The 72,089-nt window shown below is 36.2% G+C and overlaps 3 pseudogenes; 2 read left to right on the top strand and 1 right to left on the bottom strand.

Moving 5' to 3' along the window:
* The first annotated feature begins 10,892 nt into the window (after positions 1–10,892).
* LOC124962250 (5-demethoxyubiquinone hydroxylase, mitochondrial-like) lies at positions 10,893–11,644 on the top strand (annotated as a pseudogene).
* Positions 11,645–30,528: 18,884 nt separating this feature from the next.
* Positions 30,529–31,752, top strand: LOC124961192 (FAST kinase domain-containing protein 5, mitochondrial-like; annotated as a pseudogene).
* Positions 31,753–40,448: 8,696 nt separating this feature from the next.
* LOC124961191 (vesicle-associated membrane protein-associated protein A-like) lies at positions 40,449–61,277 on the bottom strand (annotated as a pseudogene).
* Positions 61,278–72,089: the final 10,812 nt, after the last annotated feature.

The following is a 72,089-nucleotide window of genomic DNA, read 5'->3' as shown; positions in this document are numbered from 1 at the left end:
GTGGTTATGTTTATGTTCATGGTAGAGTGTTTGTTCTGTCAGTAGTAATCAGAGCAAGTAGAAACAAAAACTTCTGCAAGATCTCTTTCAGAATCAGAAGTTAGAAGAACTAAGTATATCCTTTTTTTTTTTTTTTTTGGTGATACTAGGGTTTGAGCTGAGGCACTTAACCACTGAGCCATATCCTGTTCCCTTTTTCATATGTTACATAGAAATAGAGTCTCTCTGAGTTAATTTGTGCCCAGCTAAATTGCTGAGACTAATTTGAACTCACAGTCCTCATGCCTCAGCTTTCTGAGTTACTGGGATTACAGACTTTTGCCACTGCACCCAATTAAAAAGCACATATTTATTTCAAACATCTGTGGCTATAGAATTGATGAAAATACTTATTTTTATAAGGCAAGTGTTACACTACTCTTATGGTAGTAGAATCACTCTGAATCATTGAAAATATAGCCTAAAAATATTAAAGTGTATCATATCAAATATTGGAAGCATTAACTATACAGGAGGTATAAAGAAGGAGAGTGTTCATGAACTCTGAACACCTGGATCTGAGTTTGAAACTGCTATATGAACTCAAAACCCACTATGGTGTATACTTGACCCAGTTATGTGCCCTTTTGTCTTCCATCTCCTTCTCTGGAAAATGGAGATAAATATTATTATAATTTGTAATTGGTGATTATATAGGCATACACACAAAATTTATAACTCAGTTGTCTGGAATTTCAAATGACTTCAAATATCTTATATGTTGTCTTTTCTGTTGTTTTTAAATTAAAAATACCATTTATTGTGGAACTTCATGAAGTTTTAATAGATTATTTTCCTTTATATTTTGAAAATGTGAAACTCCAAATGAGTTTGTCTTATAAAATGTTTTCTGTTCTTATAACAGAAGTAAATTACCATAAAGTGAGTAAAAATGGGGAAAAGAAGATGGTAGCTGAGGATAATATAGTAAATTGGAAAAAAGAGAAAGGGGTAAGAGCTACCTAATTTACATAACTACCAATTTTCAATTTCACCCAATACTTTCTCCATTTCTTATCAGTCTGCCTGATGCAAATTAAGACAAAACATACAGCAATGACAAAACTCCTTTAGAAACTTTAGAAGATCCTTTTGAATGAGAACTATAATTACCTTTATTTTTAAACATAAATATTTCATTATGTGCTAAATACACACTTCAGTGGTCATATACTATTTACACACTTCGGTGATGAGAACATCCAACAAACATTCAATGGGACTGACAGCCATCAGTTTTGAACTTGGCACATGGCAGAATATAACACAGAAAGATATTTTCAGCAGTGTACAAGCTTTTTTTTAGTATCATAGTGCCACTGCTTGACTAATGTTTCTTCTTTCTCTTTCTGTTTGCCTACAAGAAAAACCATGAAACTAAGGACCCAGTGATAGTCATTGTGGTGAACACAATCTTCTCACAGTTATCCTTGAATTAATCAAGAAACCATCTAGCCCCCTGATATAAGATAGAAGTCTTAGTGCACCAGAAGTACATAACTGTCCTCAGTCTTTAGCTGAAAACATGCAGACAGACAACTGACAAGTACACATCAGAACTTACCCATATCCTGCAAATATGTGTTTTCCTGTTTGAGAAGCAATTATATAAGCATTAGTCTGAAAAGCTGTCCAGGGAATTTCAGAAGGATAGCCAATTACTTTAAACAGTGTTTTGATATCCTTATAAAACTTCCCAGATCAAGATACCTGGAAATAGTTGAGGTACTCAAGATACTCAGGAAATGAATGCTCATTCCAGAAAACACATTTAAGATATGTTTAAAATCCTTACACAAAAGCATTTAGATATTTATATCACACATCACCATTACAGATTCTAATTGAAATTAATTTTGTATATATGTTAAAACTACATGTGGTTATTTATAAAATATTTTTTTCATTTTCTGAAAATGATTTCATAGTAAAAGCCCTAATGAATTGCAAGGGATGTAGTTGCTACTTAGAGAGCTAACAAATAGATCACATGTAATTAGAATAATAGAATTGGTTTGCTTCTTTTAATTATAGGAGAGTTAATCATAAAATTGAGTAGAATAATCATACATTTATATGTGCAAACTAAAATAGAAAATAAAATGTTGAGAAAAGTTTGGGGAAAATTTCTTCCATTGACTGTAAATATTATTAACCAGCTTATGAGAAAAATTGGAAAAAGAAGAAACAATGCAAACCAGTTAATCCACATTACCTGAAAGTTACCCTAAAGTATAAAAAATGGAAAGCTAAACTCAATTCACTATTGTTTGACAACAAAAATCCCACTCAGACATGAGATATCTAAAAGTCAGTATTTCAACAGATAACATTAATCTCTAAATAAAGAAATTTTCTTATCAAAAGTAAACATTTTAGAAAGCACTTAATTTTCTTTACTTATTTTTTATTAATCTATCTCATACAAGAATTTCATCTCTCATGCATATGAACTATAGCATATATCAGTGGAATATTAAAGTTTCTAGGTTCAGTTTTCTTAATAGTTTCATCAAATTTAAATTTTCTTTCCTAAATGAAAACAGTTAAAATGTTGGGATTTATCCCTAAAAACTTAAGCCAAAAGGGAGTTCAGGGACACTGCTAACATAGAAATCTTCATGAAATTTCAACTCCAATTTGCAAATTCTCTTTCCATCTAATTTAACATATAAGCTTTCAACTAAGATTTTATCATAACATTAACAGACCACTTCAAACAAAATCCAGGTGACTTAGCAATGCACAGTCTTCTAAACAGATTATTAAAAAGGCAAAAGAAGATATTAACTTCCTTTTCACCTTTTCTTATATTTTATTTTGATGGCAGGAAGAATGGTTTTATTTCAAAATCTTGGCTCTGAAATATCATTATCCCCCAAAGTCAGTTCTCATTCTAGGACACTTGCTTATAAACTAAGAATTTTACTGGCATGAATGGTCACTTGCTGCAGTGCAGAAGGTCAATTTAGTTAGAACTGTCAATGCTGAAATTCAATGTGATGCAGTCACCCAGATAAAGCTAGAGCTTACCTTAATTAAAATATTTTCTGAGAACAAGGTGAGAAATCAGTAAAATAACCATGAAAGAGATGAGGAGATCAAAGTTTTCAATCAACACCCTCTAAGGCTATACTCTTTTTCCTTGTTTATGTTGAACTCTTCATTTTCTAAAGGAGAAAAATGATAAGCTGAAATTCTCCAAGATTCCTGGTTAGTAAATGAGGCTAAGTAATGTTTCATTTTTAGTTATTTTTGATTATTCTAATTAGTTATACATGAGTAGAATGCATCTATGCATTTTAATAAATCACATATAAATGGAGTATAATATCTCATTTTCTGAGTGTATACATTGTAGGATCACATCTGTCATGCAGTCATATACGTACATAGGGTAATAATAACATCTGTTTCAATCTACTATCCTTCATACCTCCATAGTGGATCAAAGTCTTAGGCACTAGAACAGAGACCCTGTACCCACTAAAAGTAAAAGTAGGCCCAAATCTTCACCACGCTGACCTAGGATCTGACTTCCTTAATATATGCTCTAAAGTGCAAGATTCCCTAAATTTAACTCCTAAGATTAAATCAAAAATCCATAGATGGGATGGATTTAAACTTAAAAGCTTCTTCTCAGCAAAAGAAAATATCCATAATGTGAAGAGACAGCCTACAGATTGGGAGAAAATCTTTACCATATACACCTCAGATAAAGCATTAATCTCTAGATATATAAAGAACTCAAAAAAATTAACACCAAAGAAAAACCCAAATAACCCAATCAATAAATGGGCTAGGGGACTGAACAGACACTTCACAAAAGAAGATATACAATCAATCAACAAAAAGATAAAAAAATGTTCAACATCTCTAGCAATTAGAGAAATGTAAAGAAAACTGTTCTAAATTTCATCTCACTCCAATCAAAATGACAATTATCAAAATACAAGCAACAACAAATGTTGGGAGGATGTGGGGGGAAAGGTACACTCATACATTACTGATGGGAAAGCACATTGGTGCAAACACTATGGAAAACAGTATGGAGATTCCTCAGAAATCTTAGAATGGAGCCATCATTTGACACAGGTATCCCACTCCTTGGTTTATTCACAAAGGAATTAATATCACCATACTACAGTGACATAGCGACATCAGTATTTATAATTGCTCAACTCACAATACCTAAACTATGGAACCAATCTAGGGTCCTTCAACAGATGAATGATTAAAGAAAATGTGATATACATAATGTGTATATATATGTATATATATGCATATATATACCACATATATAAGATGAGATGGAATAAGCAACGTTTCTTAACAGTTGATTTTCCATGAGCATGCAAGATTTGGAGGTTCCCTAACTGCTCTGATGTCTCCTGTCATGTCCCTGGATCCCAGAGATACTCATTGATCTGATTAGCAGGAAAAGCCCCCTGTGCCAGGGCAACATGTGAGGGTTAGTGGATCTCCCCAGAACTGGAAAAGGAACCGAGGTCATTTGGGGATCTGGTCTTTTCCAGACTAAAGGATGAACTACTACTATGATTATAATTTTAAGGCGATTAGCCTCCATGTTAGCCATAGCAGGATTTAAGCAAATGTGCTTTATCCTGCTCATTTTCAACATGCATTCATACTAGATATAAGGTATAATGAAGCAATTGGTAGACTGAGAGAGCTGATTTATAAGACAAGTCTAAAGCTGAAAATTGTTTAAAGCAATGTGACAAAACAGATAGCTGTGACACAGACATGTCAATACTTACAGCACCTCAATTCACAATAGCTAAACTGTGGAACAAATAGATGTGGAACCAAAAGATTGTGGAATCAATAGATGAATGGATAGGGAAAAAAAAAGTGTGTTACATATACACAATAGAATATTACTCAACCTGAAAGAAGAATGAAATTATGGAATTTGCAGGTAAATGAATGGAGCTGCAGAATAGTGAAATAAACCAATCCCCAACAACTAAAGACCAAATGTTTTCTGTGATATGTGAATGCGGATCCATAATGGGGGTTGGAAAGGGAAGAATAGAGGAACTTTGAATTGGGTAGAGAGGAGTAATGGTGGGGCAGGTTGTATGGGGGTATGAAAGATGGTGAAATTAGATGTACATTATTACCCTATGTACCTGTATGATTGCATGAATGATGTGACTCTGCATCATGTACAACCAGATGAATGAAAAGTTGTGCTCCATTTGTGTACAGTGAATCAAAATGCATTCTGCTGTCATGTATAACTAAATAGAACAAATAACTTCAAAAGTAGCTGCATTTGCCTTTGCCCCCAGTGCGCAACATATATCAACTTTGTCTAAGCGAAATGAAATTAAAGATTTATTATAGCTGTCAGATTGCAACTTTCTGAATTTATAAAAGAAAAGCTAGCATTCATACTAAATAAACATTTTTGGCAGCAATACCAGCACTCAAACCAAAGCATGCAGAACACAGCATCACTTGCATATTTTTTCAAATAGCATTTTCAGTTAGCATTACACTTGAAAAAAGGTTTACATTGTAGCATTAACCTGAATAAAACAGAAGAATACAATATTACACCTAACTGAATCATCTATTCTATTATTATTCAAATTAATGATTTACTAAAACAAAAACAAGTGAGTGTATGAAAGGATCCAAAATATCAAATAACTATAAATGTAGTCATGTGTCTTTACCTAACTGATAATCTGCATTCCTCATCCACTCTTTCTGCCACTGCCCACCTTCTCTCTACACTACTGCATTTATTTCTCTGAACAGATCAAGTTCTCTGGAAAAGGTCATGGAACTGAATAGGAAACCACAAACCGTTAATTTTGACAGCTCTCATGTTTTTGGAAGTTAATTATGCAAATACCATAAAAAATAACAGGTCAAAAAGTCATTTGCATGTCTTGAGGGTGAGAAACTTCTCATGGCCAGAGATAAAACTGACTGACTTTCTTCTCATAAGGATGTTGTATGATCAGCACTTCTGTTTCCCAAGTAGGTCTCACTTGGGAAATATGACATTTCCTTGCTCTGTGTGTGGTGGGGGAAAGGGAGAGAGAGAATGCTCTATTTGTATTGCAATATTTAGATACATCTCAGAAACCACCAAATGTCCATCAGGGAATACACAAAACATACACAATAGAGAAAGATTGCCTTATAATCCCAAGTAAAGTTTCTTTAAAGTGTCTAATTAAATGTGAGTTATTTGATGAAAATTCTTGTTCAAAAGAAAATTTCAGTGTAATGAACTTGCTGTAAATAGGATAGATGCTCATACTTGAATTGAAAATGCAGATGACCCCTCAGAAGCCCCAGGAGAAGGGACATCTACAGTCTCCTGTGCAGAGGTCTGCTCCCTCAGCTTGCAGAGGGTGAGAGCTGAAGATGAAGAAACCTGATCAATAAATTCCAGGAAAGAGAACAACATTAGCTGCTGTTAAGCAGGAAGCACATAATTGATTTATAGACTGGTATACGAGTGCTGCAGTAGAAAAGAGACTGCTTAAATTGAAATCGATGAACCCTGAGCATAAATAGCAAACAGGAAATATAACTGCTAATTTCTTCTGAGAGGGTGCTACCTAGTCTTTAATAAAACACTTGTAAGTGAAAATTGGTTAGATTTCATGTTTTTGGTATAGAGTTGGTCATGCAATTAAAGCACTCTGTTTCTCATAATGCTCTAAACCCCATGATGAGGGTCTCCACTTTAATTGTGACCTTTTGAAAAACTTCTCTTAAACACTTCAAAATAGAACTTATTTTTCTAAACCCTATTCCTCATAAGTATTGATATAACTAAAGCAGGTTTATACAAAATTTTGAGTCACAGTGGACTATTGTACCTGGATCTCTTTCTGTGATAAGACCATACTGATGATACTTTCACATAACCAGTCTTTCCATTCTTAAAGATGGTTTCTTCATTCTAAACCATATCTTCTGAGAGTAACAATGACGCTTTCAAAATTTTTAAACCTATGTCAAACCCTTAACTGATCTTATGTGGATGTGCATTCATGGGAAACAAAGCAAAATTAGTCTATTTTGTGGGGATGGTAAGAAAAATAGAAGTGCTATTGCAATAATAGCTGCTAAACATTAAGGGTTTACTACATGCCAGGTGCTTTTAATGCACTTTACCTGTAGCTATTCATAAAACCTTGTTATGTGACCTGATTTTTATTTATTTTTTAATCAATTAAGTCTCAGAGAAGTTAAATAAATTGACCAATGCCATACAGTCATTCCAGAGCAAACCAAGAATTACCACAGAGGTCACTGTAATTATGAAATATTAATAAATATTTAGAAATCACATTAAAACCAACAAAATATATGCTTTCAAACACAGGAGGAAAATTGTTTAGATTTTGTGATTTGTGAAAATTACTTTTGCAAACTTACAAATGTGTTTTAAAACTGAAAAAAATATTACATTGTAAGAAATTACGACCCTACAAATGTGTTTTAAAACTGATAACATATTATGTACTAATAGTTGTTTTAACCAAAAACCATATTTGGATATATATTGCCACAATGATAAAGTCCCCAACTGTGTAATTAAATATTAATTTAAATGTTGTGAAAGATGTGATTAAAGTCCATAATTAGTTTACTTTAAGTAAAGTAGGTTGTTCTAGAAATGTGAGTGGGCTTAAAGCAATCCATTGTAAGTCTTTAATAGTAAGACTGAAACTTCCATTAAAAAAAAAGAGAGAGACTCTTCTATGGATAGCAGAGTTAGCAGAGCTCCAGCCTATTCTTTCTGAGGCCTGTACTGCAAATGATGGACTTGCCTGACGAGCCCCTTCACTTCCTTAAGACAATTTCTGAAGAAACATGATTCTCTTCATATATATTCCAATTAGTTTTTTTTCCCCTAATATAGGCCCATCTGTTTCACCTAGTCATTCTCACTTGTTTAAAGATTCAAAAACTTCCTGAAAAATCTCCAAAGGGAAAGTGAATGATTCATAATAATATCACCAAATTTATAATGGATGTCTAAAAACAATGACAATAGAAGCAAAAAATCAATGCATGGAGATCCATGGTGAAACATGAAATAGAACAGGGAAGAGCAGCATCAGACATAGAATGCCAATTAGCTTCAGTTTAGAAAAGAGGAGCTTGGTGTCCCCATTCGATCCTTTACCACAGTCTTGCCTTCTCCCTTCCCCTGCCCCACCTTTCTGTTTCCATCATTCTTGCTAAACATACTATTCCACATTTTGGTGTCCTTGTCACTGTGCATTGAAGCATCAAGGTTGAGTGCAAAGATATACTCTGCAGGGGATGATCTCTCCTCTCTCTCTGTCCTGTTTCTATCTGTGCTAGGAGGAACACTAATATAGTCCTAATGACCCTCACCCTTTTGTAATAGCAGAAGAGTTTTTGCAGATGTAATTAAGTTTACTGTAAATTATTAGTAGTAAAAGAGGGTGCTACTACTGGCTTAATAATGGGAATGGGGGTTTTGTAGAAAAAAAGAGTAACTTGTATTGTAATGGTAGAGTGATTATAGAAAAAAGATCTCTATTTTCTCAACTTCTGTCAGCCAGGAGTTCCTCTCAGACTGTACAGACTGCTCTGATCCTTTCCACAGGGCTTCCCCTATGCATTTTTTAAGGTAGCAGCAATAACCCCCTGTCCCATGAGCTTAAAAGATGACTCTTCATAGACCCTGCAAACAAAAGGTCAGCCTGTTTGAAACCTTGACTTCTTCAACCTCATGATGATATCATAGTTGAAGATCCCAGTGAAGCCTGCCCAGACCAACTGCTACACAGAATCAGGATGTGCATATTGGTTTATGCTGTTCTTTTGGTTTAGATTTCTCAGTAATTTGTTACACAGCACAAGACACTAGCATCATGCCCACTGCAAGACATTTGGACTCGCCAATTCAGAGAACACAAATATTTCTTATTTGGTCATCAGTACTTAGCACAGGACACATTGTATGTGCTAAATATATGAAGGAAATGAATGCCACCAAATACACAACATTTTGTGATTAAGACTGATTTTCTCTTTTATAAATGTGTGTGTGTGTGTGTGTGCGTGCACACACATGTGTGCATGTCAAACTAGATTTTTAAATTTTTTTTATAAACTATTGCCACAAAAATGGGAATATTGAATTTTTGTAATATTTTGAATAATTTTTGGAGGAAAACTGCACAAGGCCTTTGTAAATCATCTTTACTTGCTTTTCTCTGTTGTAAGAAATAGATAAAAGATTTGTTATCTTTCCTTTGTTTTATGAATGATAAAATAGACAAATAACATGTAATAAAACACACCGAAAAAGTTAGGCTAGGGTGTAACGTTTTACTGTTTTCAAGTAATGCTATGTGTTTATCACTTGAGTTGCAACATGGGCAAATTATAGGGAAAAATTTGATTATATTATCTAAATTCCCATCAAAAAATTGTTACACTGAAGAAAAACATAAATTTATACAGAAAATATTTTATGACAATTCAGAAATTTTAATGATTAGTTTTTCTTTACATTCTATTTTGATGTATATTTATACTTATCAGCATGAAAAAATTATCTCAAAATTAACAATAAATAAAGGAGGACATTCCCACTTTACAATTTTTATTACATCTGGTATATTATACTAAAAATTTGGAAAGGAAGCAACATCTATTAGCTCAAATTTGAACCCACCTCTGTGGGATAAGACATGATTAAATACAGATTATAGATAATTTATGAATAATAACTATGGTTTTTCTTAATGATTTTAGTATAATTTCTCTTTTTAATTAATGGATGTTCAACAAACTGTTCATTTGGAGATTAGATGTTTAATATTACTAGTGAAATTAAATGAAAATGATATATAATACCATTAAAGTCCCATGTAAGAAAAATGTTACTGCTAAAATAACTCTTTAATAAGTACCAAGAGATACATATGAACGTCTTATTTCATGTGATAATTCTTCTATTGTAAACTATTAAAATATGAAGCATTTTTATCCCTTCCTCTTTGTAGAGGAATAAACTCAAAACTTGCTCTTTTTGCACTTTGTGAGATATTATGTACTCCTAAATGAATAGAAGAGAAAAATTACAAAAAAATTTAAAGCTTTACCCTATATGAATGTAAATTTACAACTCTTGCTTGATTTGCTTCAATTGCAATGATAAAACCAACTACTGGGAATAATCTCTATCTCAATATAAATATATGTATATATCAATCTGAAATAAAAGAATTCAAGAAGTTGAAAATTTATATTGCACATAAAGAAGCAGAAGTGTTCCTTAGAAAAGGATTAGCATAAATAAGAATATAATTATTTCAGAAGGCATTTTATAGAGTCCCTAAACTATTAACAAAGACACTATTTTTATTTTATCTCTTTAAACATAATCTGTGTTAGTGTTTTAATTTCTTAAGTACCACAGACACATCCTAAGTTCATTGTATTTGATATCTAAGATATTGTGAAATAACAAGAAGGGAACAATTATTTTGTTTTTTATTTTTGATTTGTAAGTTTTGTTGGATCTTAATAAAATATTAATTTTTTCATGGATTTTAAACAGGAAGTTTCCATAAATTTTAATTTCCTAAAGAAGTGTGTAACAATAATATTTTAAAAATATTTTGAAATATTTTGGTTACCTTTGAAGTGTTACTCTGTGTTATAAAATTATGGTTGGTATTATAAATTATTTCCTAGAAATAATAGGGAAAATGGAAGTTTTAAGAATTATAAGTGATAAAAAGTACTCAGTGAATTAAATATAAATGCTCTCTCTTGGCTTTGAGATCCGGGAGACGAGTTGAGCCGGGGCGTCGGCAGCTCCCTCCCTATGGCGACTGCACATGGGCACCCGGCGGCCCGTCTCAGCTTGTGGGAGAAGAATCAGCGTCAGGTCGCAAAGTTCTGGAACAACCTTAGACGACGTCAGTCGTGCCGCTGTGGATCGGATAATCCGGGTGGATCACGCAGGTGAATATGGAGTGAACCGCATCTACTCGGGCCAGATGGCCGTCCTGGGCCGGACGAGAGTTGGGCCGGTCATTCAGAAAATGTGGGATCAAGAAAAGGACCATTTGAAGAAGTTCAACGAGCTGATGGTGGCCTTCCGGTCCGGCCCACGGTCCTCATGCCCTTTTGGAACGTGGTGGGCTTTGCGCTGGGGGCAGGAACCGCCTTGCTGGGGAAGGAGGGCGCCAAGACCTGCACGGTGGCGGTGGAAGAGTCCATCGCGCATCACTATAACAACCAGATCAGGACGCTGATGGAGGAGGACCCTGAAAGACACCAGGAGCTTCTTCAGGTGATAAAGCAATTCCGAGATGAAGAGCTCGAGCACCATGACCTGGGCCTCGAGCATGACGCAGAATAGGCCCCAGTTTACACCCTCCTGAAGAGTGCCGTCCAAGCCGGATGCAGTGCAGCGATCTATCTGTCAGAAAAGTTTTAAAGGATGTCTACTCATCCACGTCTGTCGTAGTTTAATGAGTGACATTTGCAGAGAAAGAACTGTACAATTATTATTATGTGAATTTTGTTAATAAACTAGAAGTTTTTTTCCAATTAAAAAAACGCTCTTATTTACTGTTAATAAATGCCTAATTAGCAGAGAACCACTGCATCTAGCAGAGATCTTTGAGAGTATATCAACAATGCCAAACCATGGTTATTGCGAAAACATTAATTTTTTTATTAGCTGACTATTATGACAGTTTGATGAAATTGTTTTGAAGTGCTTTTACATTGAAACATTATACTGGAAATGGTTGTTTTAAATTGTAGATGATCCAACAATTAAAAGGAAACACATTACATTCATACTGAAGAAGAGAGCTGCAAGAATGTTCTGGCCTATGGCTAACAATTATGTCTTTACTCCTATGTATACTTATTGAAATTTGTAATACAGGAAATACAAAATTATATTTTTTTGTGCTATTTTATATGACATAGGGACCTCAGGGCATGGCTAAAAGGAAAATTTACTCCTGTCAAGGCACTGAATGTTTCAAGCAAACCTTAAATTCTCAATTTCACCTTTTTCCAAGAAACTGTAAGTAGCATTGCAAGTCCACAGTTTACTAATAAATGCATCAGTGGTAAGTCAATGTTACTGCTTTTTTACTATTTTATATAAAAATAAAATTATGTTTATGTGAGTGAGCAAACACCAAAGTCATTTATTAAGAGTCAGTATAGTGTTTTATAGTCTCTTCTAAGATACAGTATTTTTTGAACAGAGGACAACATGTTATCATTGTCAGCTATATTTTTGACAGTGAATGATATAAATTTGGAGAAGAAAAACTAGATAAGGCCTATAAATTCCAAGACAGCACACATAAATGTGACTCCTATTTTACAGAAGTTTAGTTGAAACTCAGTGGGTTGACACTATTCTGTCTTATAATCATAGTAAGCAAACTTTCACATGCACCCCAAGTTATTAGCTTTCATTCACTGAAATAACTGTCAATCCATAATCACAACATTCTCATTTATTAATAAATGCATATGATCAATTTGGATTACATTATTTGCATCAAGGTTTCCTTATCTATATTTTAAAAATCAATGTAGAAAATTGAAAGTGAAGAATGTGAAAATAACTATGACAATAGTCAGTTTCTCTCCTTTTTAAATAACAAAACTTGTAGGTTATTAAATTTATTTTCCTGTAAAAATATTTTAAGGATCACATTTAGGATATATAATTGCCTTAATTGATACCATGTAGTGAACATAAAAATGAAAAATAATAGAAAAAATCATGTATGCAGATAGAACTAAGTTTATACTGCCTCAGAGTCTTTTTGTGTTTTGGTGTCTTTATTTGGGGGGTGGTAATTGAGATCGAATCCGGGGCCCACAAATGCTAGGAAATGCCATACCATTGAACTAAATCCTTTCAGCTTAGATCTGTCCATGAATCAATGATGTATGTATCTGTGTACCTATTTATTTGTCTTTTACTTTTCTAAGTTAAGCAATAAACTCAGATGTTATAAAGCACATAGTTTAATATACAAATGTAAAATGAATAATAATATAATAAAAAATTAGTAACAACTTAAAATACAATATCTTCTAAGTTTGAAAGACAAAATGTCATTTTTTATTATAAAGATGTACATGCAAACTAATAACAACATCCATAAAAATCATCCTGCAAAGCAATAAAAACCTGAAATGTACACAGATATTATAGTGTAAAGAGGGAGAAACATTCGGAATGGCTTAAAAGCACATGAAATAATATTCAATCATCTTAGAGAAATACTCCTATTATTTTCACATGCCTAAATTTTAGAACATCATCTTTTTATATGTAAGTTTATTTCATTTAATATATATGCTAAAACTTAACATTCAAATTATATATGTTACTTCCCAAAGATTTAAAAATAAATTTTAAGTTTTAGCATATATAATATATATTATTTTAAAATACATTGATACAATATGGTATGCCATGTCTAAATAGTTTATGAGGTAAACAGGAAGAGATTGGCAACTTCAATTAAAAACAACAAATTATCTTACACACACAATATTGTTTCTAATATACACTCTTAGTAAATAATAATTTGGGTAATTAAAAAGTAGAATCATATTACAGTAAATGTTATCAGGTCTTAAGAATAAATGGGAAATTTTGCTACTGAACAGCAGTGAACTCCACACTCTACTCTTGAACTATCCACTGATTGTCACCGCCCATATCATCTGTCTATTTAACCAAAAAGGAATAACTAATATTCAAGGATCAAATACACATGCACAGCTGAGAGCTGAAAGACATGCTTCAGGCAGTCAAGTTATATTTTCTCCTTCACTGTCTATTTGGAAACTCTCTGTGTATTAATAATCAGCAAAACGTAAGGTCATTTTTCCCATAGACTTTTGGAGTTCCTCCAATACATTTACTCTGTTTTCCACATCTGGTGGGTGCCAGCTTCTTTATGGCAAAGCAGGATTGAATGAATGCAGTCCAAGCTGAGAAATTCTAGAGCTGAAAATCTGTCACTGCCAAATGTCTCACTTTTGTTTTAAGGAAACTGAGCCTGTCCCCCCAAGCACCATTTAAGAACAAACAAACAAACAAAAAAACAAAACTTCCTAACTTATTTTATAGGAAATAGTATCACAGACCATCTTTTATTTGATATGGTTACATATTTTTAAATCATAACTCAATAATTTAAATGCAATTTTATCATGTTCTATTATATACCATAAAGTTTTAAGAAATTACTCATTATTTTCATATAAAATATACTTTACAAATAGGAATTGCAGAATATTTTTGATGAACCCATACTCAAAATTAAAGAAATCAAACTAGTTGCTCTTTGTCATTTATAATAGTTTTACCAGAATTTCACAGATTTTTTTTTATTGTAAACAAATGGGATACATGATGTTTCTCTGTTTGTACATGGCATAAAGGCATACCATTTGTGTAATCATAAATTTACATAGGGTAATGTTTGATTCATTCTGTTATTTTACCCTCCCCCCCACCCTCCCACCCCTCTTTTCCCTCTATACAGTCCTTCCTTCCTCCATTCTTGCCCCCCTCCCTGACCCTAACTCTAACCCTAACACTAACCCCTCCCACCCCCCATTATGTGTCATCATCCACTTATTAGCGATATCATTTGTCCATTGGTTTTTTGAGATTGGCTTATCTCACTTATCATGATATTCTCCAGTTTCATCCATTTGCCTACAAATGCCATAATTTTATCATTCTTTATGGCTGAATAATATTCCATTGTATATATATACCACTGTTTCTTTATCCATTCATCAATTGAAGGACATCTATGTTGGTTCCACAATCTGGCTATTGTGAACTGAGCAGCTATGAACATTGATGTGGCTGTATCTCTGTAATATGCTGATTTTAAGTCCTTTGGGTATAGGCCAAGGAGTGGGATAGCTGGGTCAAATGGTGGTTCCATTCCAAGTTTTCTAAGGAATCTCCATACTGCTTTCCAGAGTGGCTGCACTAATTTGCAGCCCCACCAGCAATGTATGAGTGTACCTTTCTCCCCACATCCTCGCCAACACCTGTTGTTGCTTGTATTCTTGATAATCGCCATTCTAATTGGGGTGCGATGGAATCTTAGGGTGGTTTTGATTTGCATTTCTCTTATTACTAGAGATGTTGAACATTTTTCCATATGTTTGTTGATTGCTTGTAGATCTTCTTCTGGGAAGTGTCTATTCATTTCCTTAGCCCATTTGTCGATTGGATTATTTACATTCTTGGTGTAGAGTTCTTTGAGTTCTTTATAGATTCTGGAGATTAGCGCTCTATCTGAAGTATGATTGGCAATGATTTTCTCCCACTCTGTAGGCTCTTTCTTCGTATTGTTGATAGTTTCCTTTGCTGAGAGAAAGCTTTTTAGTTTGAATGTATCCCAGTTGTTGATTCTTGTTTTTATTCCTTGTGCTATGGGAGTCCTATAAAGGAAGTGTGATCCTAGGCTGACATGTTGAAGATTAGGACCTACTTTTTCTTCTATAAGATGCACGGTCTCTGGTCTGATTCCGAGGTCCTTAATCCATTTTGAGTTTAGTTTCGTGCATGGTGAGAGATATGGGTTTAGTTTCATTCTATTGCATATGGATTTCCAATTCTCCCAGCACCATTTGTTGAAGAGGCTATCTTTTCTCCATTGCATATTTTTGGACCCTTTGTCTAGTATGAGAAATTTGTATTTATTTGGGTTTGTGTCCATGTCCTCTATTCTGTACCATTGATCCACCTTTCTATTTTGGTACCAATACCATGCCGTTTTTGTTACTATTGCTTTGTAGTAGAGTTGAAGATCTGGTATTGCGATACCCTCTGCTTCACTCTTTCTGCCAAGGATTGCTTTAGCTATTCTGGGTTTTTTATTCTTCCAGATGAATTTCATAATTTCTTGTTCTATTTCTGTAAGGTACATCATTGGGATTTTAATTGGAATTGCATTGAATCTGTACAGCACTTTTGGTAGTATGGCCATTTTGACAATATTAATTCTTCCTATCCAAGAACATGGGAGATCTTTCCATCTTCTAAGATTTTCTTCAATTTATTTCTTCAGTGTTCTGTAGTTCTCATTGTAGAGGTCTTTCACCTCTTTTGTGAGATTGATTCCCAAGTATTTTATTTTTTTCGAAGCTATTGTGAATGGGGTAGTTTTCCTGATTTCTCTTTCCGAAGATTCATCACTTATGTATAAAAATGCCTTAGATTTATGTGCATTGATCTTATATCCCGCTACTTTACTGAATTCACTTATGAGATCTAAAAGTTTTCTGGTGGAATTTCCTGGTTCCTCTAAGTATACAATCGTATAATCAGCAAATAGGGATAGTTTGAGTTCTTATTTTCCTATTCGTTTCCCTTTAATTTCTTTGGTCTGTCTAATTCCTCTGGCTAGAGTTTCAAGGACGATATTGAATAGAAGTGGTGAAAGAGGGCATCCCTGCTTGTTCCAGTTTTTAGAGGGAATGCTTTCAGTTTTTCACCATTTAGAATAATATTAGCCTTGGGCTTAGCCTAGATTACCTTTACAATGTTAAGGAATGTTCCCACTATCCCTATTTTTTCTAGTGTTTTGAGCATGAAGGGGTGCTGTATTTTATCAAATGCTTTTTCTGCATCTATCAAAATAATCATGTGATTCTTGACTTTGAGTCTATTGATATGGTGAATTACATTTATTGATTTCCTGATGTTGAACCAACCTTGCATCCCTGGGATGAAACCCACTTGATCATGGTGCACTATCGTTTTAATATGTTTTTGTATGCGATTTGCTAAAATTTTGTTGAGAATTTTTGTGTTGATGTTCATTAAGGATATTGGTCTGAAATTTTCTTTCCTCGATGTGTCTCTGTCTGGTTTAGGAATCAGGGTAATATTGGCTTCATAGAATGAGTTTGGGAGGGTTCCCTCCTCTTCTATTTTGTGGAATACTTTGAGAAGTATTGGAATGAGCTCTTCTTTAAAGGTTTTGTAGAACTCGGCTGAGAACCCATCTGGTCCTGGACTTTTCTTTGTTGGAAGGCTTTTGATGACTTCTTCTATTTCATTACTTGAAATTTGTCTATTTAAATTGTGTATGTCCTCCTCGTTCAGTTTAGGCAATTCATATGTCTCTAGAAACCTGTTGATGTCTTCGAAATTTTCTATTTTGTTGGAGTATAGATTTTCAAAATAGCTTCTAATTATGTTTTGTATTTCAGTCGTGTCTGTTGTGATATTTCCTTGTTCATTCCGAATTTTAGTGATTTGGGTTTTCTCTCGTCTTCTCTTTGTTAGTGTGGCTAAAGGTTTATCAATTTTGTTTATTTTTTTGAAGAACCAACTATTTATTTTGTCAATTTTTTGTATTGTTTCTTTTGTTTCAATTTCGTTGATTTCAGCTCTGAGTTTAACTATTTCCTGTCTTCTACTACTTTTGGTGTAGGTCTGTTTTTCTTTTTCTAGGGCTTTGAGCTGTAGTGTTAGGTCATTTATTTGTTGAGTTTTACTTCTTCTATTAAATGCGCTCCAGGAAATAAATATTCCTCTAAGTACTGCTGTCATAGTGTCCCAGAGATTTTGATATGATGTTTCTTTGTTCTCATTTACCTCTAAGAATTTTTTAATTTCCTTCCTAATATCTTCTGTTATCCATTCATCATATAATAGCATATTGTTTAATCTCCAGGTGTTGGAGTAGTTTCTGTTTTTTACTCTTTCATTTATTTCTAACTTCAATCCATTATGATCTGATAGAATACAAGGCAGTGTCTCTATCTTCTTGTATTTGCTGACATTAGCATTGTGGTATAATATATGGTCTATTTTAGAGAAGGGTCCGTGTGCTGCTGAGAAGAAAGTGTATTCGCTCTTGGTTGGATGGTATATTCTATAAATGTCTGTTAAGTCTAAATTATTGATTGTGTTATTGAGATCTATGGTTTCTTTGTTCAATTTTTGTTTGGAAGATCTGTCCAGTGGTGAGAGAGGCGTGTTAAAATCACCTAGTATTATTGTGTTATGGTCTATTTGGTTTCTAAAATTGAGAAGGATTTGTTTAACATACATGGATGAGCCACTGTTTGGGGAATAGATGTTTATGACTGTTATATCTTGCTGATTTATGCTTCCCTTAAGCAGTATGAAATGTCCTTCTTTATCCTTTCTGACTAACATTGGCTTGAAGTCCACATTATCTGAAATGAGGATGGATACTCCAGCTTTTTTGCTGAGTCCATGTGCATGGTATGTTTTTCCCCATCCATTCACCTTTAGTCTATGGGTATCTCTTTCTATGAGGTGAGTCTCTTGCAGGCAACATATTGTTGGATCTTTCTTTTTAATCCAATCTGCCAGTCTATGTCTTTTGATTGATGAATTCAGGCCATTAACATTCAGGGTTATTATTGAGATATGATTTGTATTCCCGGTCATTTGGTTCATATTTAAAATTTTATTTATTTATTTATTTATTTTTTGACACATCTTGGTTCTTCATTATTTGACAGTTCCTTTAGGGTAATTCCTCCCTTTGCTGATATGCTTCTTTGTTTTTTATCTCTTCCTCATGAAATATTTTGCTGAGAATGTTCTGTAATGCTGGCTTTCTTTTTGTAAATACTTTTAGCTTTTGTTTATCATGGAATGATTTTATTTCATCATCAAATTTGAAGGTAAGTTTTGCTGGGTATAAGATTCTTGGTTGACATCCATTTTCTTTCAGAACTTGAAAAATGTTGTTCCAGGCCCTTCTAGCTTTTAGGGTCTGGATTGAAAAATCTGCTGTTATCCGTATTGGCTTCCCCCTGAATGTAATTTGGTTCTTTTCTCTCACAGCCTTTAAAATTCTGTTTTTATTTTGTATGTTAGGTATTTTCATTATAATGTGCCTTGGTGTAGGTCTGTTGTAATTTTGTGTATTTTGAGTCCTCTAAGCCTCTTGGACTTGATTTTCCATTTCATTTTTCAGATTTGGGAAATTTTCTGATATTATTTCTTTGAATAGATTATTCATTCCTTTGGTTTGTTTCTCTAAGCCTTCCTCAATCCCAATAATTCTCAAATTTGGCCTTTTCATGATATCCCATAGTTCTTGGAGGTTCTGTTCATGATTTCTTACCATCTTATCTGTTTGTTCAACTTTGCTTTCGAGGTTAAACATTTTGTCTTCAATATCTGAAGTTCTGTCTTCCAGGTGTTCTATCCTATTGGTTATGCTTTCTATGGAGTTCTTAATTTGGTTTATTGTTTCCTTCATTTCAAGGATTTCTATTTATTTTTTTTTTGAGAATCTCTATCTCTTTATTGAAATGATCTTTTGCTTCCTGAATTTGCTCTGTTAACTGTCGATTGATGCGATCATTCAATGCCTGCATTTGCTCTTTCAGCTCATCGTTTGCTTCCCTAATCATTTTAACTATGTACATTCTGAACTCCCTTTCTGTCATTTCTTCTGCCATACTGTCGTTGGATTTTATTGATGTAACGTCTAGATTTGTTTGGGGCATTTTCTTCCCTTGTTTTCTCATATTGTTCAGGAATCAGTGGGTCATTAAGATATTGCAGATTTCCTCTATCGACTTATAATATCCCTGAAGATTGCTAGTATATCCCCTCTTATACTTCAGTAGCCTGAAATCTTGGAGGATGTTGATAATGCGGAGCTCCACAAAGAAGCTGCCTCTCCAAGGGTGGTGACCCTCAGGTGGCGTATATTCCCTGCTAGTGGGCAGAGGTGCCTCCACTTGTTGACCAATGGTCATCCAAGGGGAACTAGGCTGTGGACTGAGGCAAGTACTGATTGTGCCCGTGTCTCTGGTTTTACAGTCCCTGTGGGAAAACCTCACCCGCCAGGGAAGACTCACTCGGTGGGGATGTCTCGCTGGTCAGTTCCCCTCCTAGAGGTTCCCCTCAATCTACAACTACCGCCTGGGCTGGGCTGTCTTCCTCTGCAATGTTCCCAGGGGCCCGGACCTACCTCCTGGGCCTGGGAGCCTCACCCTTCGCAGGCGAGTCTCCTTAGGCTGCCCCTCCGCAGAGAAGCTGCCCGCAGTCCTGGAAACTTCGCTCCGCCCCTAGGCGTGTCTCTGTGCGGCTCTTCCAGCAAGAAGCTACCTAGCTCCTGGGACCCTGCTCTGCACCTAATCGCCTGGCTATGCGGCCCCTCCTCTGAGCCACCACCTGGAACCCTGTACAATAGCTCCGATACCCAGAGACCCGCCACACACCTCCTCCTCCGGACAGTGGCCTGGTTTCCAACGCAGTCACTAGGAGCCCAAGCAATTCACTTCATGTCTCTTCCTCCCGCCAATCGCCCGTAGCCCTAGGCAGTCACTCCAAGTCCAAGTGACCCGCCGTGTTCCTCCTCCTCCTCCTCGGGGTAGCCCCCCAAGTGTTCAGGAGCGGTGGCTCAGAGACCAAGTGACCCACCACGCTCTTCCTCCAGGCAGGCCACCGGTGTTCAGGAGCAGTCGCTTTTAGTCCAATCAACTCACCACTCACCTCCTCCTCTGGCAACTGCCTGTGGCTCTGATGCAGTCACTCCTAGACCAAGCAACCCACCGCGCTCCTCCTCCAGGTAGGCCACCAGTGTTCTGGAGTGGTTGTTCTGAGTTCAAACAGCTCGCCAGGCAGCTCCTCCTCTGGCAACTGCCTGTGGCTCTGATGCAGTCACTCCTAGGTCAAGTGACCCGCCATGCTCCTCCTCTTCCTCTGGGCAACCTCCAGGTGTTCAGGAGCACTCGCTCTGAGTTCAAACAGCTCACCACGCAGCTCCTCCTCTGGCAACCGCCTGTGGCTCTGATGCAGTCACTCCTAGACCAAGCGACCCGCCGCGCATCTCCTCTTCCTCCGGGCAACCCCCCGGTGTTCAGAAACGGTCGTTCTGGGTCTAAACAGCTCGCCACGCAGCTCCTCCTCAGGCAGCCGCCCGGAGCCCCAGTGGTTGCTCCGAGTCCAAGCTCTGTGCTGAGCCGCCTCCTCTATGATGATCCCAGTTGTCCGTGTTTACCGCTCCTGTGGGGGGCGGGGTGTCTCGCCGGGCAACTCTACTTCACAAAGTTCCCTGCGTTCTGGGGCTGCCGCCCCATCCGGGACGCTTCCCCAATCACAGATTTTAATTATATTGGGATATAGCAAGAAATAGAATGTGAATTTATTTTCTTAATTTGGAAGAATTATTACTTTGTTATTCTAAGTCGTCGGTTGTTTGCAAAGGGTAGTAGTTGCTGTATTAGCTGCACTGGCTTAATCTAGGAGCATAGTATAAATGAAAATTCTCAGGCCTTCATTTCAGAGCTGTTGAACCTCAAACCCTGGGGCTAGAGTCCAGTAATCTGAGTTTTAACAAAGATGCTCTACTTTGAGAACCAAGGAAATATCTAGTTTCTGTTTATACAGGTAAAGTCAACACAGGATGTAGTAACACAACATTGATTTTAAAATATATTTTAAATATTTTCTAAAAGATATGTCATTCTCAGAATTTTTATACTCAAGATGTGACTTTTAAAACCTCTATTAATAGGATAATTTATATCTTATAGTTAGTAAATTATATAAAAAATCAATATATCTGCCACTGAAAATGTTTTCCAGTGGGCTATTTCTGAACATTTCTCTAATAGCATTTTTCTAAAACCTCAGTGAAAGATAATTTTATGATAAAGTTTGACCCTATTCAACACTAGCATGAGACTAGTAGCTTGTGATAGAAGAAAAACACATGTGACATTTCTTTATTAAAGCAAGATTTAATTAAGTTTGTCTTATCTGAATATCATTTTGTACTAGTGGTATTTGTGAATGGTAGGGATTAAACCAATCATGGGTAGCTTTGATATAACTGATTTTGATTCTCATGTATCACATGAATTATGCTTTCTTAAAAGAGTTACAGTTAATATTTTATGATTTTTCCCTCCAATTCCAACATAGTTTCATTGTCAAAATGGATGATGTAATCTATTTTTGTTGTTGAATCAATAAGTTCCAATTTGTGAAACAAACAAAAAAAAGAATAAATGGGAGTAGTATAAAATAAAAATAAAAGAAACAAAAGGGAATGGTAGACATTAACCTTGAAGACATTTTAATGCTAGTGATCTGGTTTTTCAAATTCTTCACCTGAACTGTTTCTGGTTTTTTTTTTTTTAATTTTTATTTATTAATTTTTTTAGTTATGCATGATGGAAGAATGTATTGTGACATATCATACATACATGGGATGTAACTTCCCATTCTTGTGGTTGTATACCATGTGGAGTTACACTGGTCATGTATTCATATGTGAACATAGGAAAGTAATGTCCAATTCATTCTACTGTCTTTCCTATTCCTATGTCCCCAGTTCCCCTACTGCCCCCTGTCCAGTCTGGTGGACCTGCACTCCTCCCCCCCCTCAGTCTGTTGTGAGTTAGCATTCACATATCAGAGAGAACATTGTATTTGTTTTCTTAGGATTGTCTTATTTCACTTGGCATGATATTCTCTAGTTCCATCCATTTAATGGCAAATGTCATAATTTCATTCTTATTTATGGCTGAGTAATATTCCATTGTGTATATGTACCATACTTTCTTTTTTTTAAATTTTTTAAAATTTATTTTTATTGTGAACAAATGGGATCCATGTTCTTTCTGTTTGTATATGGAGTAACAGCATACCATTTGTGTAATCACACATTTACATAGGGTAAAGATGTTTGATTCATTGTTATTTTTCCCTTCCCCCCACCCCTCCCATCACTCTTTTCCCTCTATACAGTCCCTCCTTCCTCCATTCTTGCTACCCCACCCCCCATTATGTGTCCTCATCCACTTATCAGCGAGATCATTCGTCCTTTGGTTTTTTGACATTGGATTATCTCACTTAGCATGATGTTCTCCAATTTCATCCATTGGCCTGAAAATGCCATAATTTTCTTATTCTTTTAGCTGAGTAATATTCCATTGTATATATATATATATATATATATATATATATATATATATATATATATATATCACAGTTTCTTTATCCATTCATCAATTGAAGGACATCTAGGTTGGTTCCACAATCTGGCTATTGTGAATTGAGCAGTTATAAACATTGATGTGGCTGTATCTCTGTAGTATGTTGATTTTAAGTGCTTTGGGTATAAGCAGAGGAGTGGGATAGCTGAGTCAAATGGTGGTTCCATTCCAAGTTTTCTAAGGAATCTCCACACTGCTTTCCAGAGTGGCTGCACTAATTTGCAACCCCACCAGCAATGTATGAGAGTACCTTTTTCCTCACATCCTCTCCAACACCTCTTGTTGCTTGTATTCCTGACAATCACCATTCTAATGGGGGTGAAATGGAATCTTAGTGTAGATTGATTTGCATTTCTCTTATTACTAAAGATGTTGAACATTGTTTCATATGCTTTTTGATTGCTTGTAGATCTTCTGTGAAGTGTCTGTTCATATCCTTAGCCCATTTGTTGATTGGGTTATTTGTATTCTTTGTATAGAGTTTTTTGAGTTCTTTATATATTCTGGAAATTAGTGCTCTAGGTGAAGTATGAGTGGCAAAGATATTCTCCCACTCTGTAGGCTCTTTCTTCGCATTGCTGATAGTTTCCTTTGCTGAGAAAAAGCTATTTAGTTTGAATCTGTCCCAGTTATTGATTCTTGCTTTTATTTCTTATGCTATTGGAGTCCTGTTAAGGAAGTCTGATCCTAAACCAACAAGTTGAAGATTTGGACCTACTTTTTCTTCTATAAGATGTAGGGTCTCTGGTCTGATTTCAAGGTCCTTGATCCATTGTGAGTTGATTTTTGTGCAGGGTGAGAGATAGGGATTTAGTTTCATTCTCTTGCTTATGGATTTCCAGTTTTCCCAGCAGCATTTGTTGAAGAGGCTATCTTTTCTCCATTGCATATTTTTGGCCCCTTTGTCTAGTATGAGAAAATTGTATTTATTTGGGTTTGTGTCCATGTCCTTTATTCTGTACCATTGATCTACCTGTCTATTTTGTTGCCAATACCATGCCCTTTTTCTTACTATTGCTTTGTAGTATAGTTGGAGTTCTGGTATTGAGATACCCCTGTTTCATACTTCCTGCTAAGGATTGCTTTAGCTATTCTGGTTTTCTTATTCTTCCAGATGAAATTCATGATTGCTTGCTCTATTTATGTAAGGTACATCATTGGGATTTTAATTGGAATTGGATGGAATATGTATAGCACTTTTGGTAGTATGGCCATTTTGACAATATTAATTCTGCCTACCAAGAATATGGGAGATCTTTCCATCTTCTAAGGTCTTCCTCGATTTCTTTCTTCAATGGTTTGTCATTTTCATTGTAGAGATCTTTCACCTCTTTGGTTAGATTGATTCCCAAGTATTTTATTTTATTTTTTTGAGGCTATTGCAAATGGAGTTGTTTTCCTCATTTCCCTTTCAGATGTTTCGTCACTTGGGTATAAAGATACTTTAGATTTGTGCGTGTTGATTTTATACCCTGCTATTTTGCTGAATTCATTGATGAGGTCTAGAAGTTTTCTGGAGGAGTTTTTTGGATCTTCTAAATATAGAATCATGTCATGTGCAAATAGTGACAGCTTAAGTTTCTCTTTTCCTGTTCATATCCCTTTAATTTCTTTAGACTGTCTAATTGCTTTGGCTAGAGTTTCGAGGACAATGTTGAATAGAAGTGGTGAAAGAGGACATCCTTGTCTTGCTCCCATTTTTAAAGGGAATAGTTTCAGTTTTTCTCCATTAAGAATGATGTTGGCCATGGGTTTAGCATAAATAGCCTTTACTATGTTCATGTATGTTCCTACTATCCCTATTTTTTCTAGTGTTTTGAGCATGTAGGGGTGTTGTATTTTGTTGAACACTTTTTCTGTGTCAATTGATATAACCATATGATTCTTATCCTTAAGTCTATTGACATGATGGATTATGTTTATTGATTTATGGATGTTAAACCATCCCCTTGCATTCCAGGGATAAACCCCACTTGACCATGGTGCACGATTTTCTTATTATGTTTTTGAATATGGTTTGCCAATATTTTGTTAAGGATCTTTGAATCTATATTCGTCAAGGATATTGGTCTAAAATTTTCTTTCCTTGATATGTCTTTTCCTGGTTTGGGTATGAGGGTGATATTAGCTTCATAGAATGAGTTTGGTAGGGTACCATCCTTTTCTATTTCCTGGAATACTTTCAGAAGTATTGGAATGAGATCTTCTTTGAAGGTCTTGTAGAACTCGGCTGAGAATCTGTCTGGTCCTGGGCTTTTCTTGGATGTTAGGTTTTTAGTGGCTTCTTCTATTTCATTGCTTGATATTGATCTGTTTAAATTGTGTATGTCCTCCTGGTTCAGTTTGGGGGGAGCATATGTCTCTAGAAATTTGTCAATGTCTTCGGTATTTTCTATTTTGTTGGAATACAGTTTTTCAAAGTAGCTTCTCATTATGTTATGTATCTCAGTGGTGTCTGTCATGATATTTCCTTTTTCATCACAAATTTTAGTAATTTGAGTTTTCTCTCTCCTTCTCTTTGTTAGTGTGGTTAAGGGTTTGTCTATTTTGTTTACTTTTTTAAAGAGCTAACTTTTTGTTTGTCAATTTTTTGAATTGTTTCTTTAGTTTCAATTTCATTGATTTCAGCTCTGATTTTAATTATTTCCTGTCTTCTACTACTTTTGCTGTTATTCTGTTCCTCTTTTTCTAGGGCTTTGAGCTGTAATGTTAGGTCATTTAGTTGTTGACGTTTCATTCTTTTCTGAAATGCACTCTATGCAATGAATTTTCCTCTTAGTACCACTTTCATAGTGTCCCAGAAATTTTGATATGTTGTATCATCGTTCTCACTGACCTCTGAGAATTTTTTTTAATCTCCTCCCTGATATTTTCTGTTATCCATGTTTAATTCAATAGCATATTATTTAGTCTCCAAGTATTGGAGTAATTTCCCTTTTTTATTTTGTCATTGATTTCTACTCTCAGTCCTTTATGATCTGATAGAACACAAGGCAGTATCTCTATTTTTTTCCATTTCCTAAGGGCTGCTTTTTTGAATAACATATCGTCTATTCTTGAGAAAGTTCCATGTGCTGCTGAGAAGAAAGTGAATCTGCTCATTGATGGATGGAATATTCTATATATGCTATTAAGTCTAGTTTATTGATTGTGTTATTGAGTTCTACAGTTTCTTTGGTTGGTTTTTGTTTGGAAGATCTATCTAGCAGTGACAGCGGTGCATTAAAATCACCCAGAATTATTGTGTTGTGATCTATGTGTTTCCTGAAATTGAGGATTTGTTTGATGTACAGGGATGCACCATTGCTTGGGGCATAAATATTTACTATCATTATGTCTTCCTTAATTATGGTTCCCTTAAGCAGGATGAAATGTCCTTCTTTGTCCCTTTTGACTAACTTTGACTTGAAGTCCACTTCATCTGATATAAGGATGGAAACCCCACTTTTTTACTGAGTCCATGTGCGTGGAAGGTTTTTTCCCATCCTTTCACCTTTAGTCTGTGGATATCTTTTGCTATGAGATGAGTCTCTTGCAGGCAACATATTGTTGGGTCTTTCTTTTTAATCCCTTCTGCCATTCTATGTCTTTTGATTGATGAGTTTAGGCCATTAATGTTCAGGGTTATTATTGAGATATGATTTGTATTCCCAGTCATTTGGGCTAATTTTTGGTTTGTAAATTGGTTTGGTTTCTCCTTTGAGTGGTTTTTCTCTAAGGTAGTTCCTCCCTTTGCTGACCTACATTGTTATTTTTCATTTCCTCCTCATGGAATATTTTGCTTTGAGAACATTCTGTAGTGCAGGCTTTCTATTTGTAAATTCTTTTAACTTTTGTTTATCATGGAAGGATTTTATTTCATCTTCAAATCTGAAGGTTAGTTTTTCTGGGTATAGGATTCTTGGTTGGCAACCATGTTCTTTCAGAGCTTGAAATATGTTGGTCCAGGCCCTTCTAGATTTTAGAATCTGGGTTGAGAAGTCGACTGCTATCCGTATTGGTCTCCCCCTATATGTAATCTGATGCTTTTCTCTCACAGCCTTCAAAAATCCTATCTTTATTTTGAATGTTAGGCATTTTCATTATAATGTGCCTTGGTGCGGATCTGTTCTGATTCTGTGCCTTGGTGTTCTGTAAGCCTCTTGTATTTGATTTTCCATTTCATTCTTCAGGTTTGGGAAATTTTCTGATATTATTTCATTGAATAGATTGTTCATTCCTTTGGTTTGTATCTCTGTGCCTTCCTCAATCCCAATAATTCTTAATTTGGTCTTTTCATGATGTCCCATAGTTCTTGGAGATTCTGTTCATGATTTCTTACCATCTTCTCTGTTTGTTTGACTTTATTTTCAAGATTAAATATTTTGTCTTCATTGTCTGAGGTTCTGTCTTCCAAGTGGTCTAGTCTGTTGGTGATGCTTTCCATTGAGTTTTTTATTTGGTTTATTGTCTCCTTCATTTCAAGGATTTCCATTTAGTTTTTTTTTGAGAATCTCTGTCTCTTTGTTGAAATGATCTTTTGCTTCCTGTAGGTGCTCTTTCAGCTTATTGGTATTATCATTCATTGCCTGCATTTGCTCTCTTATCTCATCCTTTGCTTCATGAATCATCTTAATCACGTATAATCTGAAGTCCTTTTCTGACATTTCTTCTAACATACTGTCATTGGATTCTATTACTATAGAATCTAGATTTGTTTGGATCATTTTCTTCCCTTTTTTTTTTCATGTTGTTCATGTATCTTCCCCTCTAGCAGTTTAGATCTGGGGTATTGCCCATTTCCCCCTATAGCCTTATAGTGGCACTATAGGTTTCCAAAACCTTTTCTTTAAGGGGAGATCAGTATTATCAGTGCCCAATTCAGACACTATGCAATCCTAGACCAAATAGCCCCTATGAGGACAATAACAAAATTGTCATAATAAACAGAATGAGTTCAAATATTATCTTCAGTAAAACAAACAGTTTTGCAATAAGGTCTGCAGTTTCTAATCGAGTACAAAGAGGATGCAGAGGGATGTAGAATGTGGCTATTAATGGGATAAGAAAAGAATATACCGAAGTTCTAGATAATAGAAGGGGTGAGAGTGTAATCAAAAGAAATTGGATGTTAGGATGCAAAAGAGGGAGAAAGAGACTCTGAGGGAAGAGGTAAACAAAAGGAAAAGAGAGAAAGAAAAGTAAAGAAATAAAACTTAAAAATTTTCAATAAAGAGACAAAAGAAAATCTACAATATAACAGTCATATAGTAATGAAACCTCCCAGAGTTCAGTAGCCTGATGCATGAGAGGTACCTGACATTGAGCTTCAAGTCTCCAACAGGTTTCTCAGGATGGGATTTGCCCCACCTGAAGATCAGAGCTATGGCTTCCAGGATTATCCAAGATGGTTGCTCTGGCTTTGAAATGTGTTGGCAAATGGGGAGCTGCAGTTCACGGTGTGGATGTGGTCAGCTGGAGGTCCTGGAGGCGGGGTGTGGTTGGTCAGGCAGGGGTCCTGGAGGTTGGGTGTGTTTGGTCTGGTTGCAGGATCCTGGAGGCAGGATGCAGTCGATCTGGTGTCCTGGTGATAGGGTGCAGTCAGTTAGTCTGGGGGTCCTGGTGTCAGGGAGTAGTCAGTTGATGTGAGGGTCCCAGAGGCAGGGAGTGATCGGTTGGACTGAGGGCTCCTGGAGATGGGGCTCAGTCAGTCTGGCCAGGGGTCCTATGGGGCCTGGCTATTGTCTCAAAATGGTTTCAGCCACATGTAATCAAACCTGCAGGTACAGTAACTGTGAACTTCCAGGCAACAGCAGGCAGCTGGTGCTCCACTGGTGGTCGGCAATCAGTTTGCTCTGTTTCTATTTTTGACTTCAGGTTGTCCTTTAGTCTGAAGCTTTGTGTTCCTCAAATTTTATATATCGAATTCTTAACCTTGATGATGATGGTATTCAAAAGTGGAGAATGGGTTTAGTGCTGTTCTGAAAGATGCTCCAGCAAACTGCCTTCACCTTCCACTTTGTGAGAGTGCAGTTAGTGAAATGAGGTTTGATCCACCTACACTACTACTTGTACAAGTTCTACTATTTGTCTACAAATGCAACTAGTAGTATAGGTAGATGGGACACAGCAAAAATTTCCTCCAAGTTATTGCTATTATTATTCCCACATGATTGACCTTCTATTCTCACTGACATGTTTCATATATTTTAATCTAAAATTTAACTAAACATAAAAGAAAATTAAAGCACAGAACCAGCATCCTCCTCAGCTGCCTCTGAGATATGAGTCCTCAGCAGATAATGAAGTGCCTTAATTGATCTGCCCAGCTCCCATAACATGAGAAAGAAATATATGCTGTTATATGGGATACACTTTATGGGTTTTTTTTTTTTCAGCATCTTGAACTAAGTTTTTTCTGTGAAAATTGAATATTGGAACAGTTTATAAATTAAGGTATTAATGAGGTGTGTATAAATGTTAGATAATTTACTCCTACAGAGAAAATATGGTGAAGATTATATACTGTGCCTGTCATTTTGTAATATTATGAAGACTTGGTAACAATACAGAAAATCTTAACTGTATTCTTATACATTCTTTACATGGTGGCAAACAGCCTATTGTATTGCTATTCTTAATTCTTACACTTGTAGTGTAGGTAGATTGTACACACCATATATCACCTCCAAGTTATTGCTAATAAGATTTACAAGTGATTGACCTTCTCTTCTCACTGGTGTGTCTTGTTTATTTGAATCTAATTGAACAACATCTCTTCATTTACACATAACAGAATTTTGAATTACATAGGCTGATTTGGGAAGAGGTTTCAGTGGGACAAATTACTGGACAAGTCACTGGAATGTTATGCAAGTAGTGTTACCCACATTTGATGAAAAACTATGTTAAAATGGGAAAGAGATGTTTTTAAATAAAAGAGAGAAATGGCTTTGAATGGATTACAGATGTATTTTTAAGGAAGTATATGGAATTATTGAAGGATTTGATGAAGAACAAGAACTTCACCACTATGAACTGAAATTAGCAATATTACAACCTTTAAAGCTACAGCATTTCTATTGATTCAGCATTTAAGTAATAGATGATAACAGAAATAAAGTGGAACCAAAGACATAAAGTTCTTCTTCCTATACAGCAAAATTTTCCTGAGAACCAGAGTTAAATGTACTTCATTACCATGAGCTCTACCTCTATTTATTTCTTTTTATTGTTTTATTTGGTATACATAACATTGGGATTCAGATTATGTATAACATAATTTTGACATAATTATAAATGCATGGAATATAATTTGCTCTAATTCAGTCCCCAGTGCCTCCCTTTCCCCTTCCCTTTACTCTACTGATCTTTCTACTATTTACTTTTAGCTTTTTTTTTTTTCATTTGTGTCTTGTGGCTTGAGCTTATATGAAGCATCTGAGTAGTCATGCCTTAGTGCATATTCTTAAAATGTTCAGATTCACTCACAAGGATCACATAAACTTTATGAAATACTTTGGAGAGATTACTCCTCAATGAATTCCATCCCTTGGGGTGCAGGGTGTCATACACCTAACTCTTGCCTGATCAGTTTACACATTCAGGATGAACAAGTAATGAATGCAGTGGCTGCTTCTTTGCCTCCTAGGGTAGCACACTGTCAAAGTAAAGATGTTGCCAAAATTCTGTGGTCATTTGGAACTCTGAATTATTAACCACCCAACACAGAAGAATTTTATTCCAGGCTGATAAATGAAATTCACAGAAAGATACCTGAATTCAACCAATACCCAGAACATCTGCTCACCTGTCTGCTGAGCCTGGCATTTTCTGAGTATTTTCCAATAGAGATGATTGATTTTGCTTTGAGTCCAGAGTTTGTCAGGTTAGCTCAGGTGAGAAGTAAGTTTGAACTCATTAAGAAACAGTATACTCTTGATGGTACTTGAGTGTCCAGATTATACAGGTAGTCATCTTAGTTCTTACCTTCAGCAAGAGACATATGCAAAGTTTTGGAATTTAGCAAGGAATGATATGAGCTCAAAGCCTGAATTCCTAGAAGTTCTCTTTTTACTTGAGAACATATTGGGTGGCCCCCAGTACATTAAGCACTGTGTGATTTTGCCCCATACCTTGTCTTCTGACTTGGAGGTCCAGCTTGATGTTAACATGAAGCCATTACCATTTAATAGAGAAGTCATACCAACTGAAGATGCAGCCAAATTAAGGCTTAAGCATATAGGAGTCAGCCTTACAGATGATTTTTTCCCTTTGCTGAAAGAGAAAGCAAGAGGGCATTTCCAGTGTAAAATTGAGTCAGAGACTTTGCAGCAGCCCATGAAGACAGAGAAAAAGTCCTTGGGGGACTCCCTTTGCAATATGACAGATATATTGGGAACTGTGGACATGACTGGCCTGTGTCCTTCAGCCCACGTGCAGGCCCCACCAGTGAAGCTGGCTATTCAGTTGACTGACAAGAACCAATATTGCTATGGTTATATAGATCTGCTTGGACTGCACAATATGAAGATGTGGCAACTGGTTCGTCTTGGGTACCATGTGGTAGAATTATCATGGTTCCCACCACTGAAACAAACTCACTTAGAAAAGCTGACTTTCCTCCAGGAGAAGGTGTTCACTTCCATTCCCTAAAGGTTTTTCATGGGTATTTCTACTCCAAACAGTAAGTGTACAGGTTGAGCATCCCTAATTTAAAAATTCAAAATGCTCTAAAATCTGAAACTTTGAGTACCACCATGACATTCACAGAGTTTTGGAGTTTGAAGTACTTTGGATTTCACACTTTTGGGTTAGGGATATTCAATTGGTAATCTATGCAGATATTTCTTAATCTGAGACAATTCAATGTCTTTCTGGTCACAAGCATTTTTTTTTTTTTTTGTCCTGGGAACTGAAGCAGAAGTGTTTAACCATTGAGCCACATTCCCAGCCCTTTTTGAATTTTATTTTGAGACAGGGTCTTGCTAAGTTGCTTAAGGGCCTCACTAAGTTTCTGGAGCTAGCTTTGAACTTGCAATTTTCCTGCATCAGCCTCCCGGACCACTGGGGTTACAGGTGTGCACCACAGTGCCCCACCTGGTCCCAATCATTTTGAATAAATCATCCTCAATCTGTACCAAAAAACAATTATAAAAGACAGAATATAAGTTTGGTAATAAAATCATCTGTCGAAGAGACTTAGTCATGCTGTGTTATCTGTGGCAGATTGGAGCTAGTGTATGTTGCTGTGAATTAATTGTGACCTGTAGCAGTAACAAGTTATTGCTAATTTGTGCATATTACTCTTACTAAATAATAAACATCCTAAAATGTTAAAAAAATTGGAGGATTGTTTTCTCTTTTTCCCCAAATTATTATGATCATTTCAACATCCCTGTGTCATTGAATAACATATTCAACAATCCAAACAGTTGAAAGCTTAAAAGTTAGTTTTCCTATCCTTTCCCTCTCACATCCTATATCAAATAAGCATGTTTTAAAAACTTTTCCTTTCTGAAATTCCCAAAAGGCCAGTATTTTCTTTATCTCTTCCAGAACCATCAGCACCTTTCTCACAGCTTTTCAACAGCTTCCTGCTGCTGAGTTGTGACACTGGCCTCCTCTCTAGTTTGTTCTCTCTGCTTAAATGGAACCATTTATGTCATTTTTTTTCTAATCTCAGTCTCATCATATGATTCCTCTGCTTCAAAGACTCAAGCACTGAGTCCTCACTGGGTCCCTGCCTACTGTACTCTCTCTTCTTCTTGACTCCACACATTTTCTGCAGCTCTTTATTGCAGGTACACTGACTTTAATCCCTGACACCCACTCTCATCCATCCTCTCAACAGATCTTTATGGTTGTTTTTCCCTCTCAGTAGAATGTCTTCCTGCTCCTCTTTTCCAAAGTAGCTCTTCTTCAACTATGAAGTCTTAATTTAACTTCATATTATTTCAGTAATTTTTTTGACCTTTCTGACCTTGTTTAATCTATGCTGTAATTGACACAGCATTTTTCATTGACTCATGCTATAAGTGTAATTTGACATTTGTGTCATTAGTAATTAATATCTGCCTCCCACATTAGAGTAACATTTCACTAAAGGACAGTTTATTTAGTCTTTAACTTTGAGTGTTGGACATTAACATCAATTGAATATATGGCATCATATCCAAAGCATCAAGCACAGAGTTAGCCATGTACTAATAACATTTTTAAATGTCATTTGCTCAATTGATTGAATTGTTGTATTATTTGGGATAATAAAGTAAGAAATGTGATATAGTAACTTGAGTTTATTTAAATTTTGTATTTATGAAGAATGTTATAACATTTAATCTCATAATTAGAATACTATATGATGTTTGAGGTATAGTCAGTCTTGGATGCCTGTGGGTTACATAGCTACGGATTCAATCAATGATGAATTTGAAGACATCTGGAACAAAATGGAATATTTATTGAACATGTACACACTTTTTTCTCTTGACACAGTTCCTAAACAATATTGAACAATATATTTTGTGGGATTTTATAAGTAATGTAAAAATGATTGAAAGTATATAGGAGGATATACAGTAAGTCATATAAACATGTAACACAACTGTATATAAGGGAGTTGAAATCCAGCAGATGTTGGTGTATGTATGTGGGAGGTGGGGGTTGGAACCACTCTCCCATGAATACAGAGGGACAACTGTGCAGTACAACAAAAGGAAAGGTGGCTGTTTTCCTGTTAGAAATACCATGATTTACTTCAATTGATAACAGAATGAATAAAAATGTACATCTCTTACTTATTTAGGATGCTTAAGCTAAAGAGGGCATTTTCAATCATTATCTTCAAATATTAATTGAGGTCATGATATATCACAGCAAAAGCTTAATTGAAAAAATGTGTCATAAATGTATTAGTATCTTTAATTTACATGTCTTTTCTGTACTTCTTTATATTGTTGCTTACAAACTTATTTTCTTTCAGTTCCTAATAGAAAACTTTCCTCACACTGATATCTAAAATATTGAGTGTAATTTCTTGATTTTTTTCATTGTTCTCTTTCAATCTATTTCTAAAATTTTAGAAGTCTACTCTCCTACCTCTCCTCATCTTCTTCTTCATTTTATTTATTTATTTATTTTTCTATGCCTTTTTTGTATTTTTTTATTAATTTTTTTGTTTTTACAGATTGCATTTTGAGACATTGTACACAAATGGGATACAACTTTTTATTTCTATGGTTGTACACAGTGTAGATTCATACCATTCATGTAATCATATATACATAGGGTAATACTGTCTGTTTCATTCTATCTTTCCTGTCCTCCACAACCTCCCACCCCATTTTCCTCTACACCATCCAAAGTCCCTTCATTCTTCTCTTCCCTCTGTCCCCCCTCATTATATATTGTCATACACTTATCAGAGAAAACATTCAGCCTTTGGTTTTTTAGCCTTGACCTATTTTACTTCTCATGATATTTTCCAACTTCATTTCCCACCAAATGCCATAGTTCTATTCTTTATAGCTGAGTAACAGTTCATTGTGTATATATACCACAGTTTCTTTATCCATTCATGGTCTGATAGAACACAAGGTAGTGTCTCTAGTTTTTGCATAACTAAGGACTACTTTGTTACATAACATATGACCTATTTTCAAGAAGGTTCCATGTGCTGCTGAGAAGAAAGTGTATTCATTCATGATGGATGAAATATTCTATATATGTCTGTTAAGTCTAAGTTATTGATTATGTTGTTGAGTTCTATGGTTTCTTTGTTTAGTTTTTGTTTGGAAGATCTATCCAGTGGTAACAGTGGTGTGTTAAAGTCACCCAGAATTATTGTGTTGTGGTCTACTTGATTCCTGGAATTGAGGAGGATTTGTTGTATATACATGGATGCACCATTGTTTGGGGCATAAATATTTATGATCATTATGTCATCCTGATTTATGTTTCCCTTAATCAGTATGAAATGTCCTTCTTTGTCCCTCTGACTAACTTTGACTTGAAGTTCACTTTATCTGAAATAAGGATGGAATTCCCCACTTTTTTACTTCATCTGTGTGCATGGGTGTTTTTTCCCATCCTTTCACCTTTAGTCTGTGAATATCCTTATCTATGAGATGAGTCTCTTGAAGGCAGCATATTGTTGGGTCTTTCTTTTTAATCCAATCTGCCATTCTATGTCCTTTGATTGATGAGTAGAGGCCATTAACTTTCAGGGTGTTTTTGAGATATCATTTGTATTCCCAGTCATTTGGGCTTATTTGTGGTTTTTAACTTGACTTAGTTTCTCCTTTGATTGGTTTTTCCTTTAAGGTATTTCCTTCCTTTGCTGACATACATTGTTGTTTTTTATTTCCTCCTCATGGAATATTTTTTTGAGAATATTCTGTAGTTCAGACTTTCTATTTGTAAATTCTTTTAACTTCTGTTTCTCATGGAAAGATTTTATTTCATCTTTAAGTCTGAAATTTAGTTTTTCTAGGTCTAGTGTTCATGGTTGGCAACCATGTTCTTTCAGAGCTTGAAATATGTTGTTCCAGGCTCTTCTAGCTTTTAGAGTCTGGGCTGAGATATCTGCTGATATCCATATTGGTTTCCCCCATATGTAAACTGATGCTTTTTCTCTTGCAACCTTCAAAACCTATCTTTATTTTATATATGAGGCATTTTCTTTATAATGTTCCTTGGTGTTAATCTGTTTTGATTTTGTGCATTTCATGCTCTGTAAACCTCTTGTATTTGATTTTCCATTTCATTCTTCAGGTATGGGAAATTACCTGATATTATTTAATTGAATAGATTGTTCATTTCTTTGGTTTGTATCTCTGTGTCTTTCTCAATTCTAAAAATTCCAATGATTCATGATGTCCCATAGTTCTTGGAGGTTCTGTTCATGCAGATTTCTTACCATCTTCTCTGTTTGTGCAACTTTAGTTTCAAAATTAAGCGTTTTGTCTTCATTGTTTGAAGTTTTGTCTTCCTAGTGGTCTAGTGTGTTGGGAATGCTTTCCATTGAGTTCTTTAATTGGTTTATTGTTTTCTTCATTTCAAGGATTTCTGTCTGTTTTTTTTTTTTCCAGAATCACTATCTCTTTGTTGAAATGATCTTTTGCTTTCTGAAGTTGCTCTTTCAACTGCTTATTGGAGTGATTATTCATTGCCTGCATTTGTTCTTTTATCTCATTCTTTGTTTCATCATTTTAATTATGTATATTCTGAAGTCCTTTTCTGACATTTCTTCTATCATGCTGTCACTGGATTCCTTTAATAAAGAATCTAGGTTTGTTTGGATCATTTTCTTTCCTTGTTTTTTCATGTTGTTCATATATCTTCCCCTCTAACAGAGCAGACCTTGGGTATTGCATTTCCCACACTCCTGTAGGCTTATAGTGACCATATATGTTTCCAAAATCTTTTCTTTATGGGGAGACCAATATTAGTAGTGCCCAGTACAGACAATATGCAAACTTAAACCAAATAGTCCCTATGAAGATGTTAACAGTATTGTCATAATAAACAGAATGAGTTCAATTATTGTCTACAGTTTATCAAAGAGATTTGTAATAAGGTTTGCCATTTCTAATGGAGGACAAAGAGGATGGGGAGGGGTGTAAGATGTAGCTGTTAATGGAAAAACACAAGAATATATAGAAGTTCTAGATAGTTGAAAGAGTGAAAGTGTAATCAAAGGAAGTTGATTGTTAGCATGAGCAATGGGAGAAAGAGACTCTGAAGGAACAGGTTAATAAAAGGAAAATAGAGTGAGAAAAGTAAAGAAATAAAAATTTTTTTCAAAAAGGAGAAAAAAAAGAAAAAATAAAAATAAATCTACACTATAACAGTCATATACCATTCAAACCTCCCAGTCTTCAGTAGCCTGATGCATGAGAGGTATCTGATAATGAACCTCCAACCCCAGCAGGCATCTGAGGCTGAGATTTGCCACACCTAAAGATGGGAGTTACTGCTTCCAAGATAATTCAAGATGGCCACTCTGGCTTTCAAATATGTTGGTAAATGAGGAGTTGCAACTTGGGGTGTGGACGTGGTTGGCCCTGGTTCCTGGAAATGAAGTGCTATTATTCAGGCAGGGGTCCTGTAGGTAGGGTGTGGTCAGTCTGCTTGAGGGATCCTGGAGGTGGGGTGCAGTTTGTGGGTCCTGGAGGCAGGGAGTAGTCAGTCAGTCTGAGTCCCAGAGGCAGGGACTTGTCGGTGGGGCTGAGGAGTCCTGGAGAAAGGGTTTGGTCATTCTGCCCAGGGTTCCTGCCTGTTGTCTCAAAATGGTGGCAACCATGTGTAACAAAACCTGCAGGTGCTTTGATGGTGGAATTCCAGGCAACAGCAGGCAGCTGCCGCTCCACTGGCAGTCTGCCATTGGTCTTTCCTCTTCATTTAAAAAAAAATTATTATGCAGTGCTCTCTTGGTGAAGATAAGTACTTAATAAAAGATGAGGCTTAAAAATGTGAATAGGAATTTTTAAAATTGTTTCAAGAACACTGAATGGAGGTAATATCTCTGAATACATATTTTATGCATTATAAATATTTCAGTCTTTCACAAATATTTATGAATTAGGATAACAACCAGAAATAAGACTTTAAAGATTACTGTATTTGAAAGGAGTTTGAGCAGAAACATGAACGATGAAGAAACTTGTTTGGTGGGTAACAAATTGTAGCCATACTTTAGCTTTTTCCCCATCTGTTGTTATTCAATATAACATGACTAAAAAAAAAAAAAAAAAACTTTCAGGTAATATGCTTGAATAATTAGATTTAGATAAATCTATAAAAAAGCCTGCCATGATTCCAGAGATTGAATTAAAGGAAAGCACAAATTGGACAACTCTTTTTTTTTTTTTTTTTCTTTTGCGGTACTGGGGATCGAACTCAGGGCCTTGTGCTTGCGAGGCAAGCACTCTACCAGCTGAGCTATCTCCCCAGCCCCTAGGAAAGCACAAATTGGAAATGAATTTAAATTCATTTTTGAACTTTGGTTGTTCAATGAGGACATTCAAAAAGGTAGCTTTCACACAGTATTACTACTCTGGGCCAGTAGTCAGTGCATTCCCTATTATGGTTTCTCAAAAACTTCAAATTATTCATAATAAATGCATTAGTATAAAACCAGAGGAAACTATCAAGAACTCCAGGAGGCTCCTTCTCACATGCTCTGGCTTCTATGGTTCTTCATTTCAAAGTGAACTCAGTGTCAGATTACAGAGTAGTGAAAACCTGGCTCTAAATTCTGCTTAACTTCAGTGATTAATGAGTTTCTTTTACCAGGACAATCACAAGAATTAAGGTCTCAGGAATAGCATTATGTTTTTAGATACAAATGCCCTAGGTATTCATTATAGAAAGCACGTTGACTTTTAAAAATATTTAAACATATAATATTCATGTTATGATGCTATATATACACACATACATTTATATATATATAAAACCACTTTCTCATTAACACACATTAACAGTGTGACTTTCTGGAAGAGCCCAGTTACCAGGAAAGATTAAGTGTTAAGTAACTTCTATTATTCCAATTGTGTTTTCTGCTTTTTAAAGGCAGCTTATAATCCTGATAGAGTTGCCCTAATTTTGATTCCATGAATTTGTGTATTATTTAATTTGATTTCTATTTTCCAAACTAAAACCATAAAAACAAAGGGAAATTACCCATAATTTGATAATTAATCCGTGATTTAATTATCATATTAGAAGTAAAAATTACATACAGTTTAAAAACTACAAAATATAAAACAAAAATTGACCAAATAACCTGTATATTACCAGAAAAATATCTTGATTTCCATGTCAGCATTTAAAGTAGCCACATATGTGTATCCATTACAAGTAATTTTAAGAATTAAATTAATAATAAATGCATGACACATTTAGTGAAATGCATTGTATTTCTGCTCTATATATTTTAGATACATATAATGAAAAGAAAATAAGTGCAAAGAAAAATTTATTGATTTAGAAAAAATAAATGGAAAAATCAAATTGTTTTTCTTCTAAATGGGAATATTGAAAGAAATTGGATAGACATTGATAAAATTGTGTGTCAAAAGTGCCACTTTTTATCTTTAAGGAAAGAAAATAATGGGAAATGTATTGCTTATTGGATTTCACTAAGCAGAGCGATTTCAATCATTATTTCACTTTACTATTTATCAAGAACTGTGTAAGACATTATAATTATAAATGCTTTGTATCATTTAATCTTAAAATTATTTTATAATATTTCTATTATTGCATCAATTTACATCTTAGGAAACAGATGGAAATTTGCTAAATAGTTTGCAAGAGTCTCATGTTAACAAATGCAAATAAAAACTGAAGCAATGTTGCATTTTTTTCAATTAAACACAACTATTGTTGATCACCCTAACCACTGCAAAATGTAAGACATTACTCTAGAATTGTGACATAATGTGAACATTTCTATTATTATACATTAAACACATATCTCGTCATCTGTCACTGAGTTTATTCAATTGGAATGATATTTTGTTTTATTCACAAATTAACAAATTTAATATTCTAATATAAATATGTGTACAAACTTCTTGAATTACACTCATTGTTGCCCTTCTCTCAATGAAAACTGAATAAACCAAATATTAGTCTCTGATAAAATGGAAATTAAAATAAAAGTAGACAAAATGCTCTTTACCCTGAGACACTGAGGATTATTATTATAGATTCTAAAATTCTAAAATTCCCATGCCACGCTCAACTAAATTGCTAGGCTGAATACTGGGAGTGCCTAGTCTGAAGACTCCTATTACAAACCATTATAGTTTCACAAGTCTGTAGCATTTTGAAATGATATTGAGAAATTACTTAGCCACCATTGTAATGATGGGTAATTTATCCAGTACAAAGGAGCATTAACTATAACAACATATATTCAATTTTAAGTTGTAATCTCTTTTTTGGAACAATTCTTGAACCTGTATTAAAACCACAAGGAAAGAACAATTCTTTATTTATCAATTTCATAAAGGATTGAATGTGCAACTGACATCTGCTAGTGATGATCTGGAAATATACAATTTGTCCAGTAGCAAGTTTGTTTTTATTGTGTTTTCTAACTGTACGAGATCGTTAAAGGCAAAGCCTCTATGATGCTGTACACACACACAAAAAAATGATCACTGCAGGCTGTACTACCAATGAAATGGTAGGTAAACAAATCTTTTTTGGACAAGAGGAAAAAAAAAGAAAAAAGAAAAAAAAGAGAGAAAAAGAAACAGCACTCTGCATGTCCCTTGAAAGAATCCAATGAAAATGGCTTCAATCACAGCAAGAAGTGAAGGGAGAGGAAGGTGATGTTATCCGGGTTTATCCGAGTGTGTTACCTCCCTGAACTTTAAGTCTTCATCCCTCAGGTGTTGCTTTTCTTGTGATAGCTTCATCATCTCTCCCTGAATTCTTTTACACTCGTGCATGAGTTTCCTTGTTTCGGTCTCATTTGATGCGGTTTTGGCACGAGTCCATCTTTCTTAGATGCATTCAGTGGAACAGCTTTGCTAGGTTCCAGAAAATTCGGAATTTCAAAAACACATCTAATTTAGAATCCATTAATTCATCCGGTTTTGCCTCTTTTCACAGTTTCCATATCTAAAGAGTTTGGTGATCAAAAATGCTCTGCACCATAAACTTTTTTTACTCTTTTCATTGGGATCATAGTCAAAGGGCTTCATCATTGAAAACAGTCATCGTGGACCCTGGTTCGATGATCCCACTGTTGGGCTGCACACTGACCACCGAGGTGCCCTAGACTTCACTTTGAAACACACCTTCCTGCCTGACGGATTTCGCAGTTTAAACTTTGTAATGAATACATCTGTGTTGCTGGGCAGGACGACCATGCCTCTGGGCAGTGTAGGACATGGCCAGCTCAGGGCGCCTTGGCCTCCACGCTTGTCGCCCTGTCGCGACTCAGGTGGCTGGCGATGGGTCCGCCAGTTGTAATCTCCTGAAGTGGTACAGTACTATTCTTATAAGATACAACAGAAAATAATGAAACAATCAGTGCATTTAAAATAAATATAACTAAAATATTTGATTTACTGATGTATTTTTATATGATCTGTTGATTTGCAGGGAATTTGAGATATGCAAAATTTTTTTTTGAACCTTCAAACAGGGTTTGGAATTTCTTTTAGATAATCTTTTCATTTGTTTATGCTAACGAGTACAACATTTCTGTCTTTATATTAATAAATGTAGATTCTTCTAAGATGAACACATTATGAACATAAAATTATCATTGTATCCTTAATATTATTTTCAGGTGTTCAGACATTAAATACCTGTGGCTACCTATAATGCATTTGTAACTTCAATAGATGTTTTATTATTCCAGTTAAATGCTTTTATTTTCTCAACAATTGAAATTTCAATGTTTAATTAAATATGCATGGTGTCTATTTAAATGTTTAACTAAATTTTGAATTTTATTTATTTTTGTTATTTAGTTGGCTTTATATTTGTTTTTGTAGTAATGGGGTTTGAACCTAGGAGCATTCTACCCCTAAGGAATATCCTACCCCTTTTTATTTTATTTTGAGGAAAGGTCTTGCTGAATTACCCAAACTGGCCTGGAACTTGTGATCTTCCTGCCTCAGTCTTCTTTGTCTCTTAGATGCCACTATGCCACCATGCCTGATTCAAATTATGAATTTTAAACACATTTACTGAATAAAAATAGATAATTAAGAACTATTGTCTGGTGCAGTGGCACCAGTCTGTAATCCTAGCCACTGGGGAGGCTGAAGCAAGAGGAACTTGAGTTTAAAGCCAGCCTCAGCAACTTATTCAGGCCCTAAGCAACTCAGCAAGACTCTATCTCTAAATTAAATATAAAAAGGACTGGGGACTTGACTCTATGGTTAGGTGCCCCTGAGTTCAATCCCTGGTACAAACAACAACAACAACAACAACAACAACAAAACTCTTAACTAAAATCCAGGTCATGCCAATTTATACTTGTATGTTTCAGGTATTTTGAAACTTTTCTGAAATTCAGTTTCTTATTAGTAAATTCAGGAATGTTCTGAAATTTAAGTAAGATAAAAGTTAAAATGACATCCCGTAAATAATAGATGTGACTATTCTGAGAATAGCATTTTTAAAGTGAGGAAGAAAATATACCTGAGTGTAAATGAGGCCTGCCTGTAACTCTAGTCACTTAGAAATCTGAGGCAGGAGGATCCCAAGTTTAGCCTGAATAATTTAGCAACACCTTCTCCCAAAATAAAATAGAAAGATCTGGGGAAGCAGTTCAGGGGTAGAGCACTTACTTTACACACAGAATTTAATTTTAAAATAAACATCTAGTTTAATACTGATGGGTCATAATAGCAGAATAAAGTCAGAAAGCCTTTCTCAGGCAAAAGATCATATGGTCCCAAATTATTAAATTTACATCCCCTAGGAGATTTTATGCATATATGTGTAGTACTTAAGAAAGACCATATACATATACATCAAGGAGCTTGATAACAATTTAATGTAGTCAAGTTAAAGCCTTAGCACATCAGTGAAAATTTAAAATAATCTGATATCACAGGCTACACAAAATTTTTACTATAAATTTTAAAATGATATTCCTACAATGAATTTCATAAAATTATTGAGAGTCTTCTACAAATTTTGGGAGTAATATGATTTTCTTTAAAAATAAACATCAAAAGGTTTATTTATCCTCTGAAATTATCTTATTTTTCTTCTTGTTCAATAATTTATTTCCTATAATCCTATATATTCATTTTGGTTTTTTTCTGAACTTTTTGTCACTTTATTTTTAAAGCATGCTGTTGTTAATAGCTAGTATACCTTTGTCTCTTCTTTAACAAATTTGCAACCTAGTCATGAATATTTCCAAAGTTGAAGTGGTATCAGCATTTTCATAATATGACTGTTCTTCAGAGGTTTATAATTCAACTCTACAAAGTCACACTGGTGTCATTCTGGTTTATGAGATCAGAACCTGAGGCAAATTTGTTTTACCAACTTTTAAAGAAATAAGTGTAGCTATTATCCTAAGTGATACACATATGCATCAAACACTGATGAAATTTATCCTCCCAAAATAATAATAACCATTATTATTATTAGATTCAATTTACTTTGTTGTGTTTTTTTTTTTAATTTTCATGCATCTCACACAGGTTTTAGAAGAAAAATTCTAAGAGAAAGAAGGCAACAAATGATGGCTTTCATCCAAGAAGCTAATGCTAACATATGTAACCATAAAATAAATAGCCTTCATTGCAGGTGGTTTACCCTAGAACACCAAACCCAATTTGTCTATATTTTATATAGACAACCATGTAAAATATGCTGAGTCTCCTTTTAGACAAATAAGCTGTCATATCAGTAATCTTTAAAACCATTTTTAAATGCTGTTAAACATCCCAGAAATATTTTTATTTTATGTGTTATAATAATTAGCAAAGAATACAATGAATATAGCATTGCATGACATTATATTAATGACAAAAGAATATGTATTATGTATGATTCTACAAATAGTTATCCCTATTGACACAGTCAAATAGAAATGAATTTATGTCATGGTTGGATCCATGAATTAAGGATTTGACAAAGAGAACTCAGGCATTTCATCTCAAAATACCACTTTTGATACTCAGAGAGGCTGTAAGCAACTATTATCAACTGTTTTTTCTTACAAAGTTTTTGGTAAAGTAATAGGAAAAAATAAAAGTAAATAAAAGAAAGGACATAAATAAAATAATAATAATTAATAATAATAATAAATACATAAGTAGTATATAAAATGAGAGAATACTAAACAAGAAAAAGAGGGTTTCATTGCAACAGAAGTGATGACTGTTATTCTGGAGAAAATGGAGAAAGTCAATCATACAGAAAAATATTATTAAATAATCATTATATTTATTAGTAAGTGGAAGTCAGATATGACAACATAAGCTAAAATTACAATAAAATCTCATCACCCTAATAACATACTGAACTTTTCCTTTGAGGTGTGTGTGGATTCATTCTTTAAATGAGATATATAATGATACAATTTTTTTTGTTCTTTTTGCAGTCTTATTTTTAAAATTTCTGGTGTTTACATGATAATAATAATGAAAATCATAGTCTTAATCATAACCAAAACTTACAGAGGGCTTACTGTGTGCTTGAAATTTATTTCATCTTCACAACTTTCAAGTATTATTATTAGCTTCACTTTTTTCATAGGAGCAAACAGTTAGCAGATATAAGTAACTGGTATATGGTCTCATGGTTATGTGATAGTAAAGCTAGGATTACAATTCAGTCAATATAAATATGCGATGTATTCTTTGCTACATTAGATGTTTATATTTTAATGTTTTATTTGCTAAGTTTTTGCAAAAGTCCATTTCTCTACTCTTAGAATAAATATTTCCTGTCATTCTTTTTAAGAAATATCATTTCTTTGAACATCATTACTTATATGTGTTTTTGTTATACCATTTCCATAGAATTGGTGATTGGAAATAGTATTACTGAGACAAAAAATATAAATTATTCTAAACATAATTGTGTTTTTTTTAGTGATTGTTACTATTAATCTGTAGTCTTGTCAACATATAATTAGGTACATATATATATACAAATACACAAAGGTGCATACATTTCTAATTTTCTTCTATAAAGTGGGCTCCACTTAATTCTTCAGTCATTGTTGGAATTAAGCTATATTTTTAAAATAAATTTATTTCCTTAAATTGTTTATAACCTCTCCATAAAGTTTTCATTGTTGTTGTTGTTGTTGTTTTTTGTACTGGGTACTCAACCAATGACCCACATTTCCAGCCCTATTTTGTATTTTATTTAGAGACAGGGTCAGGGTCTTATTGAGTTGCTAGCACCTCACCATTGCTGAGGCTGGCTTTGAACTCACAAGACTCCTGCCTCAGCCTCCCATACCACTGGGATTATAGATGTGAGCCACCATGCCTGACTTCCATAGAGTTTTATAAATTATGTTATCTTTAGAAAATTAGTTGTCTTTGTTGTAAAATTTACTAGATATAGTGAGAGAAGTATATTCTTCAAGAAATAAGGTAATACAAAAAACCATTAGAAATTCAGTTTGGCTTGAACTTCATTGACTAAGGTGTATCTGAAAGAAGCTGTCTTTAGAAGATGTGTTCAGGAGTGATCATGACAGCTGGATCATGAATGTCTTCATCATGTGCCAGTACTTTGGGACCTTTGAATAAACTGATAATATGTTACACCTCACTGATATCTTCTGGGGACACTGGTGAAGCGAAGTGGTTATATATGAGAACTGAACTTGTTTCCATTCTGCATCCATAGGTCAAAACTGAGGGTTTGTGAACTTGAGTGGACAGTGCTCAATGCAGTTTTGCTCTTTTTGATATCCCATGGAGACTCAGTGTTTCCTTCAATTTAAATATTGAGGTAATAAACAACTGTCATAGTCCTTATAACTGTGGCTTTATCACTAATGAAATACCAGTTATATTTATTTCACTTATAATTATAGAAAATACTTTAAAATGCTTTCTATACTCACATAGTAATTGTTAGGACCACCAAAACCATAAGCCTTGTTTTTTAAACAGATAATACATATGCATATGTATTTGTTATTACATAACAGTGATTTTAATTTTTACAAGTTTATTTCATATAAATCCATCTTCTTTGCATCCTTAGTATTTCATTTTATGGATTTAAAATCATTTTTGAGAGGGTGTCAGATCCTAAAGTTTAGGGGTCCCCTGAGATGGTGTTGGATTTAAATGATACTAGACAACAAGGACTGGCTATGATAGAAGTGTCTGGACAGTGAAGATAAAACACATCATAAAGAGGGCACAAAAGTTGATTATCTTCTTCATCCTACATCCAGTATGTTCAGTGGGAGGAATAGGCATTTGGGGTCTTAATTCACTTCTGACACACTAGGTCTAACCTTATTTCATACTTAGCTTCCAAATTCCAGGAATGTGACTTGCACTGATTTTTTTTATAGAAATCAAATGATCGCTTACAATATCATGGACATCAGTGAATGCCTTCTGAACAATGAGATGGTGAATCTTGATCCAGAATTAGATATTAATAAGACTATGTGTTCACCTTTCACTAACTTCGAAGCAATATAAGATTTTACTTTCCTGATATCAGATAGGAATTTCTTTAGTCCTAACTGTAACTTTTCTGGTATTTCTGTGTGAGGCAAGAAGTGTGAGTCACCACAAGTCCTGATGGGAATCCAATCTGTGTGTGCAATGTTATGGGCATGTCACCCCAAATCATTTATGGCAAGGCATTCTTTGACTTCAGACACTCATCAAGGTCATGCTGCTGTAAATGACCCTCAGTTTGGGAACTGAGAACAATCTTTTCATAGTAACTTTTCTCCGAATAATTTCTGTTAGCTTGAAGTTTCCTTAGATACCTGAGAAGCTAACCACCAATTTTCAAGGACAACAAATTAAATCAGGTATGAGTTCTGGCCAGAGAATGGGATGAATGAGAATTGATATCTCACAAAATTCTATGTACAAAATATGAATAGAGTATCCATTATGATGAACACTTATCAACAGAAGTTTGGAATGCTCAGGAGAAATATTACAGGAGAGGAAAATTGAAAATAACAGAAATACAGCAGGAATTATAATGATTGATTATAACACACTTTTCCTGCTCATTAGCATAGAAATGAGTATCACTTGAAAATTTGAAACAATAAGTTACAATGAAATTTTGTTGTATTTTAACAATCCAGTAAGAGTTTCTAATTTCTGACTTAATTGTATTTTGGCATTCTTTTTGAAGAGCAAGTTTCTCTCACATATTTCATTTTCTTATTTAGCAATAGAATTGATAGTGCAAATCTTTGATCTTTTATGGAGGCTATAATACTTTGATAATTTTAAAGTAATTTATTATACTCTATAATTATAAATGTTATTAGTCATAGGTAAGAAGACATGTTTTCTATTTCCCAGGAAACAACTGTGGGTTTTTTTGGTACCAGGGACCAACCCAAGGGTGCTTAACCACTGAAAAACATCCCCAACCCTTTTCATAATTTTTTAGAGGTAGGATGTGATTAAGTTACTTAGGGTCGAGTTTTGTGCAGGGTGAGAGATAGGGGTTTAATTTCATTCTGTTGCATATGGTTTTCCAGTTTTCCCAGCACCATTTGTTGAAGAGGCTATCTTTTCTCCATTGCATATTTTTGGAACCTTTGTCTAGTATGAGAAAATTGTATTTATTTGGGTTTGTGTCCATGTCCTCTCTTCTGTACCATTGATCTACCTGTCTATTTTGGTACCAATACCATGCCGTTTTTGTTACTATTGCTTTGTAATAGAGTTGAAGGTCTGGTATTGCAATACCCCCTGCTTCACTCTTTCTACTGAGGATTGCTTTAGCTATTCTGGGTTTTTTATTCTTCCAGATGAATTTCATAATTGTTTGCTCTATTTCTGTAAGGTACATCATTGGAATTTTAATTGGAATTGCAATGAATCTGTATAGCACTTTAGGTAGTATGGCCATTTTGACAATATGAATTCTGCCTATCCAAGAACATGGGAGATCTTTCCATCGTCTAAGGTTTTGTTTAATTTCTTTCTTTAGTGTTCTGTAGTTCTCATTGTAGAGGTCTTTCACCTCTTTTGTGAGCTCAGCTCAAAATGGATCAAGGACCTCAGAATCAGACCACAGACCCTGCATATTATAGAAGAAAAAGTAGGTCCAAATCTTCAACTTGTTGGCTTAGGATCAGACCTCCTTAACAGGACTCCCATAGCACAAGAAATAAAAGCAAGAATCAACAACTGGGATAGATTCAAACTAAAAAGATTTCTCTCAGCAAAGGAAACTGTAAGTAATGTGAAGAGAGAGCCTACAGAGTGGGAGAATATCTTTGCCACTCATACTTCAGATAGAGTGCTAATTTCCAGAACTCAAAAAACTCTACACCAAGAATACAAATAATCCAATCAACCAATGGGCTAAGGAAATGAACAGACACTTCACAGAAGAAGATGTACAAAAAATCAACAGATATATGAAAAATGTTCAACATCTCTAGTAATAAGAGAAATGCAAATCAAAACTACCCTAAGATTCCATCTCACCCCAATTAGAATGGCGATTATCAAGAACACAAGCAACAATAGGTGTTGGCGAGGATGTGGGGAAAAGGTACTCTCATACATTGCTGGTGGGGCTGCAAATTAGTGCAGCCACTCTGGAAAGCAGTATAGAGATTCCTCAGAAAGTTTGGAATGGAGCCACCATTTGACCCAGCTATCCCACTCCTTGGCCTATACCCAAAGGACTTAAAATCAGCATACTACAGAGATACAGCCACATCAATGTTCATTGCTGCTCAATTCACCATAGCCAGATTGTGGAACCAACCTAGATGCTCTTCAGTTGATGAATGGATAAAGAAACTGGCATATATATGCAATGGAATATTACTCAGCCATGAAGAATGATAAAAATTATGGCATTTGCAGGCAAATAGATGAAATTGGAGAATATCATGCTAAGTGAGATAAGCCAATCTCAAAAAACTAAAGGACGAATGATCTCGCTGATAAGCGGATGAGGACATATAATGGGGGGTGGGAGGGTTTAGTGTTAGGGTTAGGTTTAGGGTTAGGGATAAGGAGGGTGGTAAGAATGAAGGAAGGAAGGACTGCATAGAGGTAAAAGAGGGGTGGGAGGGGTGGGGCAGAAGGGAAAAAAATAACAGAATGAATCAAACAACATTACCCTATGTAAATTTATGATTACACAAATGGTATGCCTTGACTCCATGTACAAATAGAAAACAACATTTATCCCATTTGTTTACAATAAAAAAAAGAATACAAACTAAAAAAATGTTACTTAGGGTCTCACTAAATAGCTGAGACTGATATTGAACTCAAAGTCCTCCTGCCTTAGCCTCCTGAGCCACTGGGATTACAGTCATATGCCACCATATCCAGCTCCAGGAAAAGACCTTATACTATGCAATAAAAATTAGGCCAAAAAATGTAGGGAAATAGAAATTAACTCAGGCACTATTACTTTATTGTGGTCAACAGCCCTCATTCAAATCCAGTGTTTTCTATCCTCAAGAAATTCTAAGATAATATACAAGCAAGATATAAACATGCATAATTTTACACTAAAATATATAAATAAAGCAAAATACATCCAAGTACACACAAGTAAAGAATAGAAGAGACCTAAAATCCTTCTTTATTGGACTGACTTAATTTTGAAATCTGCCAATCATACATCAATTTTTAACATGTTTTTAGATGACACATTAAATTTATTGGGTGAAACTGAGATACCATATATTATGCTTTGTTGACTTTTAAACATTAATCTCAATTATGGAGCTTTATTCTGTTTTTCTTTCAACATAAAAATATTTGTGTTTTCCTTGGCAACACTAATAAGCTCAGTACCTATAAAGTCTGGTGAATATGGTCCCTGCTCAGAAGGAGGGCTTGCCTGGTCATACAGTATCTTTAGAGCCAGATTTTGAGAATTTAGGATCCCATGGAGTTTCCAGTAGGTACAGGGATACTTCAGGGAGGTAAAAAGCAGAACAAAAAGCAACATGGATTAAAAAAAGTTTTAATGGAGGGTAAATATTTTGGCCACAACCTAATATTTATAAACCTGTAGAGTCTACAGTTATTTGAAACTCTGTTAAAAATCTCAAAGCAAGAACAGTTAATTTGTAAAAATTGGGTTATTTTCTAGTTTTCAGATTAACAATAAAATACATTATGGTTCTTATCTTTTTCAACTGGCTACTACTGTTAACAGGTATTATTTGTGAAGCATTCTCACTTTCTAAATTTAATACACTTGAGGAATTAGTATTTCTGAGACATGAGAGCAATCTTACTTTTGTTACAAATTAAAATTAATTGTACACATTAAAATCATTGATAAAACATTAGAACTAAATTGTTCCTTTATGAAACTACTTTACATTTAGTGTCATTATGGTAATATTAGTTATAAAAACCACACCATTCCTTATCAAATCTGGATCTTCCTTCTTTCCCTATTATATTGTGCTGTGGGGGACTTCTCTGCTACATCCCATGTGGATGAAAAAAGGGTTAACTGTCGGAGGATGATGTTGGTTGTGTATCACTCAATTACCAAAAACTTATCTACTCAATAAACACACAAGAGCCAATATTCTTTTTAAAGGAGAGGGGGCATTGCAGGCTTGGATATATCAGCTTTTCCCTCTTACCACAATAACTCACCCAGCTCTCTTTTATTTATAATATACAGGTAAAGGGGTCTAGAACTGGGAGGAGTTTCTTCTGTGATGGACTGGATAGGGTGGAGTTAGGAGAGCCATTCTCTTAAGGGAAAAATTCCAGAAAAAGACAGGGAACCACTCCTATGCAGTGCCACATGCTTCTGCGAGTTCCTAGAAACCAGAGCTCTGGGTTCCATGGCTCAACCTAATCTGATTCTGCTCAATAAGAATGGCTTCCCACATTGTGCCAACAGTAATATGACATCAAAGATACATGTTAAACAGTGAGTTGTCAGGGACCTCATCTAATAGTGGAGAAAAACAGAGTAATATACCTCAAATTATGTTTTGTAAATTGTCACATATAAAAAAAAAAGAAAGGGAGATAGGGATGACTTTTTTGTTGTTGTTGCTTGCCTAGGATATTATTTTTCTTCTGAGAAGGTATCATGGACTCAACTGTGTGTGACAGGATATTGGCAATAGAATAACTTAACTTACATAGTTTAATTCACTTCAATATGCACACACCTCATATCTTTTTATGTATATAACTTCTATACAATCCAATTTCTTAGGGTTTCATATAATTAAAGTCCAGATGATTCAGCTTTTCTATGAGCATTTGAGGTATAGCTACCTCTGTTTTATTTTAGAAATTAATGAATATTTAGATTAAAGTGTATGGTTTACTCTGTATGTAGAGGTTTTTATACATTCCACCTGATCAACAGATATTCCAAATGAAACAGAAAAGCATTTACATGCAATTAGTAGCAAAAGTTTCTTTCACTCACTGAGTTATTCAGTTCACAACATTTCCATTTACTCTGAGGGAGGGAAAAGGAAAAGGATTTCATTATCTGAAAGAGCAGCTACACTTTTCATTTTGTTGAGCATAATTTAGATTTTTGTGAATCATGTTATATATTGCCTGTGATACAGAGTAAACAATCTGTCATCATTATGCATTTTCTTTTCTAAGCTTCACAATTAAAGAAACCTTTCTAATTATGTGCATTTCTGCAGTTTCTCAATAAATAATGAGACACTCGTAGTTAAGTAATTTTAGTCAATTTAACTTGGTTCTCACCACCTCAAACAGTGCATCCAAAGCTTCTTTGTTTTATAGTATATCTTATGGCTATTTATTTATGATTATGGTTTATGTATTTGTAGAGAAAGAAAAAGAGATTGGAAAAGAAACAAAAGAGAAAAATCCATTATTCTGTAGTAAACTCCATGAAAAATTTCATTATAATGACATACTGGTTATAAGTCATCTGTTTTAATTCTTCAATATTCCAAACTCTATGTTGAATGTTGATCAGTAGGCTCTGTCTTCTGGAATTCAACATGAGTGGATGCAAATTGAAAAAATTAGTGTAGACTAAAATAAACTTTTACCTGCTCCCAACTGAGAGATCTTTATTATTCACAATATGTGCTTTCTTAACACATAAATAAGAAACGTGTTGAGTATTTACATAGTTATATTTTCTACTCTGAATAGTAGCTCTTCAGAGTAGAATATATTTGTATCATGTTCCAGAAAATGGTTCTTATTGATCTTAATCAAACTTAGTTGTCCCTCTTTAGAGCTCTAGCCAGTGAAACATGAAAGATAAATGGCTGGAGACTTTTGAACCTTTCCCTTTCTCTTTACAAGGCAGCAAAAATGCTTTTTCTTTTCCTCTGAGTGTTTGCCAGATCCAACGTGAGGATGGCATAAAAATATGGGTGAGGACAAAACAAAGAGAAATACAGAAAACCAAGTAATAGTTTGGAGATTGGATTATATGCAGTCATTTACATGAGAAAAAAAAATTGCTCACTTTACCTTAAAGTTACATGTTTTATTTCTTCCAGTTTTAAGCTTCCTTGCCTTAAACAAAATCTTTAAATATGATTAATTCAGCCTTTTAAAGTAACATCTAAGAAAACTGAGTTATCCTCAATTATCCTTGTAAATATATAAAAGATGGGCATGTAATCCCAATGGCTCTGAGGCTGAGACAGGAGGACTGCAAGTTAGAAACCATCCTCAGCAACTTAGCAACACCCTCAGCAACTTAGGGAGACCCTGTCTCAAAATAAAATATAAACACGACTGAGGATGTGACACAGAGGTTAAGTATCCCTGGGTTCAATTTTCTGCACACACCCTACTCATCCCCCAAAATGGGTATTAGGTGGACAATAAGAATGTGTAAGGAGTTTCAGGAGCACATAAAGAAAAGTCCACTAGAATCATAAGCAATGCCTTATCTCCACTAACACTCTTTCAGAATGAAGCTAATTAAGATTTGAAAAGAAGTTTCAAAGAAAACTTCTCCTTTCTTTCTGGTCCCTTCCCATTGTTCTTATGTTCTTGAATTCTTAGTTTCACTCTTTTTCACATAAATACATATATACATATAATAGTGTGTGTGTGTGTGTGTTTGTCGCTGTGTGTGTGTGTGTATTCTCAAGGACAAATAAGATCAATTTTATTATATTTTAGAGAGTAAGCACAACTTTCTGAGGAAAAGCATGGAATATATAAAAATGTATACAATAGCAGTTTTAACTCTGGTTAGTAAACCAAAGAGCAGAGGGTACCCAAGTGAGATAAGAACAGAAATGTTATCTATTTAGTTGGAAAATTATTATAAATTTAGTAAAAATTTAAAAGTGACATGTTGTGTTTAAATTGAGGATGACCAGGGTGGGTTTGTAGTTTAGCAGTTGAGAGCTTGCCTAGCACATGTGAGGCACTGGATTTGATCCTCAGCACCACAGAAAAATACATAAATAAAATAAAGGTATAAAAAGGTATTCTTTTATAAAAAATAAATCAAGGAGGACAAAACTTTTATCATACTTCCAATTTTACTTTTTGAAAAAAGAACCTAATCTTTTTCATGAAATATTGAGATATATGCAATATCTGAAACTCACCAATTTTAATTATTCACACCATACATTGCACATTGCTCTTATTTGTGTAATTATTTAAATTTTATTGTTTATAAATTATACCCAATAATATTATTTAGCAATTAAATTCAACCATCTTAAAATTTAACTAGAACCTTTTAAAATAAGAATAATAGCTTTTAATGATTGAACACCTCCTATGTAATATCCCAAGAGATTTAACCTTGAGTATCTTTTATGCATCATATGTAACATTATGCCAGATGTGATTCCCTTACAGATGTCTTATCAGGGGTGAGTGTATGCACACACATGTTTTGGAAATGTTGGGTAGAACATTGTTCAGTGCTAGAGCATCCTGAATGTACTGAACCCTGGTTGTCTCTAGAGGCTTTATGACCTTGGACAAATGTGAAAACCACCTTGTGTTTTAGCATCCTCACCTGAGAAATAAGAATGGCAATAACATCTCTCATGTTGGCTTACTGAAAATGTGAAAGGATTAATACATCAGTACATGTGCTTAGACACATCTTGGCAAAAGAAACAAAATGTTCAATAGTGCTATTAATTTACTTTTTTATTTTCATTGGTGTTGTAACTTGGTTAAAAATAAAAGAATATTGTTTAGAAAAAAACCACAAAATTCCTACATGCAATTGTTCTCTCTGTGTAATTCTGTTTTCCACTCCTCAAATATCTAGTCCATAATATATTCCTGATGCCAGTAGCATTATCACTTCTACCACTTGATGTACTCTCTGCTTTTATAGTAAAGTAATTTTATTCACCTTACTGGCTCTACTTAACCTGGTTACTTCTATTGTGACTAATGTCTCTCCATGAACATATGGAATCCACCCCATGTAGATATATTCATTGTTTCATATTATTCATATGTTATTACTATCTGAGTAAGTTATACCATGTTCAAAATAATACAAAACTAATCCTGGAGAGCAGAGTGGAATCTTGGAAGGTCTTCATCTTAGATCGGAACTAGGCAGTGATTTAGCTGATGTAATGTGAAACTCCAGGGAACAGTTCCTTATCATTTACCTTAAATGACATTCAACTTACAGAATACTATGAGATTATTATACATCTCCTGATGGCATGAATAATTTATATTTTTATATTAAGTCAAAAGTAAAAATATACCAAAATGTTCCATAGTAATAATTTAAAATAAAAAACTGTGACATATGAATGTCTTGAACAAGTTTCAGACCAATTCTAATTTTCATTTGAAAAAAACAAATCACCATCATCAGAATATAGACATTTCCTGGAAGTATATTTCAAATTATAAAAATTTTATTGGTTCTACTTATTTTAGTATGGGTAATTACATACATATTACTATTTGTAAAGTAGCTTTTTAATTCTGTGTCATCTGACAATTTAAATAAAGGTGTCTTCTAAATTAAGGACAACTGTAGGAAGGTTTGGGAATCTGAAACCTACTTATTATTTAAGTGTCTTTTATCCTCTCTGTATTCCCCCGGAATCCTTAACCTGGTTTCTTGTACTGTGGCTAAAGTTTCTCATAGATTATTTAAATAAAGATATTCAACAACCTGGTATTCTTAACATAGAAACTATTGATAAGTAGCCTCTTTCCGTTGGACATACATCTTTCCATTCCTTTTGTTAAAGGTAAAAGGACTGTCACAAGTTGACACAAAATATTTTTATGTACTGATATATTTTTTAAAATTTTGTTTCATGTTCACTTATTTTCCATTTACCATATACATAATAGGTTCTTTGTACTGGGACTTTTAAAAATATTTGTCTTTATCTTGGAATTCAAGACCATATTAGAAGTTTGAGATAAAACTTGCTATGTTTATAATAAAGATGTTGGTATGTTATTTCTCTCAATAGTTTCTTTGATCCAAAGGCAAATTTGGTGTTTAATAGTATTTGGAAAGTAACCAGAAAAATTTAAAAAGCTAATTATGATACCAGGTAACTGCTTCCTTCCTCCTCTATTACTATTCAAGTTGGTCATGAAACCTGAACAAAATATTATACTAGAAAAAGAACTGAGATATAAGCTCACATGAAGAGTAGGCTAGTATATATATATATACTTCCTGGAAGTATATATATATACTATATATATATAGTATATATATATATATATATATCCTTACTGAAAGTACATAGATATATTAAATAAAATATAGCATGTAAATTTAAATATGCACCAAAATTTAAAAAGACATAATTGTACCCTGACAGTAGAAAGAAATAGAAAGATGAATGCCAGCCTATGTATCTATAGTAACTGGATATTTGGTTCTGAAACATCCATGCTAAAAATTATCCAAGCTAGAAAATTTGAAGTATCTCCATACCCAGTAATAATACTATAGAACTGGATTTCAAATTTTCAATGAATTTAAGTGACTGAAAATGATACACTATTTTAGATCCTGTGTACTCTACTCTCCCACTTTTCAATATTTAATTTTCTAAAATGGTTTATCTTAAAATTTAAAATAAAATATATCCTTATTTTTAATTGATTAGATATCACTGTCTTGGACAGGATTGTTTCCATTCCCTTACACTCCATATTCATAAGTTGAATCCCTGAATATCTGTATCTCAGAATACATCACATCTGAAGATAGAAACTTTAAGAGCAGAATTATGTAAAAATGGGTCTCATAGGAATGTTCTATTTTTATCTGACTGATGTCCTTCAAAGAGAAGTTTAGGACACAAAGACACTCGGGATGGACCAGTACAGAGGAGGAACCATGTGAGAACCAGGTATAAGGCAGTCACCTGTAAGCTTAGGAGAAAAAAACAAATTTGTCAACCCCTTATTCTAGGCTTTCCAGCATCAAGAAAAATAAAAAAATAAATTTCTGTTTTGTAATCCAGAACATTGTTATACAGCCCTGGCACACTAGTTCAAATATCTATGTGAAATAAGAGAAAGATACATAATAAAACCATGTCATTAAAAGTCAGTACCTGACTTTCAAATTTATTTTTGGTGTTTCAATGCATTTTCAATTTGTAATTTTCTTGAATATGCTATATTTATATTTAAACAAAGTCAAATATCTTTTTTTGCATGTAGGGTTTGTGCTTTTGGCTCTTTTGAAGAATTATTTCCAATTCCATAGCTATACACAGAACAATATATATTTTATGTGAATTAGTGTGTTTTTGGCTTTGAGAAAATCTTTGTCTTAACTGAAAATCTTTAATAAAAATTTGAATCACACCCTCAAATTGACAAGGAAAAGCTTTCCATATATATATATATATATATATATATATATATATACACACACACACACATAAACACATATACACACACATATATGCATATACATATATGCATATGTTTTATGTATATACATACATACATAAATACACATACAAACCTATGTGTATATTATATCCTTACCATTAACTTCCTAGTTTACATTCATATTTCCAGGATTATTTTATATTATATTTTTCTTTGTTCTTTTTAGATATACATGACAGTAAAACTTACTGTAATTAGGATTCCATTTTTTGTGGTTGTATATGATGTGAAGTTTCACAAGTGGTGTATACATATATGAACATGAGAACGTTATATCAGATTAACAGGGTTTTTATAGACTTCAGAGTATTTTCAAAGGTCTCACATCATAAGAACAAATCAAGAAGTAAATGGAAACAATGGCTATTCTGATCATTTATAAGGGTTAAAATGCAAATAACACCATTTATATCTGTGGAATTTTGTATATATCATCAATTAATTCTTTTCACAACTTTAATCACTTTGATTTTTTCTAATGATTGCTGGAGACTCTTAATATCTTATCTCTACATTTACTAACCAAGAAAAAAGCAAAGTTATCATAATGCATCACATTGCCATGGTTTTTATGAAGCAGGTGTAAAGATTGTTTGACTGACTTGCTTTCTCTTACTGTACTTAATCATGCATCTTCTTTCCCCCCTGAAATTGGATCCTAAAATATGAGGAAATACAATTATATTAAGGAGAAACATATCTTCTTTTTTTAAATTAATAGGACTATTATATAATAATTTTGCAATGTAATCATTTTATAATAACAGGTACTGGGTTATACATATTATATGTATTATTTTAGTTATTCCTAGTCGTAATAGTGATTATAATAGTAATATAGAGAAATTACAAAGACATTTTAATGTTCTAATTATTGCTAAATATGTCTTATGTGTTCTAAAGTAAATAATTTGGGATTTAGATAAGGGTATTTTTTTCATGATGGAAAAAGCTAAAAAATCCTTTTGAACATCTTAAGGTAATTTTGAGAATATTAAAGTATAACAAGTAAAAGTAGCAGTATTTATCATTCAATTTCAACAATGTTCAACAATATTGACTGGATACTTTTGGTGTATAAATCTTTTCACCAAGTGCTCCTCACAGGAGGAGGAACCAGAGTGTGTGTGTGCCAGGAGGCAGGAAAAAATAAGAGGGCTTGTAAAAGCAAAAGAAGAGGGGGAGATTGAGAAGAGTAGATAAAAAAATAAAGGTGAATGAGAAAAAAGTAGGAAAAGCAAGATGAAAAATAAAATTAATGGAAGAAAGCACATTTAATGGTTAAGTGAAGAAAAAATAAATTATTAAGTTTTCAAATTTATTATGGAGGCTGAAATAGCATGCATTGGGAAAGAGGTTATATTATAAGGCCATGGGACAATACCACTAATACATCAATTAATCTTCACTCAAAATAGCAGAGGAAATGAGGACTGATTTTTTTAGAGGATAAGACTACGTGAATATTAATGAAGAAAATTTGGTACATCTTGTGCCTATCATATGTATTATTTGAAATTTTTAAAAGCAGTTGTTTTCAAAAAACACACTTGGGTTATGGTTAACAGAGTAATATATTTCTCCAAAACATAAAAAGTGAAGCTTTGTAAACTGAGTACCTTTGTCCTGTTTCTAGCTCACCCTCAGTATATCAAGCATATGAGTGTATACATTATTGGAGAACTAGATGTGTATCTTCTCAGTAGTTTAATAACATGATTTTTTGTAAGTAATTGATTTATTCAGCACAGCTTAGGAAAATATATACTTAGCTTCACTTCCTTATATAAAATTGAAAAATCTATAATTACTTCACAGTATTATGAGAATTAAAAATAAATCAGGTTAGTTCTTTGTTGAACACTTAGGTTATGTTAGTTGAATATCTGCAACATAATTGAATAAGTATTATATAGAATTATAAAAACTTTAGATCAAAATTAATCAGATAAAATTAAAAATTTTATTTACACAAAAATTTGATGCATATTGATCAGATATTATGTGATAATTCATTATAAAATATTGTGCACTCTTCAAAAGATACTAAGCATTTCTTTGTGGTGGAAACATTCAAAATTCCTTTTTTCAGGTCTCTTAAAGTACATGGCACATTATTTTCATCTATACTCACCAACACTAGACAAAACAAATCACTTGCATCCAAATTCTGTAGTTTCATATTTGAAAGCACTACTGAAAAAAGCTTTATTTTTTAGTCAGGACCCAAAGTCCTGGGAGGTGTCATTATAGAAATTTTAGCCCTGTTTTTGTAAAAAAGAAAAGGGTTTGTGGCTTAACTCTGACCATAGAAACCTCTTATTGATCCATGGGAGCATGGGCCAGAAGGAAAGGCAGGGACAATCTCAGGTCATTATTATTTAAGAAGAATGTTGGATTAATTTAAACCTCAACACTCCAGCATTTTGCAATAACAAAAGATTCATTTATGACCCACTTTCCTTCCTCCTGGCCATTCTCTAAGAAAAATACTTAACCAGTTGATATCTTACCAGAATGACAGGCCAAGATACCATGTCTGTAATGGAGGCTGAGGCAGGAGGATGGCCAGTTTGAAGCCACCTCAGCTAATTAGCCAGAATCTGTATCTAAGTAAAAGTAAAAAATAAGATTGGGGATATGACTCAAATTTTAAGCATCCCTGTGTTCAGTATCAAAAAAAAAAAAAAGGAAAGAAAAGAAAATTAATCAAATTATCAGTCCTCCAGATGGTAATGATTTCAGCAATTCTGATCAGGATCCATGACACTGAGTTTAGCTTCCAGAAAGTCACTACACTTGAACACCCCAATATTTCCTCCTGCACAAATACCTCCTGCCCTGGTTTTGATTCTTCTCCATGAAATGCCTAAGTGTGCTAACAATGCTCCTGTGAAATGAGGCAAACCCTTGACAGTTACAAAATTCAAAGTGGAAAAGACTTGCATCCAGCAAATTTGGATTCAAAGGCCTGGAGATTCCAGGACCCAGTAGGGAACTGCACTTGCTTTTTCTCCCGTGAGTCCTTTTGGGTCTTGGGTTCCAAGGGTCTCACTTAGGGACTGCTCTGACATCCTGACTGCTCACTGGGTAACTCTTGATGTCACAGACAGGAGGACCAACAACACTCTGATTTCACTATACTTGGGTGAGTGGAGAAACTTCAGGTCCAGGCCAACACAGAGGAAGTTTTAAGAAATGTCAAGCTCAGCTGTGCTGGGCCTCAGGACCATGTTCTTGGCAACCTGACCACAACTTTTTCATCCACTGGAAGAGGAGCTCTTTTCTGTTGCTGCAAGTGGTCATGTGGGCTATGTGTGATTCCACACCTTCCAGGGCCTTGGACCCTGCTGAAGCCCACTGGGCAGCACCTCCTGCCAGGGTCTGGAAGATTCATCAACTAGGGGTAACTGCACCAGGTGCACTGGGCACCATAACACCCCCACCTGGCATCTTGTCTCTGCAGGTCCAGTGGATCCAGGAGAGCCTGTAGGTAGTGGGAGGGCATGAGGAGCACCTATCTTGGATACCAGACTCAACCAAGGTGCCCTCCCACCTCTCTCCAGCAGGCCCAGGCTCACTGATACTTTGTCCAATCTGAAAATGGCCCAGTGCTCCACCAGTGATGAGGAATGGCAGCTCTTGACAACTGAAAGTAGTGGATCATGCAAGGCCGTTTGGTGGGTTATGGGAAGCTTGAACTTGAAAACTCACAACTTACTCTGGTAGGAAGTCAATATCCATAAAAACAGGAACCTCCCAAGAATGAATGCTAAGGAGATCTCTAGGTCAGTAAGGTGTCTTTTCTGAATTGAACTGGTCAAGGGTGAACACATCTTACACTGTGGAACCGGTAGGAGGCCTACTATTGCCCCCAGAACAACTAAGCAATGAAGACACACTCAAAAAATTGGAGAATCTTGATATCAAAATTCAAAGAAACAGCCCAAACATGAGCACATGGCCTGGGTTTTCTAGCTTCCATACCTAGGGAAGAGACTGCATACACAGGTACCAGTCCCTCCTAGTCAACCCTGCTGACGTCCTCAGCCAGATGCTGGGTGGCGCCCATGCTGTGTTTTCTTCGGATGTCCTCTCCAATGTTCTCAAAGGTCTTGGAGAAAGGCACACAGCCCATGATTCCAAAGCTGCCACCACCTGCGGATGCCGTCAGTCAGGAAACTTGCTCCCTAGCAGTTCCTCTTCTGTCCGGTCAGGCCCATGTTGGGCCGTGGAAGCTCTCTGACAGCTCTGGGATGGGGCCTGGGCGGAGGGATTCCTGCCATTACAAGAACTCCTAGCTGTCAATGTAACACCGCCCGCCCTCCTTAGAACAAGATAGACCCAAAGTTAGCTCACACCTTCACTGCTACAGGGGAGGACAGAGTGTCCTGTCCCAGGCCCAGAGAGCAAGACTGTGGCAATGCCATTTCCACTTGCTAGCTGGCTGTACACCTGCAGGACCAGTCCTGAACTGGCTCACTGGCTATCACCTGTTGTTTCCGTCTTCAGAGCCTCAGAGGTGGCTTGCCGCATCCCCCTCCGCTCCGACCCATCGCTCTGCTCCACACTTGATGATCCCTGGGTGCTCATTTTGGGACCAGTCCTAGGGCCCACCTTGCAAGAAAAGAAGGTCCCCCTGAGGAGGCCCATGCAGTATGTCCCTGTACCGGAAGTGCAAGTGCCACCAGCAAAACACCATGTGTGTCACCCTAGACCCCACCTACTCCGCGTTTCACAAGCTGCCCTCTACCACCTAGCCAGAGGCTGTTCAACCCTCCCGCCATCCCTGCGACATCCAGTGGACTTCAGCCCACCTGTGCAGTCATCCTGGTCACCTCTGAGGGGAGTGCACCGACCCAAGGAAAGGGATCTCTGCCATTGTCATAGTTGCGGACCCAACATCTACAATGCTTCCCAGATGATCAGGAAACCTCACTGGGTCTGCTGACAAAACAGCAGGATCTGAATCCACAGCCCCAGTGCCAGCGCTCCACAGTTCCCCCAGGACCCATGCACGCACCAGGCACTCAGTTCCAGCACCTATCCCTCCTGCATCTGGTGCGTGCACATAGACCTTGCTCGTGCCAGTATCCCTTCCTGACGCTACCCTGCCTCGTGCCCTGTGTTGACGGTTTTCTGCGCATGCTCAGGGTTCTCCACTCAAACGTTACAAAACTGCCGTTTCACCTGAAGCTGCTTTGGCAGTTGAAGAAGTACCCTTTGCGCTCGCCTCTGGAATTCCTGATCCTACTTCTTTAAATGCTGCTATGGGTATTTTCCAAGGCAAACTTTGTCCCTGACTCCTGCCCAGGGGTACACGGACCTGCCAGAAGCGTCCAGCAAGAAGCCCAATCATAGCACCCATCAACTTCCCTATTCTGGTAGGCCACTCTGGGCTACCCTGTCCCATGGGACCACTGGGCAGGTCTTCCTGCCTCCATCCAGCAACTGCGTAATGGTGGTTGTGAGAAGTTCCTACTAAGTGCTTGTCCAGGGTCCTGGGGACCCTTCATTCCTTTCTTGGAGATCTGGACATTACCTCCATCCTCCACATGCTTGGTCTCCTGAAGAAGATGATGCTGTCAGCTCATCTTTCACCGATTCTGCAGCCCAGACCACCGACTCAGCAAACAGATGCCTCCTATGGCACAGGAGTAGGAAGTCACTCCTTGTCAGTTTGTAGCATCATGGCCTACCCAAGAACCCTGCCCAGGGAAGACTATGCTCAGTGCTCCTAGAGACAGTGAGCAAGAATTGACTGAGCAAGTGAAAGACCCTGCAGATAAAGGACATCAAAGGGAGAGCCCTCATGTCACTGAAGTATCACAACCTGCCCTTAGGACCCTGGTGTCCCACAGTCACCTGTCTTCCTTTGTGCCCAGGCCTGGGACTCCTCAGGGAAACCTCCACACCCAGATTTCCCAAGACAGAGCTGAGATCTCCCAGGCCTCCTGTGTGAGCTCCTGATCCAAGAGAAATGCCATCAGCTGCTCCTATAGCTCCACTGGAGTTCTCCCAGCCCTGAAGAGGATGGCTCTAGACCCATCCACCTGAGAGCTACCCCTGGGATGCTCTTCATTCCCACCGATTTCTCTGCAGAAGGCCCAGCATGAGAAGGTGGCAGAAGGCAGGGCAGGACAGCCATTGCCAAGGAAGAAGTGCTCATCCACAGGAGACACTAATAGGCTAGGAAAATGAAAGTTTCCTTTGCTACCATGCCACTGAGGGGAACCTCTGAGGCTGCCACCACCTCCAGACCTGGCCTATCCAGCCACTGCTGAGGACCTAGACTAGGAGAAGGAGAAAGCTCTGCAGCACATCAACTACCTTCTGATGGGTGAGACCCAGGCTGTCTGGGACAACTGTACCATGCCCCCAAAAGCCCATGACTGGGGCCCCTTGCATGGGGAGGGGCCAAGCCTCTGGCATCACTGGGTCTCAGGCAGACCATTCCCCACCCCTGTACTGCAACCATGACAGCCTCTACCCCAATGTGGATGGGCTCTGCCCTCTCCTCCCAGAGAAACCCTACCACCTCCATCCTTAATGTCCCATTCTTCCCCAGTCTTCCAATTGCTGCTTTGGCCTTTCCTCCCACATCTTCTCCCAGCACAAAGGGAAGCTTGGGTTCAAAATCAGTGACACTCTTTTGGGTCAACCTCATGAAAACCATTATACCTTCACAGTACACCCCCATCTGGGTCCCCCATCTAGCTTGGGTAGGAGCTTCCTACCCTCTCACCAGGGCCCAAAGCCCAACAGTACACATAGGGCCTCACTTGTAGACAGCTCCAGCTGGCCAGCTCAAAGAATGTGGCAACAACCTGCACATGGAAAGCAGCCTCTCATCCCTGAAGCCACTATCCAAACAAACTCTGAGGTTCCTGAAAGAAAGAATCCCAGAGTCCCAAAATTTGCCAGCTGTCAGCAATTTGGACACATAGGTGCTCCAGGTCCAGGTTCAGCCCAAATCTCACCTTTGCCTGCAAGCCCCACCACCTTGGGCAGCCCAAACCACTTAACCCTTAGGGTTGACAAATAGAAATCCCTCCGTGGGTGCCCATGCCAGCATCCAGACTCATTCTCCAGGGAGGCAGGCCACAAGGCTCACTGGTACATCTAGTGCACCTGCCTCTGCCTTTATAGCTGCCACCCAGAGGCTAGGGCCTATGACCAGTCCCAAGAACAGGCAGCCCCAGTCAATATGGGACAACAAAGGTTCTTCCCCTTTGAGACTCCCAGTGTCAGTGGCCTCAAAGGGAAATGGGAGGACAGACTTGTTCCCAGGTCTGATATCTCCCATGGCAGTAATGACCATCTACACAAGAAGGACCCCCAAAACTAGAGAGCACCATGGGACAAGGTTGGGAAGAACAACAGTATTCCCAGCCACTACCATGATGCACAAGAAAGAAGAGACAAAGAGCAAACTAGGTCAAGCAAAAACACTGGTATAACTACCCTGAGTGTCATCCCCACAAGCCTGCCCACCCAGAAATTCCTAAGTTCACCTTAGGGAACCAGCACCACCCCCAGAAAGGCTACCTCTAGTTGCTTGTCACTCCCTGTGACTTCAATGGGATCTAGGAGCCCAGACTTGCTCCCAGATCTCATATCAGCCTTTGGGACCATGTGCATCTCCCCACAAAGAGGAGGGACAGTAAGCAACAGACAGCAACATGGGTCAAGCTTGAGACAGAACACCTACAGTGTCCCTAGGCAAAGCACCAAAATGGGGACCAAGGAATACAAGGCAAAATGCAAACTAGACAAGCAACCACTGGTGTTCCTACAGTTACTGCCATCCTCCAAAGGTTGCCCATGTAGAAACCCTTAAGCTCTCCTGGGGGTATCAGCACCACACCTAGAAAAGCCAACTCTACTTGCAGGTCTGTCCCTGTGTCATCAATTGAATCTGAGGACTCAGACTAGCTCCAGGATCTCATATTTGCCTTTGGGGCCATGTGCATCTCCTCTCAGAGAAGAGGAACAAGAAGCACAAGACAGCACTAAGGGGTCACCTGGGGCCTCAATACCTATAGTCCCACTAACCAGACCATCCCCTGATGACCACCTTACATGACACAAGGAAAAATTCTGTTCTTGGAGACATAGGGGCCACTTTTTAAGTGTGAAACATCCCCCTCTTGCAGGAACCTCAGGGTGATAACCTGACCATGAGAAAGGCTGCATCTATCTCCACATGAGTCCTGGCCTCTCACCTTTGCAGCTCTGCTTCTCATGGGTGCACAGTGAAGAGGAACGTGACCATTAAGAACCATCCTCATCTGGCCATGAGCCCAGGAGCACTGGGGCAGCCACCAGATCTTCCTCCACCAGGTAAGGACACACTTCTGTGGGGTCTAGAGAAAAATGGTGCCCTAAGCCAACATCCACCTTCTCCCCTGCAAGACTTGGTGTGAGCTCTGTTATATGCATACCACAGGTCTTGCCCTGACTTCTGTGATCCTGGGGCATATGGGGGGCTAAGAGACACAGCATCCCATTCCCACCCACTTCATCGGCAACTTTGCCCTCAAAGCTGGCTAGGAGGAGGCTGGGATTTTATTTGGGCTCACTGGTTGGGGTCCTCACAACTACAGACACAGGCCGTCAGCCTGCTCTCTGGTTTCCTTGTGGTTTGGAACTCGTTGGAGTTCTTTGGACTTTGGCTATTTTCTTGATATGGGAAAGTGAAAGTTGTCATTTGGGGTACCAAAGAGTGAGAAGAAATGGAAGGTACACAGAGGAAAAAGACTATTGGGGAGATCTCTGTTGTTCTTATTAACTGTGTTCAATGCTGAACCCACACTATCAACATTCTCCCTGGGGAGAATTTTGATGATTGTTCTTGTAGCTCTGATGACTGTTCTTCTTGTAGCTCTGAAGCTGTGAGCAAGAAAAAGATGACAGCCTGCTAGAACTAGGCATGGAGTAAGTATGTGCTGGACGGATAGGTGTGGGTCAATGAATGACTATTTTATTGCTCCATTTTTTAGTCAAAATCAGGAAAGTGGGATGGGATGCCATGTTTCAATCTTTCCCACTTTTACACAATCAAGACACTTCTTGTGGTACAAAGGCAACTGGCACTAAAAGAGAGGCCACTGCTGAATGACAGCAGAGTTGTCCAAGGGGAAGATAGAATGATTCTAACTGCTTTAAACCCTGATGCTCCCTAGATCCCAACAGTCCTCCACTACCCTCAGCTGGGCCTCAGCCAGCCATGCCTCCACTCCATAGGGCCACTGGGCATCCTACCACCTCTACCATAGGATAGTGAGTCTGGCATGCTCTGCCTTTTGAAGACTTGTTGGGACACTCATTTTGGCCAGGGCATCCACCCCTGTAAGGCAGGGCCATCTTCCCTAAGACAACAGCCCATAGGAGCAACCCCCAGGTCAGCAATTGGTTCTCTCAACTGATAACCCCCTCTCTTACTCTGGTCTGCTAAACACAAACACACAAAAAAATCTTAACTTTCTTAACCATGATGATCCTGAGAAACAATGGGCCAAGACACCAGCACAGTCAAAATTGCAGGTTCCAGTGAGGAGCAAGGGGGGATTAGAAAAATAAAGACTTACACTCACAGGTTTTGAAGATAAGTTGGAGTGCTGCTCTCTAATGGAGACACAGATCTAAAGAGTTACAGCAGTAATCTTTACATACATCTCTTAATCTTGTTAAAGACCATGCAAGCAGTATTCTTTGTATCCAGGAAAGTTACAGAAACTAGAAATATCTATGTATCTTTTCTGCAGTTGCAATCCAGTTGCAAACTACAATATTAGGAGCTTTGTGTAGCTCTCAAGAGAGTCCATTGTTTAAAGTTAATCTTAAGGGGGCAGACTCAGGAGCAGCAGAGTTGGTGAAACATTGTGGTTATTTAGCATAAGAATTCCTCTATTCCTAGGAGCTGTATGCCTGAGATCAAGGTCAGAGCTAATAGGACTCTTGCTCAGAGCCTCCTCATGGAGGGCACTACCATGGCAGCTGAGCATCCTGTGCCCTTGCAGAGGAACTTTCCCAGGCACCAGGCATCCCACAGCCATGAGGTCATCAGAGATCCCCAATCTCAGTCACTTCTCTCCCATCCTCTGTCACCACTCTCCTCAAAAATGGATGCCTTTTTGAGAGACTTTGCCTTCTGCTGTCCCACTTATATCTCCACAAATTGCTGACCAGAGTCATCTCTTTAATAAACCCAATGGAGGCTCTCATCCTTTACCAGACTGACAACCCAAACACCTCCCCATCCAGCAGGAGCTCCACTCAAGACACAGGTCTAATCAGACTCTGCCTGTTACAGGAGCAGCAGGAAAACCACAGGATCAGACTCCCTGGCAGTCCCCAAGTGCCACTTAGAAGGCCTGCACTGCACTCACCCCTGTCTCCATCCACCACAAAGCCTGGTTCCACTGCAGGGCAGGGCATCCTCCTGACATTGTTCTGCTCATAGTTGTTGTGGTTCTATCCTGGTCAGGTTTGAATCAGGGTCCCACTGGACATGGAGCCTGAGTTTAGACAAGTTCCTTCCACTTCTGGATTATGGAACAGTTTGGGGATCACTGGTGTTATTTCTTCTCCTAGAATCTGGTCAAATTCAGCATTGGATCCACTGGGACCTAAACTTTTCTTTCTCATGAGAATTTGGTCCTGGTGTAATCTTCTTAGTTGTTACTCATATTATGTGAATGTTTATATCTTCTTGATTCCATTTGGGTCCCTAAATTTGTCTGTTTCTCCTAAATTTTCCAACATATTGGCCTATAGTCATTCAAAATACTCCCTAATGATCCTTTGAGTGTCCTTCATCTCTGTTGCAAAATATCCTTTTTGAAGTCTCATTTTATTGATTTGGGTCTAATCTCTCTTTTGTTAGTTTACCTAATGTTTTTCCAACTTTGTTTTGTGATCTTAAAGAACTATTCTTCGTTCCCTTGAACTTTGGTGTTGTTTCACTACTATTTTATTTCTTTCAGCCCTGATCTTAATTATTCCTTTCTACTGATTTTTGACCTAGTTTGTTTTTGTTTTTCTGAAACATTAGATAAATTTACTTGACCTCTCTCTCTTTTCTTTCTGTGTACAGTTTCCTGCAAATGTTCCTCTTCATAGTGTTGTATCTGATACCAAAGGTTCTGTATGTTGCATTTCAATATTTTTATGATTCTAGAAATTTTTCAATTGTATGATGGTTTTTTGCATAATCTTCAAGTGTTTGTTAGGTTTCTGTAGGTTCTTCTGCTCTTGATTCTAGTTTCATTTCATTGTGATTGGAAAGGTACAAGAAATTTCAGTTTGCATTTCTAAACACTTGCTCTATGGCCTAATACATGATCTACCTTGGGGAATTTTCCTTGTGCTGATGAGTGGAATTTGTACCCCACAGCTGCTGCATGGCATATTCTGTAGACATTGGTTAAGCTCACTTCACCAATAGTGCAACTTAACTCTGACATTCCCTTGTTGAATATTCATCTGCAAGATCTGCCTAGTAGTGAGTGGTGAGCTCTGAAGTCACCCAGTTTTAATGTGCTGGGGCCTATGGCTTCCTTTTGGTCTAGAAGTGTTTGATAAAATTGGGTGCTCCAACACAGGTTGCATTTACATGTATAGGAGATATTCGTGATATCTTCTTGCTATGTTTCCCTTGATGAACATAGAGTGACATTTTTTGTCTCCTACCTGGCTTTGGCTTCAAGTGTGTGTGTTTGTGCATGCGTGTGTGTGTGTGCGTGTGTGTTCCAGATATAAGCATAGTTACTTCTTCCTGCCTTCAGACTCTCTTTAGAATATTATTTTGCATCTTTCCATTTTCAGTTTTGTCCACCTTTACAGGAGAGGGGACTTTCTTGTGCACAATGTATTTTAGGGTCTTTCTAAATTCCAGTCCCTCCCTCTGTATCTTGAACTGAGTAATGAAGACCATGTGTACTCAGTATGTTCGGAAAGCTGTGATTTATTTTTGTTTCCTCTTCCTGATTTATTCACCTGATTGTTTCAGGGTTTTTAAAATTGTTAACATCTGGCTCTCTCTTTTTTCTCAATTGTGTGCCCACTCTCATAGTGGAACTTGTTCCTTCCTGAGATCTCAAAATTGTGTTCACCTTTCTTTCCCTTCTGGGTGTAGGATTTCCTTTTATTATTATTATTATGGTATACAAATGGGATACATGTTGTTTCTCCATTTGTACATAGAGTCAAGGCATACCATTTGAGTAAACATACGTTTATATAGGGCAATGATGTTTGCTTATTTTTTCCCTTCCCCCCCACCCCTCCCACCCCTCTTTTCCCTCTATACAGTCCTTCTTTCCTTCATTCTTACCACCCTCCCTTATCCCTAACCCTAAACCTAACCCTAACCCTAACGCTAACCCCTCCCACCCCCCATTATATGTCCTCTTCCACTTATCAGCGAGATCATTCGTCCTTTAGTTTTTTGAGATTGGCTTATCTCACTTAGCATGATATTCTCCAACTCATCCATTTGCCTGCAAATGCCATAATTTTATCATTCTTCATTGCGGAGTAATATTCCATTGTATATATATGCCACAGTTTCTTTATCCATTCATCAACTGAAGGGCATCTAGGTTGGTTCCACAATCTGGCTATGGTGAATTGAGCAGCAATGAACATTGATGTGGCTGTATCTCTGTAGTATGCTGATTTTAAGTCCTTTGGGTATAGGCCAAGGAGTGGGATAGCTGGGTCAAATGGTGTTTCCATTCCAAGCTTTCTGAGGAATCTCCATACTGCTTTCCAGAGTGGCTGCACTAATTTGCAACCCCACCAGCAATGTATGAGTGTTCCTTTTTCACCACATCCTCGCCAACACCTATTGTTGCTTGTGTTCTTGATAATCGCCATTCTAATTGGGGTGAAGATTTCATCTTAGGGTAGTTTTGATTTGCATTTCCCTTATTACTAGGGATGTTGAACATTTTTTCATATATCTGTTGATTACTTGTACATCTTCTTCTGTGAAGTGTCTGTTCATTTGCTTAGCCCATTTGTTGATTGGATTATTTGTATTCTTGGTGTAGAGTTTTTTGAGTTCTTTATAGATTCTGGAAATTAGTGCTCTATCTGAAGTATGGTTGGCAAAGATATTCTCCCACTCTGTAGGCTCTCTCTTCACATTGCTGATAGTTTCCTTTGCTGAGAGAAAGCTTTTTAGTTTGAATCTATCCCAGTTGTTGATTCTTGCTTTTATTTCTTGTGCTATGGGAGTCCAGTTAAGGAGGACTGATCCTAAGCTAACAAGTTGAAGATTTGGACCTACTTTTTCTTCTATAATATGCAGGGTCTCTGGTCTGATTCCGAGGTCCTTGATCCATTTTGAGTTGAGTTTTGTGTAGGGTGAGAGATAGGGGTTTAATTTCATTCTGTTGCATATGGTTTTCCAGTTTTCCCAGCACCATTTGTTGAAGAGGCTATCTTTTCTCCATTGCATATTTTTGGAACCTTTCTCTAGTATGAGAAAATTGTATTTATTTGGGTTTGTGTCCATGTCCTCTATTCTGTACCATTGATCTACCTGTCTATTTTGGTACCAATACCATGCCAAATTTGTTACTATTGCATTGTAGTAGAGTTGAAGATCTGGTATTGCAATATCCCTTGCTTCACTCTTGCTACTGAGGATTGCTTTAGCTATTCTAGGTTTTTTATTCTTCAAGATGAATTTCATAATTGTTTGCTCTATTTCTGTAAGGTACATCATTGGGATTTTAATTGGAATTGCATTGAATCTGTATAGCACTTTAGGTAGTATGGCCATTTTGACAATATTAATTCTGCCTATCCAGGAACATGGGAGATCTTTCCATCTTCTATGGTTTTCTTTAATTTCTTTCTTTAGTGTTCTGTACTTCTCATTGTAGAGGTCTTTCACCTCTTTTGTGAGATTGATTCCCAAGTATTTTATTTTTTTTTGATGCTATTGTGAATGGGGTAGTTTTCCTGATTTCTCTTTCTGAAGATTCATCACTTATGTATAAAAATGCATTGGATTTATGAGCATTGATTTTGTAACCTGCTAGTTTACTGAATTTACTTATGAGTTCTAAAAGTTTTCTGGTGGAATTTCCAGGTTCCTCTAAATATATAATCATGTCATCAGTGAACAGGGATAGTTTGAGTTCTTCTTTTCCTATTCGTATCCCCTTAATTTCTTTGGTTTGTCTAATTGCTCTGGCTAGAGTCTCAAGGACTATGTTGAATAGAAGTGGTGAAAGAGGGCATCCCTGCCTTGTTCCAGTTTTTAGGGGGAACGCTGTCAGTTTTTTACCATTTAGAATGATATTGGCCATGGGCTTACCATAGATGGCTTTTATAATGTTAAGGAATGTTCCCACTACCCCAATTCTTTCTAGTGTTTTGAGCATGAAGGGATGCTGTATTTTATCAAATGCTTTTTCTGCATCTATTGAAATAATCATGTGATTCTTAACTTTAAGTCTGTTGATATGGTGAATTACATTTATTGATTTCCTGATGTTGAACCAACCTTGCATCCATGGGATAAAACCCACTTGATCGTGGTGCACTATCTTTTTAATATATATTTGTATGCGATTTGCTAAAATTTTGTTGAGAATTTTTGCGTCGATGTTCATTAAGGATATTGGTCTGAAATTTTCTTTCCTCGATGTGTCTCTGTCTGGTTTAGGTATCAGGGTGATATTGGCTTCATAGAACGAGTTTGGGAGGGTTCCCTCCTCTTCTATTTCATGGAATAGTTTGAGGAGTATTGGAATGAGCTCTTCTTTAAAGGTTTTGTAGAACTCAACTGAGAACCCATCTGGTCCCGCACTTTTCTTTGTTGGTAGGCTTTTGATGACCTCTTCTATTTCATTGCTTGAAATTGGTTTATTTAAGTTGTGTATGTCCTCCTCGTTCAGTTTAGGTAATTCTTATGTCTCTAGAAATTTGTTGATGTCTTCGAGGTTTTCTGTTTTGTTGGAGTATAGATATTCAAAATAGCTTCTAATTATGTTTTGTATTTCAGTCGTGTCTGTTGTGATGTTTCCTTGTTCATTCCGAATTTTAGTAATTTGAGTTTTCTCCCTCTTTCTCTTTGTTAGTGTGGCTAAGGGTTTATCAGTTTTCTTTATTTTTTCAAAGAACCAACTATTTATTTTGTTAATTTTTCCAATTGTTTCTTTTGTTTCAATTTCGTTGATTTTGGCTCTGATTTTAACTATTTCCTGTCTTCTACTACTTTTGGTATTGGTCTGCTCTTCTTTTTCTAGCGCTTTGAGCTGTAGTGTTAAGTCGTTTATTTGTTGATTTCTACTTCTTTTTTTGAATGTGCCCCATGAAATAAATCTTCCTCTAAGTACTGCTTTCATAGTGTCCCAGAGATTTTGATATGATGTGTCTTTGTTC

Source organism: Sciurus carolinensis, chromosome 12, assembly GCF_902686445.1.
Source record: "Sciurus carolinensis chromosome 12, mSciCar1.2, whole genome shotgun sequence".
NCBI classification, from domain to species: Eukaryota; Metazoa; Chordata; class Mammalia; order Rodentia; family Sciuridae; genus Sciurus; species Sciurus carolinensis.
Note: the sequence above shows the minus strand (reverse complement) of the source record. Positions and strands in the feature narration are given on the sequence as shown.